We start from the raw sequence: 50,963 nt of genomic DNA, 5'->3' as shown, positions 1-50,963 counted from the left end.
AAAATATTGTTAGCATTCCTGGCTTATTCTGAGACACTAAGCTTTAAAATACTGGTAAAATATTGCTGCTCATTTTAAGATCACGGTTTTCTAAATATTACTTCTTATATTAAGAAAATTTACCAAGCAAATTTTCACTTGTTCTACAGGCAGATTTCTTTTTGCTGTAAATGTGTTTTCTTGTTTTTGGAGGGGTATTTTTTCCAGTGTTCGTTTTGTGTTTTTTAGCTATTAGATAAGAGAAGATAAGATATACATTATTTGTCCCCCGTTGGAGGAAATTCTTTTGTTACAGCAGCTTACAACACGGGACAGGGGAATACAACAATGTACTAAAATAGTTAAAAAATATAATAATAATAATAATAATAGCAATGACAAGGGTAAAATATAATAAAATAAAATAAAATAAAATAAAATAAAATAAAATAGAATAGAATAGAATAGAATAGAATAGAATAGAATAAAATAGAATAAAATAAAATAAAATATGGCAACTATTACAGATATATACACACTATGTACACTTATATCTGATAAATAGATAAGGTAAGTTATTGCACGATAAAAATTGCTCCAGGTTATTTACAAAGTGCACCAACAGGACATGACTCGTGAAAAATACAATTTAGTCTTAAACCAGTACAACAATGTAGTCCTAACAGCCTTGTGGTCTTAGCTTTAGCATAATATTAAAAACCATGTTTGTATTAAAGCCTGTTTCTGAGGGGCGGGCTAACACCCCTGCCAGCCAATCATTTTCCCTTATGTAGTCACGTGCCTTACGTGAGCCAATAGTAAAGCGCAGATAATCCAGTTTGCCGCACCCAAGGTGGATGATGGTGGGTGGGCGGAGCGACGCAGGGACGACAAGCGCAGGGAGATAAACCCACTCTGAAATCACCAGGGTCGGTGATAAAAACAGTGAAAACCCTCCGTCCTGCTTTCACCGAACGCTGTTTATACTTCATTACTTCGTCAAAGAGAGGGTAAGCGACACAACATCGACACAATGCTTTTTAACGGCTGTATTTCCCCGGTGCAACGTGGTCCATGTGGGGTTTATTCCAGTGTTTGTACCTTCTCGTTGTGTTTCTGTATGGCGAGCTCTCACACTGTTTTGCTAGTATGTTAGTCGACTGAGTCTGCAGATGGGAGACGTTGCATGTTTGTCTACTGCCTTTGAGCGTTTTCATGCTATTTAATCATTTCCACCTTCGCTCAAACTGGTTATTGTGTTGATTTAGAACATTAAACCCAGGGCCAGGCTCTGTTTGCCCGGTGCCTTTTACCCCCAAGTATAGCTAGCCTCCTGCCCAGTGAGCAGGCCCCGTGCGTGCAGTCATCTGCACTCCGTACTGTCGCTTTTTGGAGACGGATTTAGTTGCTGCTCAGGTTGATATTGTTCCTGGACTTTGCTTGTGTACTGGGACGGACTGTTTCCAAGTCTGGGCGTGTTGTGGAGCAGAGGAAATGGGGCTGTTTTCAGTCGTGTGGTGATGGAGCAGTTTCCTGTTGGGCAGATAGCACCATATCCTGAATGTGAATTTTCTATTGCAAGCAAATCACCCATGCTTATCATCAAGTCTTTTTACAGTACAGGAGGAAACACGAATTCTAACTGTAAATGCACAGTATTCATCAAAACTAGATCTTATTTGTAGAAGATAGATAATCTTAATTTAAGACAAACCCTTTACTTGATTTAAGTAAATGTACTTTATTGGCAAATCTATCAGAAAACAGCTCTATTGATAAAAGAAAGAAAGAAAAGTAGTTTTTTAAGGGTGGGTTACAGTTTTCAGGATCTGTTTCTTCTAAATCAGATAGAAATATACATCCTCAAACTACATGCAAACAATGAAACGTCTACTCTTGAGCATAGCTGGCTTATCCTAAAAAAACAACATGACTGACTATTAGTATATCCAGCTAACTATGAGAAGACATTATATCTCAAAATGCTCAAATTAAACCTTGTAACCTTATTTCAAGTACAAGATGGTCTTAAACATAGAGAAGTGCCGCTATAATACAACTCAAATTAAGGTGAATATATCTCAAATGAAGAAATTGAAGTGAAATTTATTAGTGCAAAAATATTTTTTAAGTGAAAAAATACTAATTGTTAGCATTCCTGGCTTATTCTGAGATACTTAGCTTTAAAATACTGGTAAAATATTGCTTAAAATATGTTTTCCCTTCTAATTTTAAGATCACAGTTTTCTAAATGTCTTATTAAGAAATCTTACCAAGCTAATTTGTTCTATTGGCAGATTTTTTTTTGCTTATTTCAAGGTAAAAGTACCTTGAAAATATTTTTTTAATTCATCATAATATTTTGTAATCATCAAAACTACAGGGCAATATGCAGTTCTGATCAACATGATCATACTGATGCAATTTGATATGTAGTTATTTTAGATAACAAAAGGCACTTGCTTATGACCAATTCTGCTATGATACTATTTTATTAAACAAGATTGAATTCATTGTTACTTAATAATACTCAATTTAATTTAGATGTGCCATTACACCGCTAACCAATGAATTTGTCCTGCCAAATTTAACAAAGTAATGATATTATTGGGGTGTTAATTGTTGACACAAAATGTATCAACAACACTTTAATCAAAGGTAACAATTACAAATACCTTCCACATCAGACCTCCTGCATGCCAGATGTTGCAGTTTTTCTATATTTCCTAAAACTATGAATCAATCTCAGAGTTGTGCCGGTTGTTTAAAGCATGCAATCATAGAGGTATGAGCCTGATAGCTTGTTTTTAGGCCCAATCTGTAGAACATAACCTCCAAAGTTTTGCTGTATGTCGTCTTTCTGAAGTCCATTTTGAAGTCCCTTCCCCCTCCACACTGTATGAGGATCAGCAAAGCCAAACTGCCAAGATAAGTTGTCAAGAGTGTGTTAAGGGATGGTAACTCCCTGGATTTGGTAATTCTGTTAGAATGAGTGAAATTCCCAGAGGAGGGAGCTCAGCTCTGTCAGTCTGGCTCTGTGTTGCCACCCTCCACAAGCACTTCACTACTACACACATACACACTCACACACTCACTCCAGATACAGAGCTTGGTGTTTGTTTTACTCCCACTCCCCACGCCCACACCCTTGACTGCACTGCAGCTGAAAATGTGTTCCTCATTTCAAGTCCAGTTTCTATTTCACTCTTCCCTTCTTTCCCTCCCATATGTGGTCACTTTGCAGGGTTTCATGAGTCAAAAATGTGAAGATAGTCGTTTTTGAACTTTCTATCACACCAGTGAGGTCACTACAGATCATGTTAATGCATGCACCCATGTCCAGGTCTTATATTTAGCCAGCAGAATGCAGTGCAGATGCTCATATGATAGTACGGGCTAGAGTGTGAGGCTAGGAAGCTGTACAGGGAGGGGTGTGTTGTTTCAGATCTTCCACCACTCTGTCCCACATGACATGCTATGGCCTGATAAACACTGAACCACTGAACCACTCACATGCAAACTTAACATAGCGTCTGGGTGGGCCTTGCTACTAAACAACACCTAAAACAGTTGTCACAATTATCCCTCTGATGTTTAAACCTTCATACAGTAAGTTCTATTTTGCTGAACTCTTTCAACTGAAGCTTGGATGTAGCTTCTGACTCGACTTAACCTGTTAAGCTTTCATTTAATGTCGGGGTTTTGGTCACTTATTTACACACTAGTACTGGGGAAGTACCAACATTTATTCAGAGCCCTGTTCCTGGCCTCTATATGACTATAAAACTAATTCTGGAGTCTCCTTTCACCTCTGTTTTTGGTCCCCACCAACCTCCAAGGGAAATATTCTGCAAAACAGCTGAATTCGTCACTGTTTCCAGCAACTAGCTTCATAAGTTGTCTGTCTGCAATGTTGAAAACAGCTGCTCAAAAACAGTGCTCATATTGTGATAAATACTCTTTTAGAAATATGAATAATAGTGGATCTTGTTTCATTTCCTGTCCCCCCAAAAAGATGGCATAGGCAAAACCTTAGAAACAGCATAATCTGTGCCTGTGAACAATATTTTCCCACCTTTTTTTGCTCATTCCCTCAATCAACTTATGCTCTGATGATTAGAAAAATAATTTGATTGATTTTCAGGAATTTAACCCTTCAAATGCCGGTTTAAAAAAGAGCAAAAACACAAAAAGTTGATTATTTTCCATATAATAAGTGCAAATCAAAATTTAATTTCAGGGGCTTATCACACCCTTAAATATATCAAAGATTGTCAACAACTTTAGTTTTTTTATCAATTATTATTTTTGGACAGTGTGAGATTTAACATTTCCATCAGTTGTTCATAGTCCTGACGTAAGATGTACTCTGTACTTAAATAGCTCTAAATTGATATGGAACAATACTTTTTCATTTGCTGATATTTCATTCTGGGAATTGGATAAAATACAAATTTAATCTAGAGGAAGTGGACGATAACATGAAGCTTCCACAGTGACTATAATCCCTTGTAACGGGTCAATGCAGGTTCACTTCATTCAAAATAATACAAACCCGACCTGAACCATAATACATTGTTCTATAGAACTCCAAAATATTGACAAGACAAAACACTGAGCTTTGGTTACATATGACTGTGTACTACTTTTCTAGAGCCCCAGGTGTTGGATTCTTGGGACTTTGCCAACCACTGTTTCAGAGGGGGCAAATTCACCGATAACCAATATGGCTGCTAACGGTCATGATCTAAATATAGTGAGTGCAGAACTACACTGAAAATAGATTTTGTGGATTGCTTGGGCAGTGATATGATGACTTAAAGGCACAAAAAGCCTATCTTTTAAATAACTTTACTGTTTAGCCTCTTTCACACATGCTCCATCCCCCAAATTTTTCACACGTGTCCCAAACAGTGTGAAGTCTTCCCTGTTTGGCAAGCAGGGTGGAGATGGGGGCAGGGAGATTCTCAGGAGGTAGGATGACATCAAAAGTATCCCGTCAAAGCCAAAGTGTAATGTTAACAACATGATGGGGAACAAAGCAACAGGGATCTCTGCTGTGATGACAGTTTAGAATAAACTATGGATGTTATGGATGTGGGAAATTGTCCTAGGCTTCCCAAAAATCACACAGTGACCTGAATTACAAACAACATTCAAAAACAAGCTGAAAATTGGAAATTAAAAAACATTACTATTTCCCAAACATATTGAAATAGAAAATAATAGCATGGGGTCATTGGCATCAAAGATACATAGACAAGCACAGTAAAATATGTGAAGCACAGGGTCAGCAGCAGAGCCATGGTTTTGCAGACAAATCACCCTGTTCACGTCTTGACAATAATTCTGCTTCTTCAGATGTACCCTGTTATGTTTGCTCCTCAGGTTTGCTCTAGTCGCATGTTATAAATGTCACCATAGCCCCACTTGCTTGCTTGCAGCAAATAATTCCCAAAAGTTTCCTGCTGCATCACATCAGCCCAGCTCAACTTTAAGCAGATTTTACCTGGGGCCTGCAGGAGAAAGCCTGGGTAAAGCTTGGGTGAAAATGTTGTCTGCTTGTGTCGATGCATGCAGCCCATCCTGAAAAAAACAAGGCGAAGTTTGCATATGACAATACAGCATTGTCAACAAAATCCTGTTATGCTGCTCAGCTGTGCTGCAGTGAGCAATTCTAAATCACTCCAGGCACACTTTACTGCAATGCATCTTCTGTAATACCAGGAAAAGAAGGCATTAACATTGATAGGATTTTGATGGGCCTGTTTTGGCCAAATGGGTAAATATTATCCGAGCAAAGATCCTCTGACATGTTGACAGTAAAAAGAAAATCATCAGTTGTTTCCATATTGCTCAAGAAGTGCTGCCTGCTTGTTGAAATATGTGTTATAGGTTTTGGATGGATAAAAATGTGGCTTTCAGTATATTAAATTATAGTTTTTGCACACTGTGGTATGATTATCACACTGCCAAAGAATAAAGCCTGATTTATAACTCTGCATTGAAGGGAAAGCGTATCCTACGCCTTAGGTCTGTGTAGCTCCCGTACCTACGCAGAGGCCTATGTATGTAGCTGACGCACACCTCCTCCAAAATGTAAATATATGTCAAATTGATGTGGCCCATGAGCCCTGTGATTGGTCCACTCGGCAGCATTGTATTTCCCACTCTTACAGCACGTCCTGGATTTCCGCACATCGGCCGAGTTTTTCATCTCCTCCGACGTGTCCTCTCTATTCTTCCCTGTAATCACATCTGTCTGATAAACAGCAACATGTATCAGCTGTAGATCAACATAATACGCTCGGAATCGCTGTGAAAAAGTAAACGGAGAACGTAGCATTGCTCGAAACAGACGACCCGACTATCAGAGGGACCACACTGCCTTCAAGTGTTTCGGCAGAGTATTGCTGCACGACACGGACACATCGACGCAGAAGTATGTAGTGCTCACGTCTGCGTCAGCCCCTGCAGCGTAGGGGCGACGCAGAAGTATATACCAGCCTTAAAACAGAAGTTGAATCAGAGAATAACTTCAAATTAGCTCCATGATCCTCTCCCCTTCCTTCTCGTCTTAAGTAATGTAGTTTCAGCTGCGAGGTCAGTATGTATTCACTTGAATTGTTGTCTCCTCATCTTTGTTAGCAGCACTGTGTTAAAGTGTGTCTGCTGTTAGCTCTTAATAACACTACACGACTTCTCTGTGCATGTCAATTACTGCCGGGTGCATAAGGCCGCACAGAGGGCAGTGCTAAAATGTCATCTAATGCATTCCTACCAGTCAGAGTAGTTAGGGTGTCCATGCACGCACATGCACTAAGAGCAGTTGCTGGTGGATTTTGAGTACTCAGTAATGACAAGCATCCTGCTCAGAGATATAAAGAGCCTTGTCTAACTGTACACATGCACACACACACGAACTCATATACACACACTTAAAGTGTAACAGAAAGACCAGCAGGACTTTGAGGCTGCTATTTTTTTCCATTTTCTAACGCCATAATGATCTTTTTCACTCCCTTGGTTGATTGGCATATTTTTGGAACAAACTAAATGGTTCTTTTTCTGTGTGAGCTTAGTCATGCTGACAATATGATTTCAGCACAAGCTTCTGTCTCTAAAAAGACAGTATTGATAAAATTGAAATGCATATACGATGTAAATCAGGCACTTTTATATTACCTAGAGTACATTTTCCTTTTTCTATTTCTAGCCTCAGTCTCGACTGGAACCATAACTATTGAGCCTTGTCATAGCATGTTCAAAACATCAGGGAAAACAGTCATCTAATAGATCCTACATAGCTTTTCCTATTAGGTCCAAAATTCAAGGGTTTAAGAAAAGAGGGCTCACTTAAAAATATTGTCTGACTTTTTTGCGTTACATCAAGTACTGAGTTAATCATCTTTCAAAACATCTGGGGGAATGAATCCGTTGTAGGCATCCCTGCAGAGCAGTTAATGAGACAGCTTTATGGCTTTATTAGAGTTAAGTGTGGATTTTTTTCATTTGACTATTATTCAATTCACTGCACTGATTGTAAAGACACATCAACAATGTGCTCTGAGGCAATCTCCCAGTCACGGATCTCTTGTCCAAACTAGAATATAACACAAACATTACTTTTTGATCAAAGCTTTTTTTTAATCAGTTTTTCACATTGTGAATGACAAGAGTGACAGAAGGGGGAAGTTTGAATTTGATATGCTTTCTGAACTCCACACAGCTGGAAACTGATTTTATTATTTTAGTCAAAATGACAGGGAGCCAGATTGAATGAACTCCTCTGAGATCAGTGAAGTGTTCTTTTTGATACAATAGTTTCAGAATAAATTCCCCCTCCCCTAAAAAACCCTAAAAGTTACAGGAAAAAAAAACACTGATAAAGCCAAACTGCATTAGATTCATAATGAGAGGATTTTATCTCCACAGACTCCTAATTTTTTATAGGAATGATACAAATAATTGTATTTTTTATAGATTAAAACACATTTTGTACATGACAGGATTAAACCCAAATAGTTAAATGAAATGGAAGACACTTAGTCATAAAGTAGGAAAGTAGGATATGTGCATTTAGTCAACCTAACTAAACCAATCATTAATATTTTATTATGTAAGCCCAAAATGCCGGTAATATGCTGTATCTAAGCTGTAGCTCAGCACTAGCTGGAGCTGAGGCGGCTAGTATTATTCAAATAAATAAATTGCTGGAATCAGCTCCATTCGGCTTCTTAGCACTTAATGAAACAAAATGATTCTAGTCACTGGCAGAATTTTGATCCTTACATTGGAGATAAAGTTGAAAGTAGACTTGTGTCAAGTTAATATGGCATTTAATTATTCAGCTTGAGCAATGGATAACCTTCAAGGAGGACCAAAGGCTGGTGGTGCTATCTCAGCTAACTTATGCCACACTTGGCAAACCAATTTGACGTTGCATACCTGCAGACTGTGATCCGTGTTTGGCCGTGTTAAATTTAATATGCTCATTTTGACTGTTTTCAAAGTGTTTGCTTACCTTTAGACAAGGGCTTGGCGATAATTTGATAATGATAATTATCGTGATATATCCTTTCTCAATATGAATATAACAAATGTTCGATGATAATTCAATATAATAAACCTGTTATTACACCCCCAACCACTGGAAAGGGAGGGGGTGCCAATGAGTCTTAAACGCTACTTGTCACCCACCGTTAGACAGAAGAAGAAGGCATTGAACAGCCAATCATGTCGCAGGGTGAGAGGTGGGCGGGGCTCAAATATGTTTAAATTGAAATCAAAGTATGCAAATAACCTCAACCTGTGAAAAATAAGAGTCTACAAACTAAAACTTAACAAAAATGTAATCTCACAGAAAAGACCTTCTTCCTGTTGGCACCATAAGAAATGATGGATTCAAGAAGCTGATCAGAAAACTAAATCCAGACACAAGCTAACAAAAATCTGCTTTTAAATTTAAATGAAATAATGATTTAGTATTTATCGTGATAATTATTGATATCGACAGATATGAAATATTTTGTTGTGATAACCTAATTTTCAATATCGCCCAGATCTACTTTAGACTAGTCAATTCGTTGAATTTTAAATATCTGTATAAACAATTTGGTAATGTGTTGCGCCAGAGCATCAGTCTTGATTTTGGTGCAGAGATGTATTCTAAGGTAAAAATGATTTAAACATTATACTCATTTATAAAAAAGAAGATGCTGCAATCAGCTAGCCAAATGTCACATTCAAGTGTCTCTCAGTAAAAACCTCCTCACCAGGATCCTAACTCTTTCAATCCCGCCTTTGTTTTCATTTAATGCAAGCTTTGGTCCAAACAGAGAGATTTAACATCCTCTGTTACTCCAGGCAGCACACTGATCACATACAGGACAAGTGAGTTCAAAGTGTCCTCTGGGAGGTTTTATAACAGCTCTTCTGTTTTCATCCTCAGGCTGCTGTTGCCTTTGTTCCCCATTGGTAGAAAATTTGAAACACTTGATTGTCACAATGACAAATCCAAATGTTCCCTGTAATTTCTCACACATATTGTATTGTACTGTGTGAATGCGTTGCTTGATAGATTCATCATAACATTTTCCAGTTGCTTAGAAACGCTTGGATGCATACACACCAGGAGTTTTCTACATACACGGTATAAAGGGTGGTAGAAGTGTCAGATTTAGCTGTGTACAAGCTGCTGGGTGTTATGTAGCTGTGTCCCTTGGTGCATGGGGAGAAGATAAGAGAAAGTGTGACACTACGGCGTCAGCAAAAACTGGTTCATAGCAGGTTGTCATTTTAGCAGAGTTGAATCTTTTTGACAGTTTTCAAGCAAGCTAGGGTCAAATTGTGACTCTTGTTTGCAATTAGAACAGCTGGTTATCCATAAATGTTCTTTGTCTTCTGTATAGACGGGGTGAAGCTGAACTGTGTTATGCATTTAGTTGCCTTTGAGTGACAGTCTGTGCAGAAGAAATTGGACGAGACAGATCCGGTTCTGACAGCCAGAGCTGCTATAAATTCCCCCAATGTTCCTGGTGTTGCATGACTTTCAGCTCTTGGCACAGCCATGGTCATACTTAATTTTGGCGAAGTACTCCCCATTAAATATTATTTAGCTAATGGATGCAGCTCATGGGGGAATCTGCTCTTAGAAAGACAGGCTATCACATAATATTCCATTTATTCAGTAACTGGGTTTTTTAATAATCGGTTTATATAGACAGATCACATGGAGACAGTTTGCACTCTCTGGGGGTTCTGATTTGTCCTGACACTGAGTAGCAGTGACTCAACCTCTCAGTGATGCGCAATGACATGTGCTTTGGATGCACTGTGACAGTTCAACAAGGGGAGTTTTCAGTGACATCTTGGTACAGAATAAAACTTTTATCAAACAGGAAGTAACCTGTAATTTTCCTGCATATTTTAGTTAGATCTGTTTGCATTATGAAATATGATTATATCCCAGCTTGACATCATCTTAATCTTTCAAATAGGTACCACAAAGTCCCATTGGTATAGACATGCTGTGTTTGGGGGTCGGTGTGGGGCAAAAGATTGAAACTTTTATCTTGTGACAATGTGGAGTTCCTGTGCAACTGTGTAGCTCTTTCTAGAACCATGTGTTTTCACCATGTGGGGCTTGCAATCTACTAGCGTCTGATTCAGCAGTTGAGCTTAGCCTATGTTCATTATTTATACAATCTATAGGCACGAGCTTAGACCGCTTAGGGTGTCTTTTTAATCAAACTAGCTCTCCATAAGGTTATTTCTTTGAGAGTTTTCCACCATATCCCAGCATGCTTTGGGCAGCAAAGTTGCCATTAGCAGCCCACAATGAATAGGGGTACATTTTCAATCACCTGTAGATGGTGGCAGCTTCACTGTCATGAAAGCGCCTGTCCTTGACAAAGCGTGAGCCTGATGGATTCACTGAATCAACACGTGAGAGGAGATAAGCGCAAGTAGCAAAGACGTTTCAACACAGCTTTAAAATCGTTTTTAACTCAAAAAGCCATGGCAGAGATCGCCGGTGTTTTGGTTTAAACCGCGACCCTGTTTACTGGATGCATCCCACATAAACGTCTGAGAGAAGACTACTGGTACAAAGCTGCTAAATCAAGGGAATCAGAGCTTCTGCTATAGAAAAGTACACACACATACAAAACAGATAGAACAAATCACATGTGTGTGATGTTATTGTGGATGGCAGACGGAATAAAAACACTGCGGTTAATCTACCAATCAGACACGTTCAGCATTGCAGGCCGTGCCCCCTGAAAGTCCCGGGACCTTTTGAAAAGTACTACCCCTCTAGCAGGGGCTTTTTAGGGGGGAGATTATCTACCCCTGAACTACTTTTTTGCCCTGGGTCCGTCGGTCGAAACGCACATAGTTCCAGGGTAACGTCCCGAGTTCCAGGGTAAAGTTTCTCTTGTCGAAAAACGCCTATATATTACTAATCTCATTTTTTTTTTAAAATGGAATTGAGGTGGAAAAAGGACAAATAATGTGTCATTACGAAATAGCATTTACCTTTCTTACCACTTGTTCAAGAGATAAACGTTTAGACCTATTGTGCCACAAAGTATTTTGATGTTTATTTCCCCCTGTGATGGCCAGTTGGGGGAAGAAGTGTGAAAATTTGTACATCGCATTTGTTACGCCCTGTTACCAATAAAACAAGAATAAGAAGCGCTCTATTGACAGAGCTCTGTGTGTTTGCTCTTACAGTGCAGCATTAAGCTGAAACAACAGTGAGACCATCACTTTAGAATCCAACCCTCTGTGTGCCTGACATGTTTTGAGTCTGATGTGAAATGAGTTTGAGGGTGTGTGTCTTGTGACACTGACTGGCTTGCAGCATGATGTAGCCCTACAGCTGCTCTTACATAACAGCAATCTTTAAAGGCTGTCCTGTGTTTCCATGGTAATGTGTTGGGTTTCCATAGTGATCGCACTCTCAACAGGAGTGGAGGCTAGGCGAGCCCCTGCACCCACATATCTGAGGAGAGATAAGACCAAAGGGAGGGAGGGGTGGCTGTGAGATGACAACATTCTGCATGGATGGAGACACTTCCTGCGTCTCCTGCCGTTGTTATTGCTTCATTGTCCACGTGAAATAAACAGCTCTGTGGATGTGTTTGTGTAGTTCTGCACAGCTGGAGTGTTTCAGCTGACATTTTGGTTCCAGCAGAGTGCAGCGAGAAATAGATCGCATTGGGAAAGCAGTGTAATTTACCTGTTTCACCCTAGCATTACACAGCACGACTATTCTAAAAAGAACTGAAAACATTTGAACATTTAAAAGCTACTGAGATGATTTCTGCACATCGTTCTATAATTTCCTCTCCTCCTTCCTCTTATTTCTAAAAATACTTGCACTAATAGTTATGGTTCAGCCTGTACATGCTGGCGTTGGCAAATTTTGTGTCAGTGTACTCTGCAGAGCTGGATTCTGTCTGGACTTATAGCAGCTTCAAGACCATTTAACAGATCAGCTTACACATTTCCTGCAGTGTTTTAGTGCAGTAGTTTCCAAACCTCCTTGATCATGTACCCCCCTTGAGATGATTTTAAAGCCAAGTACCCCTCTAAAAACATGCATGTTGTGGATTTCTTTTTAGTTCATACTGATCACAGATAATAACCTGCTCCTGATAGCTGATACGAATAAGATCATTTTGTTTACATTATTTACATTTTTGTACTTTAAACTGTGCAGTTCATGCACACCTGACGGTAAGAAAGGCTTAGTTAAAATATTTTAGTATAGAATATGGATATATATTCATCAAAAACTAACTAAGATCATTTTTGATGATACAGATAATATGGCTGCATCTAATGCCTACCTCGTCATCAATTATCCAGGCAATTATTGAGTTAATCAGATATTAAAAGAAGTCATTGGTTCTTATTTTGGGATCAACTTTTTAATAGCATGCACCAATCTCTGCAAAGATAGTAAGGATGCAAGATGTCTCACTCCTAGGCAGTGAAAACCATTAACTGTATAAATAATGGACGTAGTATCCGTGACGTCACCCATCTGCTCCTGAGCGCTGCTTTAAAACCAATCGTTGGCGGCAGCCATATTGGAAATGCAGAACTCAACCAGGCATAGTAAAGAGGCAGAGTTTGAGCCTCCTAGCCAACAGCTATGTGTTCCCGTCTGGGAGTCAAGTCACTCATGTCCTTATTTGGGCAAAAACTCGCAATCTTAATATCTTCTGAATCGTTGCGTTAGAAAAAAAAACACCCCCCGTACAGTGTGTGCTGATAGAGAAACCACCTACGTAGAGCCAAGCCGTTTTTTAAACCAGGCTGTAAACATGTTTAATAATGCTGCAAATATTGTCTTTTTTGAATGTGGTTTCCGGTTTTTCTGCAGCCAGCCTCAAGCGGATGCTCGATGAATTGCAGTTTATAACACTTCCACATGGGCTTCATAGTTTGAGACCGGAGGTTGCCGCTTGGTGAAAACATGTGCGATGATGTCACCAACAACACATAGTTCTAAGTACGACGGCACTCCTGAACATGCAATAACGTCTTCATCATTTTCAGATCTTCATCCAACCACTGGCCCATCAAGCATACTTGCTGGACTAACACAACAGAAGTGTGTGATAAAACTTGTCACTGATGTTGCGATTAGACTGAATTCTTGTAGAGATCACGTCATACAGAGCAGGGAGGGAGACATTTGCAAAGTAGCAATCCAGGGTACTGTTCCTAACAGCCATTAGCTGGTGAAATCCTTAGTCTTCTATCTTGGAATAAAGTGGTCCAAAAGGTGTTTTTAACTTCAAAGATTTGTTGAGTTAAAACATGAGTACTTTTTTCTTCGTGTCAGAATACTTCAGGCACATTTTTCAAATTGGGGTCTTGTTATTCTCCTCTGAAACTGTGAAAAACATCCACACAGGTGACACCAGTTTTGTTTTATTGTTTAAAAATGTATCCTGGGATAATGAATAATTTAGATTTTTATGACATGAAATGTGAAATATCAACAGAATAGGGCTTTGTGGCTGTTGGGTGTTCATTATAAAATATAAACATACATTTTAAAAAGCTTACCTTCTGATTTCTCCTCACAGACAGAATCTTGAGTCAGTGCATTGTCCTGTCTCAAGAACGGCATGACTGTTTACATCCTCAGGGTTTTGTCACTTGAATTAAGTTGTCTCATTGTCACTGGACATGTTTGATTTGTCATGCTGTCCCCAGCAGCAAACAACAACATGAAAAACAGGCTGTGAAGGCAGCATAACCGAGTGAGACTGAAGCGAATTAGATCAGACTAACGGTCCAAAGAATAACAATGACCCCTCCGTGAACCAGACTGACGGGGCCTGTGTTGAAAGACCTACTAACCAAGGTTCATGTGACTTTAAGTTTAATTTAAAGAATTTGTGTGGCAGGTTAATTTCCAGTTAATTTTTCAGCATTAACAATCAGTTCCTGGCTTGTTATTTTCAGTGCACAGATAAACTTGTTTTAATAACAGGCCAGGGACTTGGGCTCTCTGAGTCTCTAATGAGAGCATTTGGCACCAGAGCTAATTGCTGATGTCCTTATTCCTCTGTCAATAACAGATGTCCTAATCTCAAAAGTGAGACAGAACAACAGAGTTTTTGAGGGAGAGAGCAGCTTGTTTTCCTCGTCGTGTTTCTTTGGTAACTGCAGTGAACACCGTATAAATGACTAAAAGAAGACGGCAGCAAGGATTTGGTTTTGGGAAACCAGGGAACAAGAGTGTTACACAGGTGTCAGGAACGACTGCGTCTTCTTTGGAAACAGTTCTGAGTTTCTTCAGTCAGAAAAGGCGTAAGACTTCCTTTATTTGTCTTAAAATATTCAAGTAGGTGTATTTAAATTGAAAAATAAGACAGCCATACTTGCTGATACTTGTTTCAAGATGAATATTTTCTCATATGGAGGTGTATAATTTGAAAGACAAAACTATTTTACCTTTGAGCATAACAACCAAGCTAGCATTGTTTAACAAGGGAGCGAGTTAATTCTTCTCTTCCTTCCCTCTGATTTATGATATTTTACCCTCTGAAAAACCACACAATTTAAAAACACTTTTCCATTCTATCTACACTTTTTTGATGGGCATTTCAAGCCACACACACACTCGCACTCGCACACACTCACTTACACACAGACCTGTCCCGTTAACGGCCCTTTGTGTGGCAGTCGTGTTAACCAGCAGCAGGACGAGGTGCTGCTAGTAGTGGGCACTGACGGCGTCGGTCTTTATGTTGGTGTTTCTGCGACGTGGCGTGGCGTATGTGTTTACATTTAACAGACATGCTCAGTCTTTGGAAATAAGTGTGTAGTAGTGTGAGATTCAGAAACGGAAAAAAAATCGCAGCGACTGTCGCTTATGTTTTCTTCTTCTTTTGCTATTTAATGCAGTTAGCAGTCTTCTTCTTCTGTTACTTAATGCGGTTGCAAACAGCTTTGAGACGCTCTATAACCACCATCTGGCGGGAGTATCGTATTACAACCAGGCACCGGTAAAAACAATGAAAAATGTTACTTTTAAAATGAGAAAATATTCACAGTAACTCTATTCGATTTTTACTAAGTGAACGAGGATTCAAATATGTGAAATTCATACCCTATCCCTAATATTCATACAGTGGTGTAATGCTGTGATTATTTGTTAGAAATTACAAATTCACCACATGCCTTCCCTTGAAAAACGTTTTCTTTAAGTATTGTGAGATCTCGCGGCACAAGATTTCATTTTATACTTTGTCAAAGTCTAATAATTACAAAGCCAACCACTCCTGTTAGAAGTTACTAGCCTAGCTTAGCACATTTGTCAAGCTTTTGCTTTGTTTAGCTAAGCTAGTTGGGTTAAAATGGTTGATTCAGGGGCGCTGGTGGCCTAGCGGTCTAAGCGTCCAACATATAGAGGCTATAATCCTCGTCGCAGAGGTTTCCAGTTCGACTCCCAGCCGGTTGACCATTTACTGCATGTCTTCCCCCACTCTCTACCCCCCCCGTGTTTCCTGATTCAGCTTTGTTTTAACTCCAATATTTACGTAACACTTCTTAATTCTTATATCTATGTTCACTAAGGTAAAGTTGAGTTTTTTAGGATTTATCTCAAGCAAATAATCTAAACACAAGAGTTATCTATTCTATCCATTACAGTAACACACTTCCACTAGCCAGCCTGAGAACATTAAACCCTTTAATTCTCTCTCCCTCATTGTTTCCCTGCTGTGATCATTTAATTTCCTTCTATTTAAAGGGGGATTTGGACAAAACAATGTTGGCCCAGAATTAGTCAGACAGCATAAACACAACACAAAAACCTCAATTGGAGCAGGTGACCCTGAGATCTGTGAAAATGTCAGGGTTTGATGTTGTGGAAAATCTCCAGAAGTCTGATAAAAGCAGACAGAAACAGAGAGAGGCTCTGTCAGCTGCTCAGTGTGATACTGGATGCTTTGGGTTTGGTCTGCAGTTGTCATGGTGGTTTTGGCTGAACATTTGTATTGATGTGGTTTAATGGGCTGCATCACTTTCTGCCAGAGCTTCCCCTATTACCCATGCATCCTTGCACACACACACACACACACACACACACATTTCCTTCTGCTGAGAAGTCGGCCTGTGTCCTTCAGAGTCGGGGCTTGAGAAATCTGTGCTGTGACAGACAGGCGGAGGCCTTTTATCCTCACATACACTCAGCCAGCTGGACGGATCAATACGAGATCTGTCCGGATTCTCTCTGTGTCTGTAATCCCGCCTTATTGTTGTCAATATAAGGGAACACATTATAAAGTTAGAGCTTAAAGTTGGTTATTGATGGAAAAGCATACAGTGAATGCAGCATGTTATCTCTTAAATTAATGGTCCTTTCTGTAAATGACTTGCAGCAACTATTTATTTATTTATTGTCTGTTCCTTTTCTCTGCTGAGCCTTGACAGTTGAGTGACATGATTCCAGGAAACATGCCAAAAATCAATGAAAATCCCTCTGAGCTGGGAAGAGAGGTCACATGATGTGAACAGGAAGTAAAAGACAGAGCGTTAGAGGGATTGGCTCTTGTAGTTGTAGACAATGCTCATTTCCTGAGTTACCATCAGAAATGTTCTCTTTGTCCATCCATCAGCATCATTTTTGCCTTTCATTAGATTATCATCCTATTTTTATTTTCAATCAATCTTTATTTATATAGCGCCAAATCACAACAAATGTCATCCCAAGACTCTTTACAAACAGAGCAAGTCTAGACAGTACTCTGTTATAATATTAACAAAGACCCAACATCAAGACAGAATAAGATCCAGTCTCATTTTACTGACTGGACTCGGTCTTATTTCATCTTAATCCACCAAGAGCAGAGCACTTTGAAGCATTTAAGTGACAGTGGCAAGAAAAAACTTCGCTTTAACAGGCAGAAACCTCAAGCAGAACCAGACTCATGTAAGACAGCCATCTGCCTCTACCATGTTGGGGTTGGAAAGAGGGGTAGAGGGAGATGAAGAGAGAGATGATAAAGGTGAGACTCATAGAGTAGTAGTTGTAGCAGCTGGAGTTTGACATTTTATTTATTTAACCTTTATTTAATTTGATCTGAAGTCACGACAGTCAGCAGCATAAAAAACACGACGCTCCAGACGCAGACGCATAGGGAACCTAAGTGCAATCTAAAGCACCAACATGTTTTAATAAAAGAGAAACTATCTAGGGTCAGTTGTGCAACCAGGTCAGCTTAAAACTACAACATCCTGAGCAATCTGCTTTAAAGTCTTTCATTTTAGATTTAAAATCATTCAATGACACCAGCTCCATGAGTTTCACGTTATTGTCCTCTAAATGTCAGGCTGAGGGTGCAGATTAATTCATAAGACAGATGGACTTCTTTTACACACTCGAGAAAAATGACCCTTTAGAGTACTAAACCTTTTGAAAGAAGGCAGTTATCAAAGTTGAGATAAATAACTGTGATTATGTGACACGTTTAATTTGTTACACGGTTTGATGTTATTTCAATTTGGGTGATTTAACAAGTTGCAAAACAACAATTATGCACTTAGGAGATGTATGCCTGTGTTCTTTAAATAGTATGACATTACTTGACAAAATAAATGTTGAATCTTTTTCAAGGCCAGTTGAAACATCCAACTCTGACCATAAACTAAAAACGGGCTCATCATCAGCATAGAGAATGATTTTGAGGGAAACAGGCTTTATATGATTTTTAGTCTCCAGAAACTGGTCTAAATTGATCTCTTGTTCCTACCTGTCCGCAGGAGGCCAGACCAAGATGAACGGCGAGTCAGGTGCCGGAGTGGTGACGGCCCCCCCTCCCACCACAGCCCCCCACAAGGAGCGGTACTTTGACAGGGTGGACGAGAGCAGCCCGGAGTACCAGAGGGAGAGAAACATGGCTCCCGACCTGCGACAGGACTTCAACATGATGGAGCAGAGGAAGAGGGTGTCCATGATCCTACAGAGCCCGGTCAGTGAGAGAGATGCACTCAATCTGCTGAGTTTTACCCCCCGGTGTGCGTTAGTGACAAAGACACAACCTGGGGGACGTCTGTTTAATATTTTATGTTTACCGTTTTTTGCCTCTCTCACCGTAAAAGCTCTGCGTCTAGAGCTTGATTTGTTCCAGTTTGGTGATACATCAGACACATTTAGTATGTTTTTTATCTTTTGGGCATTTTTGCCTTTTATGGATAGGACAGTTGAAGAGAGACAGGAAATGTGGGGAGCAGAGAGAGGGGGAGGACATGCAGTAAATGGTCGAGGGTGGAATCGAACCTACGCCCTCTGCAACGAGGACTATGGCCTCTGTATGTGGGGGCGCTTAGACAGCTAGGCCACCAGCGCCCCGACATTTAGTAAGTTTGGATCAACTCCTTGTTGAAAGATGCAGATGCGTTTCAGAGTGCCGTGAACCGACTGTCTGTCCAGTGCCTCTGTCACTGCAGGTACATTCAAGGACAGTCGTAAATGTGAAATACAGCCCTTATATTGTGTTCATGGCATTTTTCTGTGAATCAAGAGAATCAAAATACAGTCACAGTGGTCACATCAAGAATGTTTTCTTTTGACTTTTTAGCAGGGACAGGCTGGACTGTTTCACTTAAGATATTACATAAGCAAAAATGTAAAAGGAGTGAAATGTTGGTGATTTTAACACTTAGTATAGCCCTGTTAACAATATCTGATTGACTACATTCATTATTTAAAGAGTGAAGGTGTATCGGCAAAAATCAAAGACTAAAATGTTTTGAGTTTTCGTCGACTAGAACTAGACTAAAACTGTTAAGGGCTGAAACTAAAACTAACAGGTATTTTCGTCTAAAGACTAAGACTAAATCTAAAATACAGCCAAAATTAACACTGTTTTTTAGCCTACAGTCATAAACTGCAGCATCCAACATGATCATACAGTTCATTTTTGTACCATACTGAATATTCAGGACTTGTATAACAGAGCAGTGACTGACAGAAGGATCTATTGACTGTGACAACGAGGCATGCTGTATAAAACTTAGCTATGAAAATGGTATAGTCGGGAGCTTGAAAACATAAACATGACTCTAGGTTTTTTGTCCCTTACCCTCTGTTTGTGTTTGTCTGTCTGTGTATTTTGACCTGCAGGCATTCTGCGATGAGCTGGAGACGATGATCCAGGATCAGCTGAAAAAGGGGAAGACGCCCACCAGCCTGTTGGCCCTGCAGCAGATCGCAGACTTCATGACCACGACCATGCCTTCCATGTACCCGGCTGCACCACAGGGAGGCATGGCAGCGCTAAACATGAGTAAGCAGAATGAGTGTGTGACTTTTTGACCCCTGGCCCTCTTCTGCCTGTGATCATGAGTAATGAAGCCTTTGTTAATTTCTGGACGAAGAGTCTAGTAGACAAACTCCCTCTAGTGTTCTGTCATGATAGATAATGAAGCTTCATATTTATTCCTCATTCAGGGCGCTTTATTTTGAAAATATCTGTCTGGTAGTGTCCTCTCTCTTTCATTAATATTGGTATTTTTTAACTTTTCATGTGGCCTCATCCTGTCTTCCTCCTCCTCTCAGGTTTGGGTATGGTGACTCCAGTGAATGATCTGCGTGGCTCAGACTCCATTTCCTATGACAAGGGCGAGAAGCTGCTGCGTTGCAAGCTGGCTGCATTTTATCGGCTCGCTGACCTATTCGGCTGGTCGGAGCTCATCTACAACCACCTCACAGTAAGACAGGCTTCCCTCTGATGTCATCAAGCATGTGCTAAATTTGTCTGCAATAAAGAAATAGGATAACGGGACACAGAAGATGTCAGAGGATTCAAAAATAGAGCTGAGGCATTAGCTGAGAAGAAGAGATGCTTGATGTGATCTTAAAATTACAGGGAGATATTTATTATACTTTGAACTGCCAATTTGGCCCACATTGCTACAACATGAAACGCTAAAAAAGAAGCCAAGGCATGCAATGTTCTACTTCGTCACAAATAAATCCTCAGATGTTTTTATAGGGGGTGTGGTTTTTCTCAGTTTTTTTGCCCTCAGGGTATTCAGACTGAGAAGATCCTGTACTTAGTGGAGCACGTCTCCATAAAAGTAATAAACAAAATTAAGCCTGTGCTTATTTGCTTTTCAAGGGTTAAAAACAGTCTTTGAGAATGAGCTTTGTTTGTCTCAGATCAGATGAACTGTAGAGGCATTGTTGAACAAACTCAGCAGGAGCCAATCAAAAGCAACCCTGTAATCTAACATGACCGTTTTTGTTTTGTTTGTCTTTATAGGTCAGGGTGAACTCGGACGAGGAGCGCTTCCTTATTGTCCCCTTTGGGCTCCTGTACAGTGAAGTCACTGCTTCCAGTCTGGTGAGATGCTTTGTCTCTCTCAGTGATCAGAAAGGTTGCCCATAAGCTTATTCGTCATGTGTTTGAAGATGCTCAAGCTGTTGTTGTCTGCCTCCCTCTTCAGGTGAAGATAAACGTTCAGGGTGAGATTGTGGACCGGGGCAGCACCAACCTCGGAGTCAACCAGGCTGGCTTCACTCTGCACTCTGCCATATACACTTCACGGCCTGATGTGAAGTGTATCGTACATATACATACACCTGCAGGGGCTGCGGTAAGTCATCTATATAATAAAGCAGTCATACCCATCACAAATGCAGACATGTAGAGTCATACGCTTATGTTATTCGTTGTTTGGCTGCAGGTGTCAGCCATGAAATGTGGCCTGTTGCCAATCTCACCTGAGGCACTGTCCCTGGGTGAGGTGAGCTATCACGACTACCACGGCATACTGGTGGATGAGGAGGAAAGCACTCTCATACAAAAGAACCTCGGGCCAAACAGCAAGGTAATAACGCACACTATCTGTATGTGTGTGAAAGTATATGCAAAAATCCATTTGAGCTGTAAGGTTTCAATTAAAGGACCGCAAGGGAACATTTTTTAAATGTAGTAGACATAACACTTTATTATAACACTTTACTTATACATTTTTCTTTTATAACAACACAGTGTTATTTCCAACAATTGGCCATGTATAAGTGGTTACGACAATACATTTTTAGACAAATTACACAAAATAAAATCAATAAGAAATCATAAAATAAATAAATGAATAATAATGAAAATAAAATAAATAAATAAAAATAAATAAATCACAAAAATAAATAAATAGATAATCATGAAAGCAAATAATCAAGAAAATAAATACATGAATAAATAATAAAAAAATGAATAGATACATAAATAAATAATCATAAAAATAAATAAATCATTACAACAGATAAAGAGATAAAGAGATCATCATAAAATAGTTAAAAAATAATGGAAGTAAATAAATAAATCATTACAAATTAAATAGATAATCACAGAATAAATAAATAAATAATCTTACAAATAAATGAAGAAATCATTAAAATAGATAAAAATGGAAATTAATACATAAATCATTATAATAAATGAATAGACAATCACAAAATTAAATAAAGAAATAATCATAAAATAAATAAATAAACAGTTATAAAATAAATAAATACAATTAGAATTAATACAAATAATAATAATAATAATAAAAATCCAATTTCAGTTGTAGGGTACTAACAAATTCTATCAACTAATTGCATTTGAAGGAAATGTACAAGATAACACAGGTCTGTTGGGATAGGGGGACATGGACATTTAGATCAGAGGACAGGTCCTATTACCTTCCACACTGACATGTGTGGCTTTAAGTTGCTGGAAATAACAGTTTCTCAACATACTCAGTAAACGGCATTCATCTATGGTTGAACCCTTTAGGTGAAGTTAATTTCTTCCCTGTACAAACGATCATTGTGCGTTTTCATCTTAAGTTTCTATTTTTCTCTGTCTCAGGTGCTTATCCTCAGGAACCATGGTTTGGTGACTGTCGGTGAAACAGTGGAGGAAGCTTTTTATTACATCCACAATCTTGTCACTGCCTGTGAGATCCAGGTAAGACACACACTGAGCTCTGTCTCTGAAATATTAACACAGCCCATGACAATTGGATTCATGTTAGAAATAAAAGGTCTTGAGCATAATCCATTTAATGTTTGTAAAGAATCACATATGTTCCTTTGGATTATTTGGCACCACATGTTTGTCTACATTACCATAACTATTGTCTTTGTCCTCTTGTGTCTCCTTACTTTTATACATGTTCATCTTTCTTCACGTCAATGTGTGTATTCATGTGTGTTGCGTCGACTATTTTTATGTCCTCATGTCCACACTTTATTTCCCTCCTGGATCCTGTCCGTGCTTTGTCTGTCTCTACCTACCCCCCTAAAATTTCTTTCAGGTGCGAACACTGGCCAGCGCTGGAGGACCGGACAATCTGGTGATGCTGGACCCGGGGAAATACAAGGCACGCCCGCGGGTGCCAGAGCCAGCCGGTGACGGGTCGTCTACACACCCAAAGTGGCAGGTCGGGGAGCAGGAGTTTGAGGCTCTCATGAGGATGCTCGACAACTTGGTAAGGAGAAGGAAAAGAGGAAACTGTTGAAATTTGAAAGTGATGGTATATTAATGATTTTTTTTTTTATTTATGAATGTTTTCTACAGTGTGAACTGGTGGTGTCAAATTACACAAAATACATAGTTTGTAATATGTATTTGCATACAGAAATGTGATCACAAAGTTTTTGTGATCACATTTCTGTATGCAGCTTTGGAGAGGAAAACCTGAAGCAGAAAAATAACATTTTGTCTTTTTCTGCACAACTTTGAACTTTGTTTAGTTGCTCCTTATTTCTATTCCATTCAGTTAAAATTCAAATTTTTGCATTTTGTCAATTCTAAACAACATGTTGATGTGTTATGTCGTCTTATAGATGTTTTTTAAATAACACATTTTAGTTATTTTAACTATTTTAACATAACTATCAGAGCTTCATAACCCTTTTTCTAACCCTTGTCTTTTCTTCTTCTTTGTGGTTGCCACAACCAGGGCTACAGGACGGGCTACCCTTACCGCTGCCCGGCCTTGCGAGACAAAGGTAAAAAGTACAGTGATGCAGAGTCCTCCTCCCACGGTGGTTACTCATACGGCGAGGACAGTGACTCAGGCGCTCGCTCCCCACTGAAACACAGCTTCCAGCGCGGCCAGCGTGACAAGACCCGCTGGGTCAATGCCGGCGGCCGGCCCGACGAGCCCTCCGAGGATGGGCCCGACGGCAGCAGCCCCAAGTCGAAGCCTAAGGTGTGGACGAACATAACACACGATCACGTCAAACCCTTGCTGCAGTCTCTCTCGTCTGGTGTCTGCGTGCCAAGCTGTATAACCAACTGCTTGGTCTGTGCCTACCTTATTGTTCATAGTATAGATTTTACAGCTACCTTGTTGTAGAAACAGGCAGGTGGTCGGCATCCTGAGGGTCTGGGGACAGTGAGGCGTAAAAGAATAGTCCAAGTTGTCATCTATCATTGAGCCTTTTTCATTTAACTTGTAGGCTAAAGAAGAGAGTGAGAATCATCACACTTCTTTTCTCCCTGTCTGTAATTTAAGCTGCTCTATTAACCCACCTTTTGAATGCAGCTAACTCTGCTCTGTTAATTACTCCGCAGCACAGCTGTGCTTATTTTGTCGAGTCACTTTCGCTCTTGTTTCTCTTCCTGGTCTCCTACTGCTTCATGATGCCGGGCCAGCTGCCTCCCAGCATGCCCCACTGCATGTGTAGTAGTGAAATGCATTGTTGGTGTTGATGTTTTTCCCAGAGGAGCGAGCAGCAGGGGTGTGGCATGAGTCCTCAAGTGGGCAGGTGGAAGTGGCAGACATGGTGACCACACTATCGCTCGCCACCCTGTAAAACACGTCCTCTTTTTCTTTGCATCTTGGAGTTAGCTTTTTTAACTTTGTCGCTCAAAAGTTACTTTGAGAGAAGAGTGATGAAAAAGCAAACACAGCTAGAGGGTAGCTTTAAATATAAGTGTGAGTTCACAACAGGTATTAATTCATTTAAATTGCCTGTGTTACAGGAAGTCGCATGTCTCCTACAAGGAATCTTAACCTGCATAGTTGTAACAAACATTATAGAGATCTTATTAATCCATATGTGTTACACGACTAAGCAAACTTTGAGGAAGGCCTGCTTCTCTAATTTCTTCAAACAAGTTGAACTGCTCCGAGATGAATGTTTCTCTGTCCTCTATCATTTTTGGTTTCACTTTGTTCTGAAATGGTCTAAATCCTGCATGAGCTAAGTTGTTATGGAAAAAAAAAGAAAGCAAAAAAAGCATCCATTGAATCTGATCTGACTTCTGAATCAATTATCTCCTGTTGGGAAAGTAGGAAGTTTTGTGTTGTGAGACTCTTTCTCAGTGAGTATATCGTGTTTACATGTTCATCTCATACTCAAACCAACCCGACCCGGCTACCTCCATCCAGAAACCCTTCCTCATATGGCCCCGTGGTTTGGAAAGCTAACAAGCCAAGCTTAACGTAAACGCAGGAATGAAGTCATTAGCTTCCGCCTTCCACTGCAAATTACATGCCTAGTTCGAAAAGGTGAAACAAAATAGTCTGCATGAAAGCTGAAGATTTGATTTCTCTATCTCACCCGCTGCTCATTCAGAAATGGGTCCTGACTTTTTTTTCCTTCAATCATGCTGAGCATTACCAGGTTAACACAAACGCTGTGAAAGTAAGAGGGGTGTTATTTCACATTTAGAGGAAAATGTCAGCTATTGCGACAATCAAAAGGTTTGGTCCCAGCAGGAAATGATGCCCTCTTGTTTTTAGTTTGTCACGTTGTGACAATGAGCTCTTTTGTCCCAACGTGGGCGAGTGTCCTCGGGTGTGTTTCTCTCTTATCTCTGTCGTCTTTGTTGTCGTGTATCAGCCTGGGAAATGACTTTGGTGATGCCAGCTCACCCCTCACTGCCACTCTCGCTTCGTAAGCCAGACTCATCATCTCAGTCACCCACCCACCCGGCCATCCCTCACCTCACCCTCCCCCCTCGTCTCCTGCCACCACCCACCCCTCACCTCTCCCTCCTTTAACTCTGCTTTAATCTTTCTTTCTCATTCTGTGATGTTCTCAGTTGGTCTTCAGTGTGTCTCTTCTTTTTTTTGGTTTTGACTTTGAATAGAATATCAATGATGATGACAAATGTTTTTCAGCTGTTCAGATAGATCTGCTGTGTCTGAAATCACAACTTTCACTCCCTAGGGAGATCTCTGTAGAGGACTAACACAATAAAAAAAAAAACAATGTCGGACACTACTCACTGTGTCCAGGGAGACCAATTATGACGTCATTAATGTTGCAGACTTAAAATGTGCAGCTGATCTCAGGCTGGAGATCAATAATAAAATAACAGTAGGAATTTCATTCTTAAATTATATTACACTGAGGGTTTTTTCACATATTGTTGAGTAAAATAAACAAATATATTTTAATATTTTTACCCCACAATACCTTTCTTTTGTACTTATGCTGAAACGAAGCGAATGTGAAAGGGCAAAAAGCTGCAATTCCTCGAGTGTCCACTTGAGGCTGGCTCCAAAAGCAAAAAAATCCCCATTAGGTCTCATATTAAATTGCTAATTTTCATAACAGAATGAAACATTCTTACAACAGTTTTTATTATGTAGATCATTTATTTATTATTCCACACAAAACACAAATAAATATCGTAATAGTTTGTTTGTTTTTAATTTTACTGAGGATAAGAATTATGCACAATTACGCACATTTAGGGATGTGGTTTGAGTTGACTGACAGGTGGTCAGTCGTATGCTCGGAGGCTAAAAGCCCGCCTCAATTCCACATCTTTGCCTGTTTCTCAGTTGACTTGAAGTTGATGCATTTCCAGCATGGCGACCGCCATTAATGGGCTTCAAAAACGCCTCTTTGGAAATCAATGGGTGACATCACAGACTTGATCTCCATGTTTTATACAGTTTAAGGTGCATAATATGGTCTCATACCTGCCACCATCATAGGGAAAAACTACCATTACTACTCAGTCAATAATTCTTACTTGTTATGAAACTGCTTTCAGATTCTGGCTGACATGCCACCAAATATAAACTTTTTGCTTTAGTCCATCTAGCATTTTCTTTTACATGGTATGCATTTCTTTGCTAGAGACCATAAGTTGTAGCACTTTTTTTTTTAATCGTCAGACACCATAAATGCACTATATAAGATACATTCTCACTCATAATTGTGACAGCAGCACAAAGTGTCAAATCCCTTGCACAGTTTACTATATATTGAGTTATGGGTGATTTCAGACACAGCTATTGTCAGGCTTTAGCATCTACACCTTGTGATTTCACTTAAGCATGCACACCGTCTTTTTTCAGTGTTTGATCAGTATAGGGAAAGTCCAGTCTAAGACGAGAGTAACTTGTCTGCAGATTTTTAAAAGAAATCATCATGCATGACTTCTTTTCACGTCCAAAAGCCTCATTAGAAACTCTGGACAAAAGAAAAACCAGGCAGCACGAAAGAACACAATTCTTAAAATTCTCCTGTGTTTTCTAACTCATTCCACTCTCACTGTCAGGAACCGTGGACAGGTTCAGCTGCATTTCTTCCAGAGTTGTAGCGTTGACTTTGACTTTACACCATTAGCTGATGCTTATGAAATAGGTTTTTTTCAGTTGTAGCTAAAACGTCTTGAAAAAAATCATATCATGCACCAGTACAGCCTTGATCTACATTTATGTAATTCAATCCTTGTTCCAATGGGTGTGAAACCCTGTGCACAAATTGACCAAGCTAGACTGAGTTAAGTGAGTCTAATAATGAAGGTTGATGACAAAGTATGTTGTCGTGAGTTAGTCTTGCATATCTCCCTGAATGTGCCTCATCATCATTCACTTTCTACATTCAAACCTTTTTACAGCCATCCAACTTTGTCCATTTCAGTTCAGCATGACTCTTGTATTGTGAAGCCTGCATAGTATTTTGTCTGAATCAATTTTTGTGCTTGGGTTTCTGTGTCATTCACTGAAACTGATGTAAGTTGCATTTTAACACTTCTTGTGGTGTTTACAGTGGACAAAGGAAGAAGGACTCCGCCAGGCTGCTGTAGCCAATCAGTTCATCCCACTCAACACCAACCCAAAAGAAGTGCTGGAAATGAGGAATAAGGTACTCTTCCTCTCACTGCCTTCATGTGGATGAAACAAAGAGTTTAAGGCTCCTGATAAACTGGACATACTCGTCTTGCTTTGGGGGGGGGTATTCTTTAGTTTTGTAAATGGACTGCAGTTTGTTATACACAGCATTGATGTATAAAAGAGATAATATTGTTCATTTCCTCTGCAGTCCTCCATTTTTAAAGATTATTAGAACTAAATACAACCTGGGGTAGATAAATGTATACATTAAAGTGAGCCAGAAGCATTTTAGGGAGAGGTAAATGCCAGAAAATTGATCACACAACAAAAAAAACAAAACACAAACATGCAGTTTGCTAAGACGAGACAGCATCGTGGTATCTTCCACAAAATCTTTCTGTAGGGGTTTCACATAGTTAGTTCATTTGGTCCAGGGTTTAATAAATGCATCCTTCTGAAGTTGTAAACAGAAATTAATCCTTTCAATAACATAAATAGAATTTACTATATTAATCCATTCCTGTATTGTGGGAGGTTCAGGAAGCAACCAGCGCCTCGTAAAGGCTATTTTACAAGCACAAATTAAAAATGACAAATGGGCATTTATCAATAGGCCTAGCCTGAAAATCTACATCTCCCAAGAACAATGTAGTAAATTGTAGTGCCAGGTCAATATTTATTATACCTTTTAATATTCTATGAAACTCTGAAAGGACATTCCCAGAATATATGCCAGTGGTTTGCTTGTTGAAATCCACACAACCTCCAACACTTAGAATCCCTTCCTGTAAAATTGTCTTTCTGCTTTGGTGTGACAAAGAAACAAATCAAACACTTCTCTCCAAATTCACGCCATACATGAGAATTGGCACATTTCCACATATCTAACCAAACCTCATTTGGTATCGACAAATGACCCTCTTTCTCCCATTTCTCTTCAACATATTCAGTGATTTGTGGTTTCTTTATCATAAATCCCTTTATAATGTTTAGAATTTGCACCTTTATTTGAGTCATTTAGGTAAGCACTTATGAATAGTCTCAAAATTGGATCATCAAAGTCTGTTTTATTTCTACATACCTGAAGGTATCTGTAAAAATCTGAGTTTTCAAGACCGTATTTGATACTCGTCATGTTTTAATGAGTGAAACGTTGCCTCTAGATCCGGGAGCAGAACCTGCAGGACATAAAGACAGCAGGGCCCCAGTCTCAGGTTCTGTGTGCCAGCACTGTGGTGGAACGCAACTACAACCAGGTCAGTCTTTGAACCCTCATGCATAAAAACCCCCTGCTGCTACAGCTATCCCGACCTGGAGATGAATCTGTGTCTCAAACTGATTTTATTCAGTTTAGATACCTTTAAAGTCCCAGAACATTCTGTCCAGGTCTGGAGTCACCCCTTAGACAAAAAAACGCTGAAAATTGTGAAAACTGTGTGTGAAGTCCTGGACATTTTTCTTTTTAGAAAGTCTTAACTGTGACCTCAGATGACATAATTTTTTAAAGAATTCTCTTCACCGCTAACAGAGAGCGAAACATGTCCTCCATGTTGCGTGGTGACTTTATAACTGTCACATTATTCTTTGACCACAGAGATATTCAATCTGGCAGGTGAGTAGTGTTTTTGGAGAGGTAACCTGACTCTGCTCTCCAAACCTGCCAGCTCAGGTTGTGTCCATGGTCATACATTGTTTATTATTTGTCATTTCTCAGAGGTTTTTCACTCAGAGAATAGGAAGGTCCTTGTTTTTCCAGATACAGCTAGTTTTATATCTGTGCATGCACTCTTTAAGTTGGTTTGAGAAGCAAAAAAAAAAAGATCCATGAAGAGAAGATTGTGATTTAAACACAGCAGCTGATTATTATTAAAAAATACTGACCAAGATATAGGTCAAAAATCACCCAGCATGTCAGCAGTCCATCATTGTTAATGCAGAGCTACTGCATGAGCCCCCTTTACTGATAGTCGCTCGTTGCAGTGCATGCTCTCGGCTTCCATCATTGCTACGCTTTTCACATCTCTCCAGAACCATCCCACTTTGCATGACGTTCCAATGTTCGTGTATGTCTGTGTGGCATGTGTGTCTGCAGAGGTGGAAAGTAACTAATGCAGCCACTGATTGCCATTCGACTGTAATGAAATGAGACTGCAGAATAGAAGCTATAACCTAAGATGTGTTTTTAATTTGTAACCAGAAGAACCTACTTTACTTGAGCCTCTTTTCTGAAGTGCAGTCTCTCAAAGTTATCATCTTCATGCTTAATATTTGAGATTTTAAAGCCTGTATTTGCATGAAAATGATAATAAAAAAAGGCCCCCTTCCATAGAGACCAAAGAAGCTTTTGATGTACTGTAACTATTTAACACCCACATCTTGGATGATAGTATGATAGTCATTCTCTCTCTTATAATACTCTTTCCACCTTTGTGCGCCTGTCCCTGAATGTCTGCACACATTCATGCCTGCCCGACAGACCGCTGATTAAATGTTGCCAGTGTTTCAAGAGATGGCTTGTGCCCCCCCTCCTCACTGGGTTTACTATTGCAGGACGCCCCTCTGTCTGACTGTACAGACACTATTGATGGCCTCGATGTGTCCGAGGGGTCCTATAGTCCTGCTAGATCAATTAGAAAGGTACTTACTGCTCCAGTCACTTAATGTTATTCACATTTTGCTCTCATCATCCTCCTGTCACTTCCCTGAGTCCGCAGAAAGGCTTGTAGAAAAAAACGAGTGAAAAGAGAGAGAAAACGTGTATGGTCATGTGACCTACCTTTTTAATGCCTGACGGGATCTGTGAGGTGAAGAATGATGGCATGGTTCTGTTGAAGCAGGCTTCTTTCACCAGTGTTTCACAGCATATTGTTCAAGTGTATGTGGCCAGTAATAAAAAGGACTCAGATCCAGTGATGGTGTTTGTGATGCATGCATTGTATAGAATGTCAAAAAAGAGGAAGCCACATTTAGTGGCTGACTAGTTCTGCTCATGTTGTGTGCCTGATGATGCACTACTGGCTCAAATACTTCCCCAAACCTGTCGGTGCCTGGCTTTTATGTACCAGTGTTATTAAATATGAAAGTTAAACACTACATTTTACTTTTAAAATGTTCTCTTGTTAAATTATAATGTGTTCCTTCATTTTGATTTTACCTGGTAGCTCATAGTTATACTCTAAAGTTGTATGTTATTGTGAATGTACTGGTCGTATTTGTCACAATTAATCTGCTGACCCCATGAGGGTGAGCTCCGAGCTCATGTTAAAGCTAATTGGGAAACAAACAAACAAATAAACAAATAAACAAATAAACCATCCTGCTCATTTGCTGCATATTTTTTAGAGTTGAAGGACTCTTAAGCAGAGCTCATGGGTCATATGACGTAGAATAAGTGAGTTTGAAATGCATGCATTGATGATGTTAAAACAGCTGCTTTTCTTAAAGCTGCTGTTGGTAGGAATGGTGTCAAAAACTCTGTCCTGATTGGTTAAGGGGCGGCCCCTACTACGTCCTTCGATTGGCTATGAGTCCGGCACTATCATGACTGCACACGCCGATCTGTGTTGGGGGGCTAAGAGGAAATCTGGTTGGAAGGGATAGTGTTGACATTCGAAATCCCTCTCTCTGAACAGATGTTTACTCTGTGACTACCAACAGCAGCTTTAATGTTAAATCCACTTTTAATTGCTTGTTTAGTGTGACTTCCTGCATGTCATATTTTTAGGGCTTTTACACCTTTATTTGGAGTAGAGGATAGAGCAGGAGCAAGCAGTTGACATGTGGGAAAGGGGCTACAGGCTGGAATTGAACCTATGCCGCCAACTATATGAATACGCAACTTAACCACTGGGCTAAATCTACACCTGACTGGATGTTTTGACAGTGCAGATATGAGCACTGTATACTCAGAAGTGCAGAGCTTCTGAAGTTCCACAAAGATACGTTTTTTTATCTTGTGTGCACTAGTTCTTTGGGAAGCAGGTGTTTCTTGTCATGTCTCATGAACTATACATAAACATTTACTTATAGCTCCAACATGCTGTTTATCCTGATAACCACAGAAGCATATTAGGTCTCTCAGAGCCACATTTGTAGTCATGAGCTAAAGAAAATGCTCCAACAACACAGATGTTGAGATGATGAAGCTGTGATCTAGCTAGCAAAGCAACACATGGTCAATTTAGAGGTTCTCTCAAACATACCACATCAATAAATGATCTTTTCACCACATGAAAATATCTTGTTCCCACTAGATAATTATCTTGTGTGCATAATATATGATCTTGCTCACACAAGGTAAGAACTTGTAAACACAAGATAACTTGTTTGCATAAGATAATAACCCCTGAGCACAATATAATTACATTTTTCCCCACAAGAAAAAAATGATATTCTTGAATTAAATATTACCTTGAGCTCACAAAGAAAGAATGTGTCTAGGAATTCAGGGTGTGATGGAACAATATCCTGCACAGAACAAAAACAATTTTGAAGAAAACACTGAATCAATCCCGTACAAATATTTAGCACATTCTTGTATTTGAGGCTTAATCACACCTGTCATAGTTGCCTTTATGCACATGGCTGGAGAACTCTATATTTTGATGACTAGTCACAGAATCTCAGAGATGAAGGGATTCACAATTTACAGGTGTGAGTGTAAGTTTAGTGACTTTTAAAAGGCAGACTCAAGAAAGCTTCAGTGCACAATAAGAGCACACTCTGTCTGGTGAATATGGCCATTTTCAGTGAAATGTTAATCAATCAAGCATCAATTACAGCTAGTGTGTTTATTAAAAGCTTAATGAATCCACTCAACTGTAACTTGTGTTCTATTTGATGTCTTTTTGCCTTCTGTCTATGTGTCCTGTAGGGGGAGCTAGTGACCGCCTCCAAGGCCATCATTGAAAAGGAGTACCAGACCAAAGTCATCGTCAACAAGCAGGGTCCGAACCCCTTCACCAAGCTCACCGACCAGGATATGGAGGAGTATCGCAAGGAGGTGGAGCAGAAACAGAAAGGGCCTGAAGGTAAACACGGACAACTAATCAGTCAAATGACATATATGTATCTTTTTTTCTTGACCATAGGTTGTTGTGAAATTTAATTTTGATGTGACAGTGACGCACATACACAGTAACCAGTGTAGGCAGCATTTATATCACTGCAGCTGAGTGTTTAATCACTTACATTTTAGCGCCCTTCTCAGGGTAAATTGCTCTGCATAGACAACAGGGAAATGTATCGTCTGACTCATAGCCTCCTCCTTCTGTAATCACTCTTTCTTGCCCTCCCTTGAGAAAAGAAAATTACACCTTGAGAAATAATAATGCAGCTAAAACGAGGCTGCGCAGCAAGAAGGAGAATTTCTTTTGTTCACTTAATTTTGTTCCATTTCTATATATTTTGAGTTCAAATTATCTGTAGTAATTTTAAGTGTATTAAATGATGTAGAAAGAAAAAAAGACTTGTAATATGTGGCAAAAAAAACGCCTACAGAGTCATGCCCCTCTGTAGGCCAATCTATGATGTTATCTCTCCACACACATGACTTCACAGTGCAGAGACAAGATGATAGCAAGGAGGGCTCGGCCTCCAGCGTTCCCTGTCCCGAGCCTGAAAAGCTACCAAAGGGTGAAGCCTCTGTCTCCAAACCTGTAGAGTCTGCGCTCGACTCGTCCAGCTCAGAGGCTGCTCCTGAGCCGAGCTCCCCTCCCCTTGGTCTCTCTGGTGAGGCAGAGCCAGCTGCGAGCATTGAACGTTCTGCCGAAGCGATTGTAAATGAAGTGTTATCGACCGCAGAAGAGCTTCTTTCAGCCCCAGATTCCCCACAGAAGGAGTTCCACTCTGCCGTGCTGCGAGCCCTCAGCAAGGAGCCAGTGGTAGACCCAGAGCAGGCTCCAGGTACAACCCAAAGGGAGCGAAGTCACCCCTGAAATCTGGCCTTCTGCTTCCCTCCTCCCCTGCTCAGCCTTGCCGTGGGAGCGTGGGAACCCCTGCCTGCTGTGTCTTCTCCTTTTCCTGGGGGTTTGAAGTCTGCTGCCATTGTTTTTTTTACCTCCCCACCCAAAGTTCAATCTCGAAGTATCTCTGCTTGATTTTTTTCCCCCCTCATCCCCTCTCTCTGATGTCTTGCGCTAAAGGCATCCGAGTTTAAGCAGATCAGTTATCTTTCTGCAGTTTGATTGGACGAGGAGCTGAGTAGAGGATTTGAGAAGTAAAAGGAAGATCATTTTGAGATTTAAAACAACCCCTCCTCTCTTTGATGTGCTCTCTCCTGAAGTCTAAATGTGCTTTTGCAGTGGAGTGCTAACCTGTGCTAACCAAAGATGCCGTCTCTGAGCTCAGTTATCCAATCAGAGCTTCCCATGTGTGGACATGAATAACGGGGTTCTCCTTTTCCTGCTAATCTATCCTGGATTTATCTCTGTTGGTGTCCACTCTCCCTCCTGTGCCTCTGACTGAACTCTAATAAATCCAATGATAGATTTGGTTTTGTCTGGCTTTTGGGGGATATTTGAAGGTTGATTTCATCCAGATTTTTCTCAAATCTCTCCTGATTCATTCTTCCCCCTCAATTGGTTCCTTTTGTTTTCTCCTATCCTAAGATTCTTTGAGACAAAATGTTACCTTCAAACAAAATCTAACCTCAAAAACAATTTGACCGTCAGTTGATTTAGAGATGTCTTCATCTCGATATTTTTTCTTTTGTGTGGTTAAAAAAAAAAAAACCTTCATTGATTTATTTTTCCGTTGGTTTTATTTGTTCAGACCCTGAGCTGCTAGTAGAGCCTGAGGAGGAGCCCAAAGGCCAGAAACCCACCACTACGCCACCCAGCACCCCAATCAGAGCAGAAGAAGGTAGGTTGGCCTTGACAGACTCGACACACTTGACTCGCCTGGTCTAGCATGGGTTCCTTCAGTCATCTGGCTGGGTTTTTGAGCTTTCTCAGGGTCGACAGAGAGAATGCAGAGGTTCTTTCCCATCCATCTGCCTGTCTGTGTTAGGGTCTGTTTGTTTTGTGGCCTTTAATAATACTACTACAGGTGTTGTGCTTTGATGTTTGTAATAACAGGCCAAGAGGTTGACATTAATCAGTAACAGAAAAGATATCATAGGTTGAGATAAAGCTATTATCTCCACACACAGGGTTAGGAGGTAGTAAAGAGACAGTCAGTGACATTACATATAAAATAATATATTTAGTTTTTCTCCTTTTTCTTAAGTCAGTTATATATTTTCTTTCATATTTATTTTTCCCCTCTTGGTCTTTATTACTATTGGATTACACCTTAGTGAACTGTATCATTCCCAATGATACAATAAATTATATATCTTTATTTAAAGCTCCTGTGAGGAGTTTTAGCTTGTTATGAGACATATCAATATTGGTATTAATATCAGTCTATGAGCTTCAGAACCAAACAGGAACTTAGCTGACAAGATACATTTTCTTTCTGAATACTTATTTCTAATGTCTGAAACAACCCCCGTTGAGTAGGTGTCAGATTACAAGAGATTAAAGCTCCTGAGTAGAGTTTTAAACTTGTTATGAAACATACCGAAAGTAATACTTTTGCCTTTTTATATGACCTACTAAAGCAAATGAGCCCGTCAGCTACAAGTTTTTTTTACAAGTTTCTATATCATATGTAAAACTCGTCACCCCTGATGAAGTGAGTTAAAGCACACTGCCAAAACAACCTTTGTTGACATTTTCTACATCAAAAATAATAAGGGGTGTGTTTGATTGTTAAAAGACAGCAGGCTACTTTTTGCTAAAAATATTGCTTACACGTATAGGACAACGAATGAGAGGTATCCCTTTGTCTACAGGGGGGGCTAATAGCAAAATAAACCAAAAGTTCCTCACAGGAGCTTTAACTTCACAACCATATGCTGTGAAAAGGCAGCAGAATTAGATTTATTGTTAAAACAGTGTTTAAACACATACAGGACAACATCAGCAAAAAGATAATGGGTGCCACTTTGTCAACAGGGGGCGCCAGTTCAACAAAAACCAAATATTTCTCACAGGAGCTTAAATGATGAGTGGTTTTATTACACCTAAAAATTATTTGAATGTGACCTACAGTCAGTTAACAGGCGATTTATATTCAGTGTGAGGGAGTTAGGGAATTATTAGTTTTGATCTCAGGTGTAATCTAATACCTGGATTGTTGTTATATAACATGTCTGTATGTACAGTATCTCCTTTGCCCCTGCACTTCCATTCTCCATCTTTTTTGGGGTCTACTAAGAATGGTTCCCAACCATTCTTTTTAAATTTCTTCTCTGGTGGTGTTTTTTTCTTTCTCTTTTTCACATTTTTTGTTTCTTTTTTTTAATTTAACACAGTGCTTGTGGTTTGATCTGCATAGACATTTGTTTCTACTTGTGCTTTTTCTTCTTTGTGCCTGCGATTACAATCAGGAGATGGAAATACAAAAGAGTACCTGTTGCCATAGTAAGTACGTACAGTTCCAACTCCTAATTACCTGCCACCCTCCATCCCCGTGTTTGATCATTTACCTTTTTTTTTTTGCATGGCTTCACCAGTAGAGCTCTTCTGTGTTCTCTACTAACCCGTTTTCCCCGGGGATCGATACTGTTCAGTTGATTTTCAGTCTTTTCTCTGAACTCCTCTGATTCCTTTCTTCAGGTTTGAGGGTTATTTCAGAGCTCCACCCTCTCTTGTGATTTGCTTCTTCTCACTGTTCCCAAAAAAGAGAAATACTGATTTCATGAAGAAATTACAAAGACAGATACATTGAATTTATGAAACCATTTTCCTCTACAGTACTTTAAACAGTGACCAGTTTGAAACAAAGTGGGGGATGTTCCTGAAATAAACCTCAACACACCAAACTTCTAAAATTTAGATAACCTTCTTCTTCTTTCCAGTTACCCACTGTCAGATTAATTAACCTCTCTAGCACTTACACACTCTACCAATTTATATGACACTGTGAGTTTTTGTTTCATGTGAAAAATCAGGTAATGTCAATGTTGTTTGTCTTACAGACGAGTCCTTTACCAGGTACACCAGTGCTTTATTTGAGTGTGGCTTTCAAAGCTATCTTGCTGCTGATGGCTTCGCTGAGACTCGCCGGTAGTCTAGCTTTAAAGATGGTGGACTTCCACTGCTTTGCTGTGTGGTTCTGTTTAAGTCTCCATTTTTATCTGTCTGTGTGTTTGGACTCATCTCTGCCATGACAGACATGAGAGAAGTTAAATGATGACTGGTGTGTGATGTGTACTGAGGTCCTAACATAGGGTTTTTCCTGCTAGTCGTTAGCATGGGAGAAATATTAAAAGTGAACAAAGCTGTAGTTGTTTTGCACATGACTGCATTGTGTGAGCTTGTACCTGAGCTGGTTGGCCTCTGATTAGATAGCACTTGTTGCTTCTCAAAAAAAAATTTATTTGCTGGGAGTATTTGTAAATCATGACAGAGAGACATACAATTTAATAAAAATTACCAGGTAATCCCTATAAAAGTCTTACTTCATCAAAGCTGACAGTTCTCCATAAAATAGAAGGAGACAACATGTTTCTGCCATCTATAAGATACTTGTTACCTCATGTAATACAGGTAAATTAGGTAAGCTGCACATATTAAACTCTCCAATTTGGCACTGAAAATATTGTTCAGTTACTTTGCCATATAGTTTGACTGGTAAAATCTGACAGTAATCACTTTAGGCCCATAAAAGAGTAAAATCCCTTTCCAGTCATCAAACATTGACTTCTGCTCGTTAGTTTCAGTCCCCAGCGCTTCATTTTGAAGCCAACTAGCTAAGTTAAAGCTAAATTGGTGAAAATAATCCAAAACCAAAGTAGCATCCCATTCTTAGTTAGGGACCATTGACCTCTGCTGACCAAAATGGCAACTAGCTAGCTAGCTATTTAAGTTAGTCTTGCAATTTTGAAAATAATTAAAAAAATAATTGTTGTCAACCTGACTTTAAAGTTTATTAAAGTAAGGTATATGTTTTCAGTCAGGATTAATCAGAATCAGCATCTTGTTTTGGGCTGGCTGACTTTTAACGACTTAAATAGCTACTGATACTTTAAAGTCTTCAGTAGCTTTAGAAATATTTAAGCTAGCCTTGTGTATTGGTAAGGGAAAAATGTCTTTTTCCACCTGAGTTTTTAGTCTGAAAAAATAAGGCCAATGAAACAAAATACTGAACCATTTTCAGTCAGTGACCGTCTACTTCTATCAATTTAAAAGCAAACTAAAGCTTTCAGTTCTCAGCAACTTTTGCTAGCTAGCTAGCCATTATTGTTAGCAAATTTGCCACACTTGTTAATAGTTCTAACTTATTTTAGATTGATAAAAAAGACTGATGATTAAAACGGTATTAAGTGCCTTTATTTATAGAAGACATCGTTAAACTAGATCAACATAGTTGATATGTGAGTTATTGTAATTTTTAAACATTAATCTGGAAAAAAACAAGAGTTACCGTTCTCTTTTTTCACACTCCTAATCAAGCAAAGAGGTAACATCATTCTATACTCCCAGCAAGGGGTTTGACTTGGCATTGAATGTAGCCCTGTACTCACCTGTAAAGACGTCTGGGTCTGGTTGTTAATTCAAGGCTGAGTGTAACTTACTTATCCTTGAGAGCTGTGCTGGTTTTTAATTAATCCTCTCCTGACTTATTATATAACCTCACTGGTGTGGTTATGTGATTCAAGTCTATGGAAACATTGCTGTATTTTGTGTTGTAGATTTTCATGTTTGTTTGTCTGTACACAGGCTGCAAATGAGCAAGGGAGCTACGCTCATTAAGTTTTCCCTGTTAAGATGAAGGTAAACCAAAATGCTGTGTCAGCATGGGCCTGCTGAAATAATGAAGTTAGAAGTAGTCAGAAAACAAATGAATATAAGGTTAAGAAAAGTCTGTTTTTGGAAACTTATTACTAAACCAGGTAAATAGAGAGGTAACTGACTTCTTGAGTGATGCTTTTCTGTTTTGTATTGCAGTAGTGTGCAGTGCATTGTTTAGTGCCAGGTGTTTTTTTAAATGCTGCTTTTGGCTTTTTGTGGGAATATTAGCTGCTTAAGATGTTAACTTTTATGGTTCAAACCATAGAGAAGATGAATAGATTAATTTTATAGATGCCAGGGTTATTTTAACTCCTGATGTTGATACATTGATGCTTTTTAATGAGAAAAGTGGCTTAAAAAGTGCATCCAGTGGTTGATTTGTAGAAGCTCCAGTGGTTACAAGCTCCACCGCAGATCCATGATTTTTTCCTTCATGATCAATAACTCTCTTCATTCTCCTCAACACAGAGTCCGTACCCGAACAAACCTTTAAGGATGAGAGCGACGCAGCCACCCTGAGACAGACCCTTCCAGATCTAACACCTGATGACCCCTCTGACGCCCCAGCACTTCCTGCTGAAGACTCTGCCTCTGCACCTGCTGCTGTGGAAGCAGAGGTGGAGGCAGACGCAGATGCAGCTGCAGCTGCAGCTGCAGCTGAGGGGGAGGATCCTGCCGACGCTGGTGATGCTGGTGACCAGGAGGGGGAAGAGTCTCCTAGCAAATCACCCTCCAAAAAGAAAAAGAAGTTCCGCACTCCCTCGTTCCTCAAGAAAAACAAAAAAAAGACTGAGTCCTAGATTGGAGAATGTTGGATCGGTCCTCTCGGCTGGCCTATGCCTCTTTTCATTTTTGCTTTTTGTCTGCTTTTCATCGCACCCTTCGAGTAAACCCCAGCTTCACTCAGTTATGCTTTTTTGTCATTTTGATATTATTTGTCGCTGGCTTATTAACCTATTTTTCCTCGTTAGCGTGTGCCAATTTTGTATACAGTGTAAAAATGATTGATTGCATAAAGGTTTTTAATTATTAGAGGCTTTTAGTTGTGAGAGAGTGATGCATTCGGTCTTGTCCACTCCATCTGGCCTTTCCATGCATGTCGAATACTACAGGCCCAAACCGCTGATGTGAGGGTTTAAGGTTTTATTGCCCTAATTTTTTAAAAGGAAGAGTATTACTAAACTGTTATAACCACTAGAATGTATTGGGATTGTATCAAAAATATGTCCAAGTGTCTTTCAAAAAAAAAAAAAAAAAACAGTGAATGCAAGACCAGAAGCTTGTACGCTCTCATTTTACTGACAGGAACTTCTGTCAGTGAAACTTCAAATAAAACCATTTAATCACATTTTACATTTTAGCAAAGCAGGAGAACTACAATTAGGAAATACAATCACATAAAGTCCATACATGAAGAGTCCAATACTTTGATTAAACCATACAAGCTAAATCTATTGTTGTTGTTTTTTCTTCAAATGAACATTTGACATAGCCTTAATCATCTGGTACGTTGTTTTACATTTTATAATATTTCCCGAATTAGATCAATGCACCATGATTTGAACTGCATTGTTTACACCATTGACTGTATAACAATATGGACAGCCATTGTAAGACATAAAGCCATAATCCCACCTTGATGGGTGCTGATATATTGCGCTGGAGGAGCCAAGACATGTGCAGAAGCAATATGTCGGCGCCAAGAAGTGAACTGAAGTCACGCTGCTTCTGCTAACTAAAACCTGCATTAGACTTGCATATAACACATCTAACTTCCCTCTGGTGGGTAGGGTCCAAATCAACACAGGAATCTATTCTGGACACTCATTAAGAGGACAGGAGCCTGCATTTGTCAACATGGCTATCTATCATGATGTCACATCCCCTCTTTTTAACTGAAACTAAACTTCCCTGGAAAATGAGCACTTGGCCATTAGTTAACAAACTGCTGTGTTTTAGTGACATTTTTTGGCGTGTTTTTTAATTTTCTACTTTGACAAATGTCCCATCTGTTTTAAATGAAGAGACAGACTTCAAGACCTTTACTACAGCCAGTCACCAGGGGGAGCTCTAAAAGTTTTGGCTTCACTTTGTGGGAGCTGTTGTGCTGTCCATGTTTTTACACAGTCTATGGTTTAAAACCTGCTGAAGTTGAGTGTTTCACAACAAACAGTGAGTCATCCTTAGGAGTGTTGGGATTTTCCATGTTTATTATTCAAAGGAACAAATATAATTTTGGTCCTGGCTTTTTAAGCCTTTAGTATGAAGGAATGTGTACAAACAATTTCTAGTTTTTGTTTTGTTCATGATCTGAGCCTGGATTTGTTTTGATCCTCCCCCTTTATCTCTCTCTGTCAAAGCCAGAACCATAATGTGTGAGTTTACACATTTCATTTTGTCCTTTTATGTATTTCTTTCTTTAATTTTTATTCTAACCTGAGGTGGATTGGGGTATGAATGCTTGCTGTGAGCGAGCACTGTGAATCTTATTTTCCAAAAACCACTGTCTGTGATCTCATACCACACACTGTTTTTAAATAGCCACAGTCTGCATCATGAATCTAGATACAGAACATGTCACTGTCACTGTTATGGAGCTGCATGATCAATCATACTTCAGACTCTCAACTTAGACTTCAAACTCCACCCTGACCAAATGGACTTTATTGTTAATGAATACCTGTGTGTTTCCAGTTGCAGTAAAGACACGATGTACACTGGAGAAGCTTTTTTTTTTATGGCACTGATGTGTGATCAGTGGTGTTAAATAAGCTGTGCTTAAGGCTGCCGGGCATTAATACAATAGCCATGTCCATGCATTGCTTCCTAACCTGTGTTTATTTACCCTGATTGATGGAAGTGTCGGTCTATATAAAGTCAACCAAGAGGCTAAACTTATGGGAAGGCTTACCTGATCTGTCATTTAATGCCCAACAGTCATATTATCTACAAAGCTACATGCTAGCACAGAATGACTGACTCATGAAGGACTGCATGTGTAGAGTGCTTAGAGTGTGTACTCTCCATTTCGATGACTGTAACCACCCCTTTTATTTGAATTATGTTTTATTTCTTTTGCTGTAGTGTGCAGATAACAATAATAGAGTCTTCGTAGTCATGGTTTTCATTTGAGTCAATCATAGAATCTTTTCAATTTCACATCTATGCTGATTTATATTCCCTGTCTGAACTACTTCCAGTTTCAATGTTTTTATCATTCTACCATCTACAAACTTAATACTCCCACCTGTCTTTTCTCATGGTTCTGCCTCGTTTACAGCCATGAATAAACAAACACTACCATGAAAGTCAATGTTGTGTGATTGCAGTTATTGATGTGTTAGAGGAAAAAATATACTGCCTGCCAAGGAGCTCATGCTTAGCAGAAAATATTTACTATACCAGATACATATCTCGTGATTCAGTCCTAATAGTTTCATCATGTTAAACAAGCCACTCCAATGTGAATTTAAATGAACTCTTCATCTACATCAGGGGTTCCCAAACTTTTCAGCCTGTGACCCCCAAAATATAGCTGCCAAAGACTTGTGACCCCCACAGTCCCTCAAAGTGGTTAAATGTTGCTTCATACCTTATTTACTTTATTAGTTTACCTACATGCACACATGGCTGTGTTTCCTGTGCTGCTGTGAATTAACCTTCTACTACTGGTCCTTTTGTTAACTAACTGTTCGCTAAACTTGTGGTGAAGTTAGATCTTAAACTATTGATGGGTTGCTCTTAATAAAGCAGTAGGTCAGCTGCTGTGAGGTCCAGAGAAGTTAACTTCTTACTCTTACATGGAGTGACAGAGGGTTACAGAATACATATTAACTCATATAAATGTTGACTAGACTACTGTAACGGTGTCTCTACAAGACTCCCTAAAAAGTCCATCAGACGGCTGCAGCTCATACAGAATGCTGCTGCTCGAGTCCTAACAAGGACCAAAAAAGTAGACCACATCACTCGAGTTCTTAGATCCCTACACTGTCTGTCAGAGAATAGACTTTGAAATCCTGCTGATGGTTTATAAAGCACTGAATGATTTAGGCCCAAAATACATTGCTGATCTGCTGCTACTTTATAAACCATCTCGACCTCTGAGGTCATCAGGTACTGGTCTGCTTTCAGTCCCGAGAGTCAGAACGAAACATGGTGAAGCAGCATTAAGACATTATGCATCAAATATCTGGAACACACTCCCTGAAAGCTGCAGTTCTGTTCCAACTCTCACCTCTTTTAAATCAAAGACTAAGACTTCTTTATTTGCCACTGCCTTCCTATCTTAGCTCATTTTAACTCACTTTAAATTAAAATTTTAATGTAATTTTTAATATATTTCCAATTTTCCTTTTCTTTTCTGTTTTATTATATTTGTCATTTTAATTATGTTCATTTATGCCTGTCTGAATGTCTCCAATGCTTTTAATATTTTAATGTAAAGCACATTGAGTTGCCCTCATGTATGAAATAGGCTATACAAAAAAAGTTGCCTTGCCTTGCCTTGATCATGTAATATGATCATGTAAACATTTGTTTTTAAAGGTGCTATATAAATAAAGTTATTATTATATAGTTATTATTACAACCTTCCATTGGTCAGCTTGGAATAATATATAGCTGGTCTTAACAAGACAATAATTTCAACTAAATAAAATATAGGGTTATGGACAGTATATATATAGAGAGAGAAAGAGAAATAGGATAAAGTTGAGTGAGAAGAAATTCAAAGAGGACATTTAGTTGTCGTTTCTTATTGAGGCCTTATGTAAAAACATGTCCATCCATTTATTTCCTCTGTTTAAAGTGATGACATGTATGTTATTGTATCTTATTGGTTTGTTATTTTTTAGAATTACACTTATCATTGTATTATCACAGGAAAACAAATCCAGTTTTCAGATTACAATGACTTAAGTGAACTTGTCATCTTAAAATAACAAACCTTGTTGTCATGTAACAACATAATCATTTTTGTAATCTAGAAAAAAAATAGTCTGGACACTGTGATAGGTCTCACAAGGACATACTTTGCTGCCATTGCCCAGTATTTGTCTCTTGAAACTCAGATGAAAGTAATGATCATGATTATCAGACATTACATTAAAACCCCAAGGAAAAAACTTAACAAACTTATCCGCAAGGCCAGTGATGTTGTCGGGGTGGAGCTTGACTCTCTGACAGTGCTGACAGAGAGGAGGACACTGTCAAAGCTCCACGCCATCATGAACAACATCCACCACCCCCTCTACGACGTGCTGGTGAAACACAGCATTACATTCAGTGCAAGACTGATCCCCCTTAAATGCACCACAGAACGCCAAAGGAAGTAATTCCTGCCTGTGGCCATCCAACTCTATACTCCTCCCTTTGGTCACTGAACAATAACTGTGCAATACACTATGCAATAACCCTGCCTTTTTAACATCTTTGTAGATATATCCTTCATTCCCAGCACTTTTTTACATAGATAATTCTAACTATTCTGAGTTGTTTTATATACTTTAGTATTATTTTATTTGATTCTGTTTTATTTTATTTGATCTTTATTTTACTGTATATCTTATTTTATTCCTTCTTCTATTAATATTTTGACTTTTTTTCATATTGTTTATAAGAACTCTGTTATCACTGAATTTCCCTCCCCGGAATAAATAAAGTATTTCTGATTCTGAGTAAACTTTTGATGGGTTGCTCTCAATAAAGCAGCAGGTGAGCTGCTGGGAGGTTCAGAGAAGTGAACTTCCTCACTCTTACATGGAGTGAGAGAGGGTTACAGAATGAATATTCACATGTACAAATGTTGATCATGTTATATGAATATTAGACTTTCCAAAGCTATAGAATCTTATCTCGTGCACACCTAGTTATAGTCATGGCAACGGAACGAGGTGACGTTTGACCCGAGGTCACTTGAGGTCATCGGATCTTTCAGAAAGTCTCATTTGTTCTTGGACTTCACCAAAGTTGGCCTCCGTGCTAAACCTCGTAACTAGAAAGTAGAAAGTTTTAGAAACCTTTGATTTCACCTGAAGAGGAATAACTCTGACGGAAGAACACCTGCAGAAGAACATTTCCTGGGAAAACAACCTGTAAGAGGGATGTCGTCTGCTAGACCCCCTGTGGAGGAGAACGGTAAGACATTTTGATATTTTTATGTCAATATAGTAATAATTTTTCAATCTTAAACTTGTTTTTCATTGCAAATATTGTTAAATATTGTTAAATTGTTGCAGATTGTTAAAGTATAGACGGTTAATAATATTTCATATTGAGTGTTCTAAAAGAAAAACTGAGATTTGTCGATACTCGATGTTTTCTCGATGTAAAATGATCAAAATCGATCAGACTGAGTTGAATTTCGCGGGACGTGTGGAATATGTTACTAGTTCTGAAGAGATTTGAAAACAAAGTCATTTTTTGTTTAAAGAAATCAATTTATCCAAATTTAATGTCAAATGTTGTTAAAAAAAATGGCGACTGGCCTATTTTTCGAAAAATGCTTATTTTATATTTTTATTGAAACCATGGAAACGATGGAACTTAAAGCAGCGAGAGTAAAGACTCAGAACGCGCATGCGTTAACTAACAGGGCCCGTCACTTTATGAGGATAAACGAGTTTTCTGGCATGATTTTTCAATAAGTCAACAGATATGAATTAAATTGTTCTGTGTATTAATAGATGTTATCATATACATGTGAGGGGTTATTCAGCTTTAGAGGAGAGCAGTAACTCCATAGAATAACACAGAGTCAACAGTGACATGAAAACTGTTCTAACTTTAAAGAGCCAACAGCCCTATGAAAGATTCTAGCAATGCATGATTTGTTCTTTTCTGAGTCATGTGCACTCTTAGTGTAGCCTTAAGTTGATTTCATTGATGTGGCATGTAATGTGACAGGATTGCTTTTTGCAATGACTTTGCAGTTATGAGAAATAAAATGTTTTCAGCAGCAAAAACAGGAAAAAAAAAAAAAAGAAAAGACAATTTATGTGATGTGCTCACCCATTCCTCCCTCATGCAATGAGTATCATATAATCAGTCAACCTGTCTTAATGTATGAAAGTTAACAGAACTACTGAACATTTGATATTATGATTAAAGTTGGTGATGGCACCATATCTGTTTTATTGTTTGGTGCAGAACAGTCAGTGTAGAAATGTTAGAATATACTTGAAAGATTTATCACCAACATGATTTCTCATCACATGTCAGCCTCCTGAAGAAGTGTTTTATGTGCTGACTGGGACTTTTTTCAAACTTTATCCTCCTCAGCTGGCCTCTATCAGCTCTCATCTGTTGAGAGTCCTCCCACTGGCGCCGCCCTCCCTGACCACCAGGTCGAACCTCATGGAGGAGAGCCTGAGAGGGAACAAAGTCCCTCTTCTCCTGCTACTCCACCTGCTCCTTCTGCGGATGCTCCGGCTGCACCGCCAACCGATGCTGAGTCTGAACCTTCAGATGATTATTATCCTGATTTTGAAGGTTTGGATGAGGTGTCCAAATGTTGGTTTTGGTATATACTGCTGATGCCTGATATCCCTCCGGATTTTACTATCTCTGGTCCTTCATTCATCCCTGAACTCATCAACCTGAGCCCGGCTGATCCAGCGTTTCGCTATCGCCTTGAAGGAGTCATCGACATGCTGGACGCCATGGAGCGTCATGCATTGGAAGAGCAAGTGTATCCAATGAGGCTCCCTGATCCTGCTGACCCTCTCACTGATCCTGCTTCCCCTTACTTTTGCGTGGACCCTTCAGTCGTCACTCCTTTTCTGTATTGCCTGTTAAACATGCACTGGTATTGCTACCCTTCATCAGAGGAGGACTCTTCCTCTTTCTCTGACGTGACGGAGGAGATCCCACCTGATGTCGAGCATCCTTTTGAGAACATAGAATCCTCAAGCAGCTCTGAAGAGTCCGAGGACCAGGTGTTTTCCTCATCTGCAGGCTCCAGCAGCTCCAGAAGACGGGGCAGGGAAGACAGTGATGATGAGGCAGATGGGCCGGCTTCCAAGAGGCCCAGGTGGTTCCAAGAGAGCGACTCAGACTGACTCCTAAAGAGAAAGGCTGAGAGTTCTCTGGGATCATAATCCACTTCTGGTGTCAGGATGGATGAAGCGACCTCTTGGAGGATCATTTGTTTCCAATGGTAGCCCTTGTGACTGGCAGGGCTGGTGACACCCCAGGTAGCATCTTGCACCTGAACTTTATTTACTGCAGGGACATTAAAGAGACCCTTTTCTAAATCCTGAGGACTTGCTATTGCATCTGGCTGGGCAAGCAAAACCCCAGGTGGCCTTTGCATCTGGCAGGGCTGTCATGTCCCCGGTAGCATCTTGCACCGGAGCTTTTCTGGATAAACTCTTTGACTTGAGCATGATGGATCGACATGATGACGGACAGGACCCTTCAGCTTGAAGATGACAGAGACTTAAAGCCTGGAAATCTGGACAGAGGACTTTTATGGACAACTCTTTCATTCAAGCACGATGGATCAACTTTTCTTTGATCGTGAGGGTCGGTCTTTGCGTCTGGCAGGACCGGCGAGGCCTCATGTAGCCCTTGCGTCTGGCAGGGCAGTTGACACTTCGTGCAAGAAGACTACTTCACACTGACAGACAGGACCATCCAATATAAAGATCAAGAAGACTCTTCAGGATGAAGATGGACAGAAACCTTTAACAAGAGGACGGAGAGGAGAGGACCCTTGTACATGAAGACCGTCAAGACTTTTCAATATGGAAACAGACATTAGGACCATTCAGTAGAAAATTGACAGGACTCTTCAGGATGAAGATAGACAGGACTCATGGCATGAAGACTGACTCCAGCATGAGACGGACCGAATCCTCAAATATAAAGATGAAGAAGGCCCTTGGGCATGAGATGAACAGTATCCTCTGACGCTGGACTCAGACTTCGGGACAGATGATGAAGATAACAGCTGCAAGAAAAAAACCCAAAACAGACTTAATGAGGACTAATGACCGAAGAACCAAAGACTAAGAGCTGAGCAGCACACCGGCCTGGAGCAGCAGCTTGAACCACGTGCAGCTTTAAAAACCTGGAAAACAACCCAGAGAAGAGCAACAGAGGACATCCTGATCCAGCTCTTTCTTTAAGCTCACACAGACAGAACCGGTATGACCTTTGAACTCTTTCATTCAAGCTCGATGGATCAACTTTTCTTTGATCGTGAGGGTCGGTCTTTGCGTCTGGCAGGACTGGCGAGGCCTCATGGAGCCCTTGCGTCTGGCAGGGCAGTTGACACTTCGTGCCTGAAGACAGAGGAAGACTACTTCATGATGATGACCTTCAAGACCTTTCAGCATGGAAACAGACATTAGGACCATTCAGTAGAAGATGGACATGACTCTTCAGAATGAAGATAGACTGGACTCTTGGCATGAAGACTGACTCCAGCATGAGACTGACAGGACCCTCAAATATAAAGATGAAGAAGACCCTTGGGAATGGGATGAACAGTATCGTCTGACTTTGGACCCTTTAGACAAAGAAACAGAAAGGATCTCTGGACATGAAGCCGGACAGGACCTTTAGACCTGACCTTTCCTGATGGAGATGCACTCGGACTTCAGGACAGATGATGAAGACAGATTAAAACTAAAAAGAGCTTTAATGAGGACTAATGACCAAATAACCAAAGACTAAGAGCCAAACAGCACACGGGCCTGGAGCAGCAGCTTGGACCACGTGCAGCTTTAAAAACCTGGAGAACAACCCAGAGAAGAGCAACAGAATCCATCCTGATCCAGCTCCTTCTTTAAGCTCACATGGACAGAACAGGTAAGTATGACCTTTGAACTCTTTAATTTTCAATAAGCAATAATTCAAAGACTGCCTTACTAACCATTTACTCCCCACAAGATGGAAAAGGTAAGAATGAGTGTTTGATTCATATTCATCCATTAACATCACTTCTTCTCTAACTCAAAGACTTCCTGTTACTAACCATCATACTGTCTTTTTATTTGTGTGACCCATCAGCGGAGCTGCTCCTCCTCCCTGTGAAGGTACGTACACACTCTTGATCAAGAACAGGATGTAATGGGTTGTTGTTTCAGGGAGCTACATACCCGTGTGTTTAGATCAGAGCACTTATTCTCTATTCTAAAAACTATTTAATGTGTCACTGACCATTGTTTGTCTTTCTCTCTCCCCCTCCACCGCCTGAGCTGCCCCTGATGTTAGAGGGTTAAAAAATCTCACAGTCAACGCTTCATCTTCATCAGTATTAATACTCTATGATTCATGTTGTAGTTCAGGTGTGCAGCTTACTGACTCTTTGCTGTTTCTCTCCTTTCTTACCCAACCTCCTGAGCTGCTGCCGGTCAGTGAGATTGAAAACAGCAGATTTTGATGTGAGGACAGCGAGCGCAGGACATCCATGGTTTACTTGATGATGAAGAAGAAACGCTCACATCTGACCTGCTGGAGAATCTGGAGAGCAGACAGAGGTACAGTTACAAACATGACAACAGTAACAGATGTTTAATGTCTTTCTTAACACAGCTTATTTAATCATCAAACATGGTTGATGTCACTAACTATATCCTTCTCCTTATCAGGACGCATTCTGTCTCCAGATTTCCACTGAGAAGACGTCGACCAAACCACACAAACTCTTGTGTCACCAAACTTTCTCACCTCAGCTGATTTTGTTTTTTCAATAAACACTCAGGTTTTCACTGTGATGCTTTGTACTGTCAGAGTTTTTAAACTTGGGTTAGTGTGGAGCTTTTTAAACAGATGATCAAAAACACCCAGAGCAGATATTTTATATCAGTAACAGCACAGTCTCACACACTCAGCAACTCTGAGGATCTATCAAAAGTCAGGAAGGTCACATTACATTTACAGATTAAAGCATGTCAGATGGGAGAGGTCAGTCAAAACACACAAACAAAACTGCTCACTTGTTGGGATGTAGGCTAGCTTACAGGAGCAGAGATGAACACCAAGACTGTGAAAGCACCTTCAGAACAAAATTCTTATTTGTGGTCATTTATTGGGGACGATGGTTGCTGGAATCAATTTTTTATTAAACTTAGAAACAACTAGTCTGAAGCTCAGGGTTTGCCTGCAGGTAAGGTGAAAGGAAACACACCTGGCTCTAATCCTTCTCTAAAAGCTCTGATCAAGCCACTCCTCCCATGTCTTACTGCTCTTGAGAAACCTCCTCCTTCAAACATGCTCTTCACAGCCATGTCAGGGTCTTAAAATCATTGCAAATAAAACGCAATCCATCCTGCAATAGATACAAGTTTGGCCTGAGGGTGGCGCCACATGTACAGCAGCGTGTGCAGCAGTCACGACTCTGTCAGCTAAAATTCAAACAGATAAAAATGTGTGAAACACTTTAAAGGAAATAAAGTACGGTGAAGGAAAAGTGATATTTTTAAAGCCTTTGTATCAAGATTTTAAGATAAGTGACAGAGCAGACATTCATGCATCAGAATTCAATGTGGCACATTTGCGTTTTTAAAGGTAGTTTGCTCATTATCAGACTTCCTGTTTGCATGGTTTCAACTTGTGCCACATTGATTAGTACACATACATATAGAACCATGATTGGCCAGTGAGGGGTATTAAAGCTCATAATTGGTGCCTGGTTTAATCACAGTGTACATCCCTTTACACTGTGACTAATACAGCCTGAACACACTTCTGCTGTATGTGCTGTGTTATTCTGTCTCCTAAGGTCCTTTTTTCGACTCGCTGCTTTGAAAACACCCACCCTAAAAACTAAAGCGTATTCAATCACCAATCATGCTTTTTTATATAGCACCTTTCATACAAATCCAATGCAACCCAAAGTGCTTTACAGTGATTGAAAAAGAAGAAAGAAGCAGAAATAAAACAATGGCAAGACATATTAGGGGGAAATAATAATAATAATAATAATAATAATAATAATAATAATAATAAAATGAACATTAACATTAACATTAAATAAAATAGAGACTAATGCACATCAACAATAAATCAGAATCAGAGAATACAAAGAATTTGACTCTGATATTTAAATATATAAATATATATATAAGTACAAAAGGCACGAGTGCAATAAAAAGAAACAATAGACAAACATGATAACGTGCAATAGTGCATGGATGAAGGTGGCTCTGTTCATGAGGTAGCTGGTTTATGACACAGTGTTAAATGTTCATCAGTGTGACGGCCTGGGGGAAGAAACTGTTCCTGTGTCTGGATGTTTTTGCATACAGAGCTCTGTAATGCCGACCGGAGGGGAGGAGTTTGAAAAGTGAGTGTCCAGGGTGTGAGGGGTCTGTCTGCAGAGATGTTACTGGCCCGCTTCCTGGTCCTGGACTGGTACATGTCCTGGATGGAGGGCAGGCTGACTCCAATGATCTTCTCTGCAGACCTGACTGTGCGCTGCAGTCTGTGCCTGTCACATTTGGAGGCAGAGGGAAACCAAACAGTGATGGAGAGAGACAGGACAGACTGGATGATGGAGGTGTAAAAGATGGTGAGCAGTTC

General features: G+C 39.7%; 2 protein-coding genes across 6 annotated transcripts; both read left to right on the top strand.

The window, feature by feature from the left end:
* Positions 1-831: 831 nt before the first annotated feature.
* Positions 832-41,745, top strand: add1 (adducin 1 (alpha)). 5 transcript variants are annotated; one of them, XM_034708836.1, is made up of 16 exons: positions 832-989; positions 18,274-18,482; positions 19,637-19,799; positions 20,072-20,223; positions 20,778-20,858; positions 20,962-21,111; positions 21,202-21,345; positions 22,371-22,469; positions 22,819-22,992; positions 23,467-23,718; positions 27,527-27,622; positions 28,755-28,847; positions 32,465-32,621; positions 34,363-34,452; positions 36,026-36,059; positions 38,901-41,745. In XM_034708836.1, coding segments are annotated over exons 2-16 (1,881 nt in total). In that variant the 5' UTR covers positions 832-989; positions 18,274-18,287; the 3' UTR covers positions 38,902-41,745. The 5 variants fall into 5 exon arrangements, 3 of the variants coding, with proteins under 3 accessions (XP_034564727.1, XP_034564728.1, XP_034564726.1); XM_034708837.1 differs by having other exon boundaries at positions 36,026-36,063; XR_004634813.1 differs by having other exon boundaries at positions 34,363-36,059.
* A 2,421-nt stretch (positions 41,746-44,166) lies between these two features.
* Positions 44,167-49,156, top strand: LOC117831672. Its single transcript, XM_034710471.1, has 5 exons — positions 44,167-44,570; positions 45,714-48,248; positions 48,330-48,338; positions 48,450-48,919; positions 49,031-49,156. Exons 1-2 carry the CDS (start codon positions 44,537-44,539, stop codon positions 46,490-46,492), a joined length of 813 nt encoding a protein of 270 aa, XP_034566362.1. The 5' UTR covers positions 44,167-44,536; the 3' UTR covers positions 46,493-48,248; positions 48,330-48,338; positions 48,450-48,919; positions 49,031-49,156.
* The last annotated feature ends 1,807 nt before the right edge of the window (positions 49,157-50,963 follow it).

The sequence above is a fragment of the Notolabrus celidotus genome, chromosome 19 (genome assembly GCF_009762535.1).
Source record: "Notolabrus celidotus isolate fNotCel1 chromosome 19, fNotCel1.pri, whole genome shotgun sequence".
In the NCBI taxonomy this organism is placed as follows: domain Eukaryota; kingdom Metazoa; phylum Chordata; class Actinopteri; order Labriformes; family Labridae; genus Notolabrus; species Notolabrus celidotus.
The sequence above is the reverse complement of the archived record's forward strand: the minus strand, read 5'-3'. Positions and strand labels throughout refer to the sequence as shown.

Bases quoted from the DNA above. Each gene is read 5' to 3' on its own strand.
- add1 (XM_034708835.1), top strand. From the start codon at position 18,288: ATGAACGGCGAGTCAGGTGCCGGAGTGGTGACGGCCCCCCCTCCCACC. The intron at 18,483-19,636 runs GTCAGTGAGAGA...TTTGACCTGCAG, and splicing joins CCATGATCCTACAGAGCCCG to GCATTCTGCGATGAGCTGGA. The intron at 21,346-22,370 runs GTAATAACGCAC...TCTCTGTCTCAG, and splicing joins ACCTCGGGCCAAACAGCAAG to GTGCTTATCCTCAGGAACCA.
- LOC117831672 (XM_034710471.1), top strand. From the start codon at position 44,537: ATGTCGTCTGCTAGACCCCCTGTGGAGGAGAACG. The intron at 44,571-45,713 runs GTAAGACATTTT...TATCCTCCTCAG, and splicing joins ACCCCCTGTGGAGGAGAACG to CTGGCCTCTATCAGCTCTCA.